This window comes from Struthio camelus, chromosome 4 (genome assembly GCF_040807025.1).
Source record: "Struthio camelus isolate bStrCam1 chromosome 4, bStrCam1.hap1, whole genome shotgun sequence".
Classification (NCBI taxonomy): Eukaryota; Metazoa; Chordata; class Aves; order Struthioniformes; family Struthionidae; genus Struthio; species Struthio camelus.
Window position 1 is genome coordinate 86971206 of NC_090945.1, and position 68059 is coordinate 87039264.

The 68059-nt window shown below is 60.8% G+C and overlaps 2 protein-coding genes across 9 annotated transcripts in view; both read right to left on the reverse strand.

Moving 5' to 3' along the window:
- Positions 1-525: 525 nt before the first annotated feature.
- VAX2 (ventral anterior homeobox 2) lies at positions 526-30355 on the reverse strand. Its single transcript, XM_068943914.1, has 3 exons — positions 30004-30355; positions 22836-23023; positions 526-5086 (listed from the first exon to the last, which is right to left on the reverse strand). Exons 1-3 carry the CDS (start codon positions 30290-30292, stop codon positions 4610-4612), a joined length of 954 nt encoding a protein of 317 aa, XP_068800015.1. The 5' UTR covers positions 30293-30355; the 3' UTR covers positions 526-4609.
- A 14304-nt stretch (positions 30356-44659) lies between these two features.
- The window catches only part of SIGLEC1 (sialic acid binding Ig like lectin 1), a 28338-nt gene continuing 4938 nt past the window's right edge, over positions 44660-68059 (reverse strand). The window contains exons 1-23 of one of the 8 annotated variants that reach the window (XM_068943918.1): positions 66930-68059; positions 65986-66162; positions 64784-64941; positions 64016-64375; positions 63640-63936; positions 63037-63300; positions 62330-62584; positions 61418-61717; positions 60069-60314; positions 58199-58501; positions 56767-57021; positions 55623-55922; positions 53930-54190; positions 52868-53170; positions 51911-52165; positions 50428-50700; positions 49353-49604; positions 48338-48637; positions 47647-47901; positions 47189-47488; positions 46336-46435; positions 46013-46081; positions 44660-45224 (exon numbers count right to left, since the gene is read on the reverse strand). The exon at positions 66930-68059 is cut by the window's right edge and continues 4534 nt beyond it. In XM_068943918.1, coding sequence (XP_068800019.1) covers positions 45176-45224; positions 46013-46081; positions 46336-46435; positions 47189-47488; positions 47647-47901; positions 48338-48637; positions 49353-49604; positions 50428-50700; positions 51911-52165; positions 52868-53170; positions 53930-54190; positions 55623-55922; positions 56767-57021; positions 58199-58501; positions 60069-60314; positions 61418-61717; positions 62330-62584; positions 63037-63300; positions 63640-63936; positions 64016-64375; positions 64784-64832 — 5046 coding nt within the window. In that variant the 5' untranslated portion in view covers positions 64833-64941; positions 65986-66162; positions 66930-68059 and the 3' untranslated portion in view covers positions 44660-45175. Of the gene's footprint in view, positions 45225-46008; positions 46082-46335; positions 46436-47188; positions 47489-47646; positions 47902-48337; positions 48638-49352; positions 49605-50427; positions 50701-51910; positions 52166-52867; positions 53171-53929; positions 54191-55622; positions 55923-56766; positions 57022-58198; positions 58502-60068; positions 60315-61417; positions 61718-62329; positions 62585-63036; positions 63301-63639; positions 63937-64015; positions 64376-64783; positions 65847-65985; positions 66835-66929 lie in introns of those variants that run through there. The other 7 variants (XM_068943921.1, XM_068943920.1, XM_068943919.1 and 4 more) reach the window with 7 other exon arrangements.

A 68059-nucleotide genomic window follows, 5' to 3' on the forward strand; every position in this document is an offset into this window, starting at 1 on the left:
TCAGGGATAGGGGTAGGGCTAAGGGTGGGTGTAGGGGTAGGGTGCAGGTGGGGGTAGGGTCAGGGGTAGGGGTGCGGGTGGCTGTGCCCCCCCCCCACCAGGGTGGGTGTAGGGCTAAGGATAGGGTAGAGTCAGGCTTAGGGGTAGCAGTGCAGGTGTCTATGCCCTCCCCTAGCTGCAGGCTGTTTTGGGCGGGCACAGGGCAGGGGGGACTCATGTCAGTCGTGGCAGCGGCTGTAGCGCTGGGTCTGCGAGCGTGTTGCTGGCAGGGGCAGGTGCCGCCGAGCCACCCCCCCTGCACTGCAGGGCAGCCGTTATTTTACCTACTTATCTTATTGCGGCTGATGATGCCCAGAGGCCAGAGCAGGGACCGATGGTGCTCCGCATGCTTCCCCGTAAAGCCAGCCCGAAGCCAGAGCGGCTGCTGACACCGCGACAGCTGCGGCAGGGAGAGCAGCTCGGCCGCGGCGTCCCCGGGGCCGCACGGCTCCCGAAAGCGATGCAAGAGGAGGCAGGCAGGAGGCAGGACATAACTTTTATTAACCATAAGAAACCGTAAGAGATCACATTATTCGTTAAAGTTTTACATACGGTATTTTTTTGGTTCTTTTCCCCCAATTTTACAAGTCAAGCCATACTTCTGGGAGGTGGTGCAGGAACCTTCTCCCGCCAGGAAGGTTCGAAGCAGCTCGCTGGGGATGTTTTCTGTGGAAGAAGAGACTTCAGAGAGCGGCAGCTTTGGGTCAGATTTGGGGGTCTCTGCAAAAGCAGTATTTGAGCTTCATTTGTGGAAAGCGTTTGCCATTTCGCGTCTCCACCTCTCCTCTCTTGCCACTTGGGGACAGGAGGGGACCCCTGCGGCATCTCCAGCTTTGGGGGCTCTTTGGGAAACAAAACCGGCCCTTTCTTTCTCAGAAATGACCTAAAATCTCTCCCAGCCTTGAAGGGTGTGGGGAGGTCATTTGCTCTTTGCCAAACTGGACCAAGTTTCCTCCCGCAGGAGACTAAGATGGGAGAAACGGGGCTCTGATATCCTCGGGAAGTCACCAGGGATCGGCGGGTCGCAGCCGGCTCCCGGGTCTCACGGCGGGTGGCTGCTTCAGGGAAAGAGGGAAAACCAGAGGAAAACAAGAGCTCGGGGGCAGACGTACAGCGAAGCCTACCTGCAGGCAGGTTTTTCCCCGTCTCCCAGTACAAGAAGAGAGTTTTCCCTGGAGCGGGACAGTGGGCTGTGGCTTCCCGCTGTTTTGGCCGAGTTACGGAGTCAGGAGATCAGAAACGCGTCTCGGGGGGAACGGCCACCCGGGAACTGCGCCAGCTCGTTGCTCGCTCTGCACGCCTCTGCTTAATAAGAAGTTTGCAGACCAGGGAGGGTGGAGCAGTATAAATATAAACATAAATTAAGTGAGGAGGGGAAGGGACCCAAAACCCAAAACCTCAGTCCAAAATGTCATCACAATGTCAAACTTGGCAGCTTTGTGCTGGTGGGGACGGGGCTGGGGGAAGAGCGAGGGCAGAGGGAGGAGCGGGAGCGGCCACGCTTCGCTAGCGGTTCCCTGCGTCCCGGCTCGGCCAGGGCATTCCAGCGAATATCACCTTTAGGGACACACAGAGCAGCAAGTCCATCACCGACCTCGGCAGCCTCGGGCAAACCCCACGTCCTGCCTCAGCTTCCCTGCCTGCGGCGTGGGGCCGGCGATGCCTCCTGAGCTCAGCAGAGCCGTGCGAGGCACGGCCGCTCGCTCCCATAAAGTGCTCCAGAAGTGATATGATCGATAAATACTATTTCATAGAAACACTTGATTTAAAAGGAAAAAAAAAAACAAACAAACAAAAAAAAAAGCTCCGAAACCTTTTTATAAAATCATTTATTTTAAATATTTCCCTGCAAAATAGTGGGAGGGGTTGAACGCTCTGGCTAAGGGCTGTGTCCTCCTTCGGAGAGTGGTGCACAGGGAGGAGAAGCAGTCTGCGGCAGGGAGCAACGCTCGGGCTCCCAGCGCGCGCAGCGATGCCCTGCCCGGCTCAGCCGCGGGGTTTGGAAACCCCACGACTGACCCCAGTATTGCCCAGTGGTAATTATTATTATCTGTATTATTGTCATGCCCCAGAGCAGCGAGGAGGCTGCAGGAGCCCAGGTCTGCACCACCGGCCCCTTTGCATAAACCCTGCAGAGATTTGCTTTATCCTGGGGCTGGGCCTTTCCAGGAGATTTCTTGTATTATTTTGAAATTCTTTCTCCCCATCTGCCCAAAAGAACATATTTGTACTGGAAAAAACCAGAATGTGAGGATCTTTTCAAGTTGGTTTTCGTTCCACACTTGCAAGCCTGGCTCTGGTTCCAGCTTCCATTTTTCCTCCTTTTTTCTTTCCCCCAGAAAAAGCTCCAGGGCGTTTCGCCCAAAGCAGACGCCGAGGGTGAGCATGCCACCGGCCCTCTGCAGTCCTGCAAACCGCCCCGGCAGCGGGCCAGCGGCACCATCGCACGCTCCTGCCATCGTGTCACATCGGCGCGCAGCTCCCTGCGCCGCCCGGCTGCCCCCAGGCCGGGCCATTGCCCAGCTCATCCCCGTGGGCTTGCTGAGAGATAACGTGCCCCATTGCCTGCGCTCTGCACCCTCTCCTTCCCCCTGCCACCTGCAGCTCGGGGACAGCTGGTCCCCACCGGGCCAGGAGGTCCCTGTGCCCTGGCTTGGCCCCTTCCTACCAGACCTACAGTTTGGGCACACGATGGAGAGGAAGAGCCTCTTGGCAGCACCTGGGAGCTCCCAGAGCTGGGAGGCAGCTCAGGACATCACGCCTGGTCCTGCCAAGGCGATGCCGCCGCAGGGTGGCCCACCAAGGTGACACCACCACACAGTATCCTACCAAGGCAATGCCACCACGGGGTGTTCCACCAAGGCAATGTCAATGCAGGGTGTCCCACCAAGGCGACACCACCACAGAGATGTCCCACCAAGGCAATGCCACCGCACAGTGTCCTACTAAGGTGACACCACTGCAGTGCATCCCAGGAAGGTGGCACCACAGGAGTGTCCTACCAAGGCAGTGCCACTGCAAGTTGTCACACCAAGGCAATGCCACTGCAGGGTGTCCTACCAAGGCAATGTCACCACAGAGTGTCCTACCAAGGTGACACCACTGCAGAGCATCCTGCCCAGGTGATGCCACCAGCGCATCCGGCCCAGGAGATGCTCACACTGCAGAGGGGCCAGGCACTGCCTGGTGCAGACCCCCCCCCAGCAGACCCCAGAGAGGCCCCGTGCTGCCCCCTCCCCAAGGACTGCCTCATGCAATACTTGCCTTGTGCTGCCCGTGGGGCTCCAAGCCCACCCTCAGCCCTGCAGGACTCGCTGCCCTAGAGACTCCCCGGCCATCCTCAAGCCATGCCCTGCGCGAGAGCCACCTGGCCTTGCCCACCGCTGGCTGTGCCCTCGATCACACTCTGGGATCGGGTCTCCTCTACAGTGGGAACAGCAGCAGAACAGCACCTGAGACTGCCTGAGGCTCTTTGGAGCCTGATCCTGCCATCGAAGTCAGTGGGGGCTTAGCACCTCACAGGGTTAAACCCTAGATCTGCAAGGGAAAGGAAGCAAGAGGAGCATTGCTGCTAGGCTAGCGCTCGGGACGGGATTCGCTTTGGTGCTAGGTCTGATGGCACCTGGCTGGTGCTGCGGGTGCCAGTGTGACCTGCCCCGACCCAGCAGGGCAGATCCCAGCACCACAGTGCTCACACGTCCGCACCCCCTCGATGGGGTTTCCCTGCTGGAGGGGCAGCAGGACAGCCTGGCCCTAGCTCTCCACGAGGAGGAGGTGCCCACAGAGGAGGCTGAAGGCTCCTCCAGCATCACCAAAGGCTTCGTCAGGGCTTGGACGCCTTGGGCCTCACTGGGGCAGTGCAGGCTAGAGGGGTTCGGTGAGGACGGGGGAGGTTCCCCATCGCTCCAAGCAGTCATCTGGGTTTTATCAACTCAGCCTGAAAAGGTGGTTTGGATCCTAGTGACCGAACATGGAGGAGGGCAAGAAGTGTCTCCTAAGTCAGGGCTGCTCCTCTCTCAGTCCACTGTGGGCAGAAGCTGCTGGTGACGGGGGACTGAAAAGATCATTAGCACCATCAGCTACCCACGGATTTTCTCACGCTGTCATCTCCCCTGCCCCAGGCTCGTGGTCCGGGAGGACCACACAACCCATGGGAGCGGGGGAGACCAAGCAGATGGGACCTGGACCTCAGGATGCTCCGAAACCACTTCAGCCGAAACACAAAGCCCTTTGCAGGAGGGGAAACCGAGGCTCAGCGTCATGCCTTGCCCCCGGCCACCGCAGCTGCCCCGCGCCCTCCTCCTGCCCCCGGCAGCAGCTTACAAACACGGAACGGGCGACACCCGGGAAGGGGAAAGCCGGCCCCTTGGAGATGCAGCGGGGTGGGAGCGGGGGGCGCCCAGGGACGCCCGGCGTGCACGCAGGCATGCACGCGCCCACCGGGACGTTCGGCAAAACAGTCTTTGCGGTTCGGCTTGCCAAATAATCCCCCCGCGAGGGGACGGGAGCGCGTGCGGGAGAGAGGTGGGGGGTGGGGGGTGGGGGGGACTCGTTTGACACTCGTGTTTATTTAAGGGCTCGGCTTCTTGCTGGGTATAGAATTGTCTTTCCTTTCCAGCCGCGTGTAAGGCTCAAAAGCGGAGCTGCCCAGTCCGTAACCGCTCGGTAATTCGTGCAGGCTCCCCAGCAGCGGCCCGCTGAAACACAGCGGGGCGGCGGGCAGCCGGGGCGAGGAGGACGAAGCCAGCGACGGGACCTGCAGGCTGAAGGCTCCCGTCCCGGGGGGGCTGCTACCGCTGCTCAGCCCCGGGGAGGTGGTGCCCACTGTGGCTAAGCCGGCTCCGTTCCCGGCAGGACTCCCGACGGGATTCGCACTCGGAGAGAGGAGGTTGGGAGGGGCCGGGACGGATAAAAGTCTGCCTTGCTCCAGGAGCCGGAGGATGTTACAGGTGGCGAAGGATTCGGAGGTGGAGGTGGAGCGTTTCTCAGAGTCCCTGCTCTGGTCCTTCTTCTGCTTGGTGCGCCGGTTCTGGAACCACACCTTGACCTGGGGCAGGGAAAGCGGGGGCGAGGAGGAGCAGCGGGACGGGGCAGGAGGGAAAGAAAGGCGTGGATGGAAAGAGAGCACAACAGGAGGTTAGCGAAAGAGAAACAAGAACCAGGAGAGAGTGAGAGATGTAAGAGAGAGAGAGAGAGAGAGAGATGTATTAAAATAAACGCCCAAGCGTGGAGCCATCCGCTGCCGCATGACTACGGAGATGCCAGCGCCGCTGCTGTGCCCAAGGAAATAGCCCATTTCTGGAAGGGCAGAAGCTGCCTCTGGGCTCTCAAGCAGCGGGGCTGTGGGAGGGCTGGGGCGAGGGAGATGCCGCTGGGCCGCTCTCCTAATCTGTGCTGGTCCTGGTGCCCCACCAGCCCGAGGAAGGGCTGGGCTCCCCTTAGCTGCTTGGCAGCCCTGGAAAAACGGGATGGGACCCAGGAGCCCAAGCTGTCCCATTGCTGCGCGGATCAGCTCCTGCACTGGTGAACACTCTCCTGGGTGGGCTGCACTATGGGACATGCTAGATTTCCCTCTGCGAGTGGTCTTTAAATGAAGATATTGTCTCCTCCTATGAGCCCTTCCCTTGCTGGCCCACAACACAGGGCAGCTGAGAGGTCCCTGAACTTGCTGTTGTGCAGCGGGACACTTTGGGGGACAGGACAGTCTCTGCTGACCCTGAAATCTCTGAAGACATAGAGCAGCTTCTCAGGCCTAGACCCACTGGGGCATCTGGGGAGACATTCCCAAGCTCCATCTGCCTCTAGCCAAACTAAGGAGCAAGGAGACCCCATGGGACCCCCGTGCTCCCAAACTGGACACTCAGGCTCTGAATCGCCCGGGCGGGACGTCTTCCCCGTCTCCAGCCGTGCATCCCCCTGAGGCACGCGGCAGCCCTGTGCATGGGGCTGACGTAGGACTCGGTGTCCCACCCAGGGCTGCCTCTAGCATCGCCTAACCTCCCCTCCTCGAGCCTAGGAAGCCAGGAAGACACTTCCGTCCCTCCCTGGAAGAACAGAGGGGTAGGAGAGAGAGAGAGAGAGAGAGATGTAAGGGACAGAGAGACAGAGAGATGGATGGTAAGGGAAGGACATGAATGGGAAGATACTCTGATTAGACTGGTGGCAGAAGGGGGTGGTGCATGCATGGATGAAGAGTCAAACGCTGGGCCTTTACGCGAGTAAATCCTGACACATCAACACAAGCTTTGCCCCCTCTTGCTCTGAGGCCAGCGGGGTCTCTAACTCATGCAAGTCATTGAAAAATCATTCCAGCAGGATAGTCAATCGCTGACACAGCCCTCGCATCCCCCAGCACAATAGACCCACAGTACAGAGCTAATGGACCGTGGGGGTGGAGGAGGTCTCAACCCCCCGGCCCCTTTCCAGGGTCATAAGAGTGGAGCTGACATCTCAGCAGCGCCAGATTCAGGCTTGGGGATGCTCGGGGAGGAGCAGCTGCCCCGGGGGAGCTGCGTGGGGCTCGCAGCGCCCTGCTCCCGGGACCCGGGTGATGAGGAGCCGGGATGAGGACGCGTGCCCCTGCAGCCCCTCCACAGCCCAGCCTGATGGGCCTGGAAGACTCCTAGAAACACAGGGCTGCAAGGAATTGCCCTGCTGCTGAGTTTTGGGTCCAGATGTTTCTGTGTCAAGTCTGCTCATCACAAAAAGGACCCTTTTACACCTTCAGACAAGCCCATGGCCTTTAGCATGCGAGACCAAGCAGCTCCCAAACTGGACCACACCCCAGGAGAGAGCAGAAGAATGCCAAGACACCTCTTAGGTCAGAGCGCAGCTGCCTGGAAGCACCCAAATGATCCGATTCACCGTGCATTTTTCTAGGGTTGGGGAGATGCTGGGACCACGGGACTGAGCTGACATCCTACGTCTTAAGTGGATGCAGAAAGTAAGAAGTGGAGGGCGGGGAAGAAGCTGTTCCCCAACCAGCACATTGTTTGCTGCTCCACTGAAGTCTACTTTGAGACAGAGCCAGTCTACACCCAGTGTTAACCGCAGAAGTCACTGTCACCCAAAAGGGCAAGCGCTGGTGTCTGGAAACCCCTACAGCTCTGGCCTGTGCCCCGAACAGGTCTTGTGACACAAACATTCTCCTAGCTCCAAGGATGCTTATCTAAAGTCCATGAAGCTGCCAGGAGCTTCCCCCAGTCAACGCTCAGCAGAGGGCCCAGCAGCCCCTTCATCCTGCAGCCTGTGTCTCCAAGCCATGCCAGGCCTTCTCCTTTCTGCGATAGCGTCTTTCTCTGGTCACAAATGGTCTGGACCGTGCAGAGCTTACCAGAGGCCCATTGCCCAAGCTCTGCTCCCAGGGAAGGCCCTGGTCCCTGCACTGTGCCCCTCACATCACCACGGCCCCCGGGGCTAGGGGCAGCAAGGCCCGGTGAGCTGCTTCAGGACTTCACCAGCTCCATCTCCCATCGACCCCTCTCACACCGACAGCAGGACTAACGGGGACTCACACAGAGCTTCACAACCCTGCGTAATTACCCATCTCTTAACGAAGACTCCATGCAGATATACACAGCTCTGGTGCTCTTTATCCAGAAAAATTAGCCCCCCAGGCTAGCCTCATCTACACAACCCTATAAGAATAAGAGCTCAAAAAACCCATCAGCATGCTAATAACTTTGAGGACTAGGAACTTTTCCCAGGGGAAGAAGAAAAGCATTTCCTTGGCCTTGCTTGTCTTTGCCCCATACGCTATGCAGTTGGAATGATTCGCCATCGCTATGTTACCCGTGAAGATGGCAAGACAGAGCAATGCAGCTACAGGCACCTACCGACCAACGCCATCTGCCCAGGATTTTTGAACAGCCTAAAGCCAAGGATTTCAACGGGGATGCTCGCGCATCCTCGGTGCCTCACCCAGGACAGCAGCACACTGTCGTTCCAAGGAAATCGTTCCCGCTGTAGCAAAAAAAGGAATGGTGAATTCACAAGTCAAAACCTGTGAGATTAAATTAATTGTTTTGGAAGCCAGCAGAGTCCACTGCTTGGCTAAAAACCGCTCTAAAAATGCACCGCTTACTTTGGTCAGACCTGGGCTCTTCCTCTGACCTGTGCTAGCTGGAAATCTGTTCTCATGGTCCTCTGCCTGGACATGTCCCCAGGTGCACCCGTGGTCAGGCCTCGTACCTACCTTTTCCTGAATCTTCTTTTCCGAAGCACTTGCCAACAGACGATACAGCCTGGGCCGTGGGAGAGCTGCTGGCTGCCAACAGCCAGAGCCCTACCGGTTTTTGCTGCTGCTGCTTGGGGTGGACACAGACTCAGTGGGATGCAGAACCATGACCCCATGCAACAGGACAGACAAGGGTCTTCAGATGCCCATGCAGTGTGTAGCAGCCAAGAAGGGGGAATAAAGGGTAGACAAGGGAGAAGAACATCCTAATCTGGTCTGGTTTCACACAGGGCTCTCACTTTACCCACCAAAGCTGGTCCCCAAATGGGCAGTGCAGCAGCTCACCAAGGGAAAACATTTGCTTCCCTCAGCAGGCAAAGTCTGAGCTGGATAGCATAAAAAAGGCCTGAGTTACTGCAAAAGGAGCGGTCTAGTGGTCATGTGTTGCTCACAACTACTGAGATGGGACATGAGGTGATGAGCTTAAATTACAGCAAAGAAGATGAGATGAAATGTTAGGATATACGTATATCACCGGCCAGGATAGGGTGTTAGTGCTGGAGCGGCGTTCCCATTCTCCCAGGTCTTTCAGACCAAGCTTGACAGACACCTGCCAGGAAGGCACAAGTGGTTTTGCTCTTGCCTTCATGTCCCACCCTAAGGCTTTCCACCGGTCCCAGAAAGGCAGGAGCCTCAGGCTGGGCATCGTTCCACATGGGGAGCCAAAAAAATCCAAGCAAGCAGGGATACACGTTACTCCACATAAAGATGTAAAAGTGACAATTACTGAGGCTCAGATGCTGCCTGGAGTCTGACCCCATTCTTAGAAAAGTCCTTACTCTGTTGGACCTCTGATGGGCCGTCCATGCAGCCACCAGTTTGGGAAGATGCTCAGGCGATGTTTCTTCTAAAGTCAGACGTCAGGAGGTTGCCATACTCACTTACTTTGCAGCCAGCTACCCAAGCAGAGGCACAACCCCATCCGAGAAGGGCGAGAAGAGCCATCAGAGGCCAGAGCTATCAGTGTGCTACACTCCTTGATGAGAGATTTGCCTGGGAGAAGCACGTGCACCTGCAAACCCTTTCAGAGTTCACTGGAAAAATGGCAGTATGGGATCAGGTGGGCTCCCCTGAGGCATCCACCATCACTGTGAGTGAAGACACTGCAGTGCCCCTTCCACAGATTTATCAGCCCTGCCTTAAGGAGCTCACTGGGTTCTTCACTCTCACTGCTCCTGCTGGGACACGGTCCCAGGATCGACCCCTTCCAGAGGGCAGATGCCTCCTCATCCCCAGCCTGAGTATATTCCTGTCTCACTCTGCTCTTGCCAGGGTTGTCTGATGCCATTGATAATGACTTCACCCCTATTTTTAGTTTATAGATCAGAAACTTTCCATGGACCTCTTTCTAGACCTTTCTTCTAGCATCCTAGCTGAGCTCTTGTATGAGGTTCTCCCTTCCCCAACCTATCTCTGCAGGTCTTCTGTGAGCCCATCACCCTTGAACACCATGGCCCAAGCCGACGATGATATGTTAGATAAGGTTTCCTCATGCTTCACAGACTGGCATGAGCTCTTCCCTATCTGCACTGGTGACAAATCAGATGAGCAGGATCACATTTGCCTTTATGGCTAAGGTTCATATTCAGGCTGCCATTAATTAGTAGATCCATGTCCTTTTCACCCTCTATTATGCTCAAGCACTCAGTTTCTATCATTGGAAATGTAAATAAGCTCAGCCAGATACGATCCTTGACAACTCCATGAGTAACTCCCCTCCAGCCCTGATTCTTCGTCTTTCAACAATATCCTTCACCATTTCCCCTCTATTACAATTCCTCCTACATATTGCAAGTTCTCTAGTCATCTTTTTGCTCCAATTTCATTCATAACGCCCCATCAGCCGCCATCACTAATGCTTCACCATAGCCTAGTTTGATGAGATTGGCTTCACTTCCTTCTCCAAAAAAAGTAACTTTCTTCCTCATCCAGCTCACTGGGTGAACAGGTGCATGTCTGTGATGTGGCTGTGACACCTTCCTCCAGTCTCGTCTGGAGAAAGGACGGCACAGACCATGCTGGCACCTCGCTAATGGGCACCATTGTATAATCCAGTATCTAGATCCACTTGGATGAGGTAATGCAGCCCCGCAATGTTTAATTTCTAGGTTACTGCCCTGATAAGATACCGTGATAAGCTGGCCAAGGGACCCAATCACCCCTAAGTTTCCTACCAGACTGGGGAGAAGAAAGTGAGACAAATGACGCTTTCCCTAGGAATGTAAAGAAAGGCTGATTTACAGACACGCTGATAGGAACAGGGATTGTTACTCTGGAGGAACAGCTGGAAGAGCTGGCTGGGAAGCACAAGGATGAGGAGGAGGCTCCTTCATCTCGGGAGGATCCCCTGAAAGAGCCCAAGGCTCCTGCAGGCTATAAGACCTCTGTCTGGGGCTGTCTGGGACCCAGGACCATACATGACATGCCAGTCATGTCTGCCTGACTGCAGCCCACAGTGATATCAAGTCTCTGTGCTGCTGGCTGGAGAGATTTTAGGAAGCCAAGTATGTGAGCTAAGGACTCCCGGTAGCATGCACAAGCCTTTTTTGTTTGTTTGTTTCCTATTGGTAACTTCTTTTGATAAACTTTGTAATCTCGTGCTTTGCTTGCATGAAGTATTTATCTTGCAACCTTGCCTTGCTGTAAGCATCATCTCCTGGCATATGGACTCTCCTAACATGGTCTGTCTCCTTTGGGGGTGCTGAACCACTGTACCGAGGAAGCTCACTTATTTTTAAAGATCCTGCGATCCCAACATGAGACAGGTAGCCCTCCAGAGCTAAAGCACACAGCTTGGTAAGCACGGTTGAGGATGAATCGTCATGCAATAGTAGACGAGTGACAGGCACCTATAGGGGTTCCATTCTACACCCTTATCAATAGTGCAGAAGAGAAGTATAACTCATGGTTTGTAAAATCTGAAGATAGCTGCTGGAACAGGAAAGTGGAAAAACCTGACGGCGATGGGTCAGTGAAACTGAGACTTGGATTACACAAATAACATGCATCTGAATGTGACTGAATACGAGGGCATGTGAGGTCATGCATCCACTAGAAAAGGAAGGTGACTCTCAGAGGATGGGGAAGAGGCAAGCTACATACAGGAGATGTCTCCGAAAGCCCTAGGAGACATGACATGCAAGAAACCTGGCAAGAGCTCGCAATATGATGCTAATCCTGTGAGGATAAGCATGCTCTACAGGTTTATAAATCTATATGGGTTTGAAAAACAAGGAGTTCTGGTGCTGGATATTCATGATATCAAATACTGTGACCACGTCTAGCGTCCACTTTCCTGTAAGGACAGTGACCAGCTGGAAAGAACTTGGGATAAAACCCCTTGTGTTTCTGGATCTGGAAATCCTGCTTTTCTCAGTCTCTGCCTTATGAGAGGAGATTGCTAATAGCAGGGGACCTCTGACCAGAGCAGGCAAAGGCAGGACACGATCCCTGGGCTGAAGCTAGGCAGACTCAAACGGGAAAGAAAGTGCCTATTAATCACATGGAGGAGAATTGCCCAGAGGATCACCATTCCTGAGGAAGAAGCGTGCTCGCCATCACATTAAGCCGTTCAGTTAGCATGGCAAGTTTTACGGAAAGAGATGCCCTGGCTAAAAGTCAGATGAGCTGAGCAGAATGACCTATCTGCCTTTCAAATCCATTACAGTCCTCAAATACAACAGGAAACACCAGCAATGTGTCACTGACCACCCATAGCTGCAGGCCCCAGGCACCCTATTTTGGCTCCCCATGCAAGATTTTCTTTCCACCCACTCTTTTCATCGCACCAACACCTGAAGATGCGGCTACTTTGGAGCAAGGTCCACCTCTTCCTTACTGGTGGAGATGTTCCTCCAGGAACACAGCCACAGAGAGACAGCTGATAAACCCACTAGCACTGATCCGATCTGCACCACGTTCCTCCACACTTCTGGGCTGAGTTTAGAGGTCCAGTCCAGGACCTCTTGAGGTTTTAATTGTGACTTTCCTGTAACTAGCTCATATCCCATTAATCAGACACCCCTGACTGGCTGAGAACCATGATCCCTTGCTTTAAGCAGCTTCTATGTGGAGGTCTCTGGGCACCACCACAAAAAATGCCAAACCATGACCAGAACATAACATTGGACTGTCCATCTGTTGTCAGGCAAGTGGCTAACCCCAAACCACTAATTGCTCTCTATATTTTAATCCCTCTTCAGCCTGCTCACTCCAAACTGCATTTCAGGATCACAGGCAGGGCAATCCAGCATTCAGAGCTAGAGTAGCATCTGACTTGCAATGACCAAGAGCAGGGGCTTGCTGCGAGCCCTGACCCTTCTCACTTATGTTTTCTGGCTTGTTTCTCTGCATGTCCAGTTAGCTTCCTCACTGTCTCTGTGAGCAGTCGGTGGGGACACTGCCCAGGTAAGGATATGAGGACAGCCATAGTGGTTCAGCCTGTGGATCCATCTGCCTCCTTGAGAGGGACATTTGAGCCTTAGAAGAAGGCGGTGAAACCAGGCTGCTGTGGGGTGATACCTCCCTTCCTAAACTCTTCCAGTCTCTAGCACTCAGTGCATTAGAAATATTAGAGCAGTCAGGGCTCTGCATGCAGTAACCCCGAGGCTTAGTCCTCGAGGAATTTGTCTGGTCCCATTTTGAGGTCCCATCTGGGAGCAGAGCCTGTCTCCAACGGAGAGGCAATGACAGTCTTTAAAAGCTGACGAAGAGGCACACAGGGTTCACCCGTGCTCTGGTCCCCCCTCTCGCTGCAGGGAAACCGCAGCATCGCGGGCAGGTCCTGGTGAGGCCACCCAGCCCCTCTGCAGCGCCGGGGCAGGACCCGCCTCGCCGAACCCTTCCCTCCCACGTGTCTGTCCAGCCCAGCTTTCTCAGCCTCCAGCGATGCTGTCTGCTTCCCCCTCAAATGCCAGGGCTGCAATGTCTTTCCTATCAAAAGATTTTTGCCCTCGTACTTCACCGGCGTCCTGTTGCTGTAGTTCACGTGCGCTGTGCCCTGGCCGTTCCCTCGGGGAGGTGGAGGACGGCTTGTTCCCTTCCCCTCCGCAGCAGAATCGCTGCTGCTCTGCAGACCGGTCTCCTGTCCTCCCTCAGCCTGCCCGTCTCGAGGCCGGGCTGCGCAGCCCCAGGCCTTCCAGTCGCTCCTCAAATGTCACGTTAGCTACATCTCCGATCGCTTCCCTGGCTCTCCACTTGATAAGAAGGCAGGGGAGCAGTGTGTTCAGTGTCACCGGCTCCCATTGCAAAGAGAAAACAATTCAGAACGTCACCGAGCGTCTGAAATTTTCCGACTCTGCTATGGGGATGTTCTGCAAAGTCACCGGCTGTCCATCTGTCTGTCGGCCGACAGCGGGACGGGCGCTGCCCAGCCAACCTCCACGAGCTCAGACCGCCCAGCAGGGATCGAACGTCCGCGATTGAGGCGAGAACCCGCCTGGCTTTGGGAATATCCACCGCGAGCGCTTGTCCCCTCGGCCAGCGCGGGCCGCCCTGCGCTGACCGTCTGAAAACACTTAACGAACTGCAAATTCCCCCGACCCGCTTCCCTGCCCAGCCAGCAGGGAAAGCAGCCCCACGGGCTTTCGGATCGCTGCGATTCGGGTTGCGGGCCAGCAAAACTGCTGCCGGGCTGCTGCTTCCAGCAACCTCCTTTTCCAAGCCCTCTCCAGGGAACCGGCGTTCTCCGTTAAGAGCGGTTGCTTTTTTGGGTGCTGCTCCTCCTCACATGCACACGCCTGCACACGCGTGCGCGTGCACACATGCAGTCCGGCCCATGCGCTCTGCTGCGGGCAAACACGTCCCCACGCGCTGTGTGTGCTCTCACGTGCACCACCACGTGTGCGCTCACAGGAGTGCAGACGCATGCACGCATCTCTCCCCCCTCGCCCCAACAGCAGCATCTCTTCCAGCCGCGCAGGAGTGCATATACATGCACACACCCCCCTCCCCTCTTCCGGGGCTATCGGCAGCCCCCAGGACTGAGCACACCAACCCGGCAGGCCTTGGGGCCCCCTGAGCTCCTCCAGCTTACGGAGAGGCCGAGCCGGGGCGTTGCGTTGAGTCCTCTGCCGGGTGAGTTGGACCTGCAGGTCGTGCGAGCTGGGGGCCAGGCACCCGGACACCGCTCCCATCCCGACTATCGGTCTAACCTCTCTCAGTTGCAAAACGAGTGCTTTCCACCCAGGTCCCCCCTCAGCACCCTCGGCCAGCGGGTCACGCGCTCCCCTTTGTAGGTCTACGTTTTCGATCCTCTGGCACCTGTTAAACGACTTCTGCTGCTCCTTGGCTGAGCAGCGGTGGGACGCTTCTCCTGAGCTGTCATGATTTGCACGCGGAGCAGAGCAGACCCCCGAATCCCCCCGGCCCGGTCCTAAAGGACGGGCACGTCACCCCCGCTCGTCAAACCGCGGTCGCTCTCACGCTCGCCCGCGCCGGCACCCTCCCGCCTGCCGCCGCACCATCTCCTCGCCCCGCGGCGCTCCCGTCTTCCTCCTCCTCCCTCCGGCGTCCCGCGCGCGTCCCGGCGGCTGCAGGGGACCCCCAGGCTGCTGCAGGCCCTTGGGTGCTGCACAAGCGGCCTCCCTCGCCCCGGCGGAGCGCCCCGCCAGGCCCCCTGCCCCAGGCACCGCGTCCCCTCAGCGCTTCCCGCGCCGGCCCGAGGCGCCGGGAAACGGGACAGCGTCAGAGCTGGTCCCGAAGCGTTAGTCAGAGCGGTTTTCCATCAGAAATGGTCGTTTTTCGGAAACAACTTCCCTTAAGTTACATTTGTGTTGATGATAGTGGGGGGGGGGGGGAGTCAATTATTCTGAAAATGCCCAACGCGCTCTTGAAACGTTTTAGAATCAAAATTTTCACCAGCGTGTTCTGAAATTACTCTTCGTTGTGCGGGCATTTGAGATTGAAAATGCTCGTGATAAAACCTTAATTAAATATCCCACATTTATTTAAATTAAACACTTTGCTTAATGTTAATTGACTTTGGGGAACGGTAGAAGTAGCAGGATATTTTCGTCTAGCTCCTAATTCATCACAAGAGCATCTGTCTTTTCAGATAGGCAAATATTTCTTAGACATAAGCTCCTGTATTCCTGAGGAAAAAAAATCATCACTTTTTGCTTTTTAAATGGGAGAAGTTATCCCCAAGCTAAACATTTTTTAGCCTTGATCGGGGTCCTTTCTTTTATGGGGCATTGCAGTTTTCAGCTACAAATGGAGAGTTTTGTAGAAACCAGAAGCTTTGCAAAGGAAAATGTTTTACCTTCCCCCCCCCCCAAAAAAAGAAGAAAATCTGTATTTCTAAACAAAACAACATTTGGGGGAATTATTCGCAGACAGCTGTAACTTTTGTCCCCCACAATGAATGCGCCCGTCCTCTCTTGTCCTTAAAGCCGCTGCGCCCTGAGTCTCACCGGCCACCGGCCGCGTCACCCCTGCTCAGGGAGGTCCCAGCTCCACCTCCGGGTGATCCTGCCTGGAAACCAGCCTCAGCTCCCGACGGGGCCCCTTATTTCACCCCGACCAAGAACGGAGCTGCCTGATCGTTTCCTCTCTTTAGCGAGGTGCATGCGAGCTGTCACCGAGAAGCCGGCGCTCATCGTCTCTACGCCTGACCACGCTCCGGTTCAACCAGCTCCCTGAAATGCTTTGGAAAATGAAATTCCAAAAAGACGAATTTTTGAGGCGCTAACAGGACAGCGCTCAGTCATCCAGCCGTCCTTCGCCCCCTCGAGCAGCCCGAGCCCCTCCGTGCTTGCCGAAGGTGCCCGCTCAGCTGTGCCCTGGCCACCGACGCAGCCACCGCAGGGAGCAGCCGACCTTGGAGCTGAGGAATAGCCGGGTTTAGTATGAGCATTTCTTGCTACCGCCAGCCCAGGCCCGGCGGCTGCAGGGTGCAGGGTGAACACCCCCGTGCCCCTGCCCCAGGAGGGGACGGGATTGCCTTGGACACATGAGCACGTTTAGCTCTTGGCACGTGGGAGGTGGACCCGGAGCAAAAGGGGTGGTGGGCACCAGGACAGCAGGTGACCTGTGAAGCAGTGAAGGTCTCAGGTCTCTCCAGTGGCCATCTCCTGCCGTGAGATGCAGCGACCTGCGTCCCTTCTACGGCGACAGGAGCTGGTCAGGCCGCAAGGGTGGAGTGGGGTCGTGCCGCGAGACACTGGCATCGCCGCATTAAAACGCTGTGCTCAGAACCCATCTGGCCCCTAGATTTTTACAGCAGAAATGCCGTTGCCTGAGGAAGCCTATTCCAACACCGACACTGGTTTTGGCGGTACTCACCTACCTACTGGACTAGCACATCTCAAGACCTGGTAGCACCTGAACCCCGCTCAGGAGGAGCTGAGACGTGCAGCTGGGCTGCAGGCTTCCCCAAGCAGAAGGGGAAAATTACCTGCTGGGCAGTTGCCTACAGGAGAACCGCGAGCATAAGCACAAACGACACAACGCAGGGACGGTTCAAAAGCAGCTGGGTGGAAGCAACAGGAGCCAAGGAGGATATCAGAGAGTATCTCACTATGCACAACAGAGCGTGATGGAGCGTTTCTGCCATCACAGAGCTAGTTAGAGCAGCAGCGCAAAGCGATGGAGGGATGGGTGGATGGGCTGGAGGATGGGTGCCCCCTCAGAAAAGAACGTATTTGGCTATGGTCTTGGTCTTGGTCTGTATTTTCTGCGTGGTCTGGAAAAGCAATTTCCAGCAAAGCCCTGGAAATTCAGCTTCCCCATAGCACAGGGACTGAGGATTCCCAAATCCCTCTGCCTTGCAGCAGGAAGACCAGCGTTATGGTCCTGTTTGCCCTTTATGCTTTGGGAGAGCCCCTGACCCACGGTCCCCAGACCCAAGGTCTGGATGACTTTCGCCTCTCCAAGACGGCAGCTTCCCGGTGGTTCTCCACCTAAGAGGACAGCTTGTGCTGGTGCAGACCATTGTTTCATTGTTTCTCTTGCTGCGGGGACTGTTAGCTGTTAATGACTCGAGGTGCGATTAATTTTTAACGGCAACATCTTAATTGCACTGCTACAACTAGACCTTCCTGCCCCTTCTCTGGGTCAGCTGCTTTCTCACATATATTTTGCTCCGAGTCTGGGGGATCACAGTACTGAAAGCCTGGCACTATGAGTACCCCACCCCATGCGGGCACTGGATGCCCCAGAGGATGCTCTCGGGGGGCACTGGGCCGCTGGCAGTGTGATGGTGCTGTAGGAGAACAGCCTCTGCCAGGGATCTCCCAGGACCTTTGTCCTGAGGAGGCCCTGCCAATTGGCTCCAGCCAGATCAGCCGTGACATAGCCAGGGCACCACACTGGGGGCAATAACGTGAACTTCCTAGCTGCCATGTGGGTCCATTGCATGGCAAATAGCATGGTCCAAGACCTCCCTCCTTTCGGTACTGTCCCACTACATGGGGTGTCCAGCTGCTACGCAGGACACAGGGAACCCAAAAGTTCACCAGTATCTTCCAGGAGGTGCATCCCAACAGGGCAGCACCAGGGACGGTCCCAAGACCTGTCAGCTGTGCTCCTGGGCATGGTCTCCTTGAGTGAGAACATCTCTTATCCCTAAGGCTCGTGGCTTTGGGAATGGGACGAGCTACTTCTCAGCAGAAGGACACAGCTTGGAGCTGGTCTTGTGTTGAGAGCATCTCATACAACAAGTCCTTTCGGCAGCCTCTCAGACTGCCTGGGTGCCCGACACCTAGAGCGGCTCCTGTGAGACGTGAGTGCCACGTCTCTGCTCTCACTCTAATGAGGACAGGAAGAGCTGGCAAATACACCAGGTCACCTGAACCTGAGCCTTGCACTGAACTCGTGACCTAGAAAGCAAAGCGTCCTGGCCACCGGTAAATCCTCTCAGCCAGCCCCATCTTCTCATCTCCTCCCTGCCTGGGGATTTGTGGGAATTATCGTCCCCCAAACATCCCCCGGCGGTTGTTCTGCCGTGCAGTCTCCTCTGCGCTTTGCATTTCCTAGCTCGTAACGGCGCTGAGAAGGGGCACTTTTCCCCTAAAGCCTTGGATGCGGGTGCCTGGAGAAAGGCCGGTGCACGGACACAGGCTCCTCTGCTCGTAGCGTGGGGCTGGCTTCTGCCCGGTTTCCATCAGGGTGAATTTGGAGAGCCTCCCTGCACCGCTCTGTGCGAGAGTGGGGGAGCGACAGCGCACCTCGGCTGCAGCCGCAGGTCGATACGCACCTCCAGGCCGCTGGATCTGCAGGCTGATAAAACTAACAACCCTAAACAGCCATTTCCACGCATTAATAACAGAAACCGCAGACAGCGTTGGGAGCTGGCCCAGAACAGCTATTTGGCTTCCTGGAGGGAATCGAGGAATTATTCCCTGAGCTGGAGGAAGCCAGGACAGACTTTCTGCCGCTCTCCGGGCCCTTGGAGGGTTGGTGTCTCCCACCCGCCCTGAATTTCCCTTCAGTAAGGCAGCTCTGACGGGACGGATGGCACAAGGTGCGCGCTGGCTCCGGGGGGACACGCGGCCGGGAGCATGGGGTGACGCAGGGGGACACGCGGCGGGCACGTCCGCAGGGAGCTGGCGGACACCCGCACTCTGCCGGGCGGCGAGAGCTCCCCGAGGGCTGGGTCGCCTCTCCCTGGTTTACTCCGGATTAATTCCCCTCCTCGGGGCTGGGGCTAGAGACAAGACAGCAAAAAGTTCCCTGCTGCCCAACACGGAGACGGAGCATTTTGGCTTCTCCGCGCTCCCCTGCGACGGGCAGCAATAACCGCCTTCCTCTAAGGCTGCCAAAAAGCTGGCTCAGATCCCAAGGGAGTAAAATAGGAGCCTCAAAGAGCCTGTTTTTTGGGTTTTTTTTTTTTCCCCTCAGGCAGGTTTTCTCAGGGGTGAAGCCCTGATCGCCGGACCCACTTTGCGGGGACGCTTGGCTGCAGTTCTCCAGCTGTGATGACATTGTGTCTCTTCCTATCTCGTCACGCTGTTTGCACCACTCTCTTTTTTTGCAGAGAAGTGGAGATGAATCCTTTTTTTCCCCCCCTTGAACGTTCACAGTCATAAAAAAAGTGCCTTGGCGGTGCCTTGCCCTGCGCCCACAGCTCTGCTCTTTCCTCGCACGCTGCCCAGCGAGGAGAGCGCAGCGGGAAGCAGCGGGTTCCCATCGCGCCGCGGATGTTCACAGAGAGGAAAGTTTGGAGCAGCAAATGAAGGGAGAGTTCCCAGTCTGGAAACCAAGCTACAACTGATGCAACGAGGGGTCAGCAAGGGTCTGTCTTGCTGTCACAGTGACCAACACAGCTCAAATTTAAAGCAGGAAACAGCCACGAGGTGCTGCTGGGTGGGAACCCACCAACAAAACATTAGATGGAGCAACTATACCACGCGCTGCTGTTAAGTACTGCGAGCTGCTCCTGGATAACCGCCCGGAAGGAAAATTCACCCAGAAGTACTAGCAGCGCTCTGCTCCTTGCAAATACTGGATTTGTCCCTCAACGCGCTGGCCGAAGGGCGATCGCCTTGGCAGGGGGAGGCGGGCGGCAGAGCCGGGAAGCCTGGCATTGCGCTGCCGCCGCGATCCCTGCGCACCCAGGTGCCCGGGGAAGGACAGGCGGCGGCAGGGCAGGCGAGAAGGTGCAACTGGGACTTAGCTGCAGGGGAGGAAACGCTGTGAAAAGCACAGAAAGGGATTAAAAAAGACAGAGAGGAAGGAGAGAGACGGGAAAAAGAGGATGCGGCACGGAGAAGAAAAGAGGAGAAGAGACAGCCGTGGCCTACAGGGTGTGAATTTTCTCACTGAGTGATGAGCGCAGCAATGAGGCACCAAGCAAGTAGCAAATAACGAGACGTTTAGACCCTCCAGGAAGGCTGCGCGCCCCCCTCCTCCCGGCCCCAGGCTGCGGCAGCCGGCACAGCCCTCTCCTCCGCGCAGCCTCTCCGCTCGTGCCCGGCTCCGCGGCGAGCGAAAGCCCTTCCTGCCGGCCCAACCTCGTCCACCTCCTCCCCGGGCCAACTCTCAGCGCCGGGGACATCCCTCGGGGACGTAACACGAGGCGCCTGCTCAGTGCCACGGGCTGGGGCTGGGGCATCGACCCCGGCGCCGTGCACAGGCTGGGGGCCGCCGCGCTCGGGCGCCGTCACCGCCACCCAGGGCAGCAAGACGCCGGGGACGTGGTGGGGAGATCGACACGGGAAAAAGCGGAGCTAGGAATGAACTAGGGTTTTTTTTAAATTTTCCTCGGAAAAAGGTTTCAATGAAACCACCCCCAGCATTTATCGGACAAAGCTGCAAGATTTTAGCCTGAGAAGTTGGGGTGCCTGTTGCCAAAAAGGGTAAAACGCTGACTTCGTTATGTATGCAAATATTTATTGAGAGTCTGAAAAGGAAGTCGTCTTCCATCTTCATTTTGCCTTGGGGATTTTGTTATGGGTGGGAGAGGAAGGAACCACCGCCCCCAAAAGAGCCGCTTTCCTTTTTCACGGGAACATAAAGAATTTGGACGCTTCATCCCTTCCCTGCCCCGCAAAGCACCAAAGGCCTCCTGAAACGCACGCAGGACCCAGGCCACCGAGGGGCTCCGCTCTTAACTACACCCCAGTCGTGCCGGCCACCGATATTCCCCACAGATAAAAACCTGCTCCTTAACTCTCCGTCACCGAAAGAGCCAAAAGCAACCGTTTTCGCTGGTGCGCCGAGGCGCTGCTCCTACCCTGCTCCTCCCCGCGGGGCGCAGGGGCCGTCCGAGCCCGGCGGTGCAGGAACAACCCCGCAGCATCCCAGAGCGAGCCGGCGGGTCCCCCGCAGGCAGGCCTCCTCGGCACGGCGCGCCGGAAAAGCCGGCGGCAGGGGTTATTTCCCAGGTGAAGCAGGGAAAACAGTAGCTGCCTCCAGATCTGCTTCACGGAGCAGAACAGAGGCAGGCTGAGCCGGCGGGGTTATTTCTGCAATTCACAGCCGTTCGCGTTTGCTCTTCGATAATTTCATTGTTATCACCATTTTTGTATAAATTACCTTTTGAACCAAAATCAGTGCAACTGCAGCAGAGGCCCTTTCTCCTTAGCCCACATCGACAGAAACTTCTGATGAGTACGCAACCCAGTTCACTTTCTCTCGCCCAGACTGTGCGATTCAGCCCAGCTTTCTCCGCGCTAGGCGAACGGCAGCAGAAGAGAATTGGGAAATTCCCTCCCAGCCGGCCGGGGCAGCAGAGCTTCGCACGTGGTCCGACACGGTGCATCCAAGCAGGCTAAAAGCCACTCGGCGGGCGAAGGCCCTTTCGCTCTGGAAGCCACCAAGAAGAGCTCCCCAAGCCGCGCCGTAGCTTAGGGGTTCCCCCAGGTCCGTAGGGAAAGTCCTCGGCCTCGGACGCGGCAGCTCCAACCCCACTGCTACGAGACCAAAGCAAGGAAGGCTGGAAGGGGGGGTCGGGGGGGGACGGGGCACAGGATCCCTGGAGATCCCTGCTCGTACGCAGCGAAACGCCCGATCCCGACAGCGCCTGCTCCACCGCCTGATCCCTGCTCCACCGCCTCGTGCTCCGGGCGCTGCCGTGCACATCGCTGCCGATTTCCCCGCTTGGGACGCTGAGAACGAGGGTCCCCTCGGAGGACGAGGAGGGCATCAGGTGGGGACAGTCCTCCAGGGCCCTCCGCCCCGGGCTGCTCTCCCCCCGGACCATGAACCCACCGCTGCTCTAGCCCCAGGAGCAGGAAAAGCCGCTTGCTTCCCTGCAGGCTCCGGTGGGAGCCACGACCAGAGTGCGAACGGGGCTGTGACGGGGTTAAAGGAAACGGGTCGAGCGCAACACGTCCGCGCCACCGCGCACGCTGCTCCCGGGAGCGCACAGCCCCGGCTCCGGGCTGAGACGCGGCCACCTCCCCTCGTCCCGGCGGAGCGCCTCGTCCAGGTTCGGGAGCGCTCCCGATGCCCCCGGAGCCCCTCGCTCCCGTCCTCCCCGCCCGCCGGGGACGTGCTGCAGGGACGTGCAGGGGATGCACCACTGAGACATGGTGGGGACACCACGGGGACGTGCTGGGGATACCAGAGGGACATGCGGGGCATGCACCACAGGGAGGTGCTGGGGATACCACGGGGACATGCGGGGGATGCACTGCAGGGACGTGCCAGGGAAGCACCACCAGGATGTGCTGGGGACACCATGGGGACGTGCTGGGGACACCAGAGGGACGTGTGGGGGATGCACTGCAGGGATGTGCCCGGGATGCACCACGGGGATGTGCTGGGGACACCACGCAGATGTGTGGGGGATGCACCACTGGGATGAGCAGGGGATGCACCACAGGGATGTGCTGGGGATGCACCACGGGGACGTGCTGGGGATACACCACCGGGATATGCCAGGGATGCACCGCAGGGATGTGCTGGGGATGCACCACTGGGATGAGCAGGGGATGCACCATGGGGATGTGCGGGGGATGCACCACCGGGACGTGCCGGGGATGCACCGCAGGGATGTGCTGGGGACACCACGGGGACATGTGGGGGATGCACCACGGGGACGTGCCAGGGATGCACCGCAGGGATGTGCTGGGGACACCCCGGGGACACGTGGGGGATGCACCACCCCGGCTCTTACCTGCGTTTCGGAGAGGTTGAGCTGCCGCGCTAGCTCGGTCCTCTCCCTGCCGACGACGTACTGACACCGCTGAAACTCCAGCTCGAGCCGGTAGAGCTGCTCAGCCGTGAAGGAGGTTCGCGTGCGCTTGGGCCGGTCCAGGTCCAGGCCCTTGGGGAGGACAATCTCCCGAATCGTCCCTTTGGCATCTAGGAGGGAAGCCAGGGAAAAGAGTCGTCAGGAGAAAAGGTCTGGGAGGGGGAACAGGTCCGAGATATCACTTCCTTGGTGGAGAAAAATCTTAACTAAACAACAAGCCGTACGCCGAGCATCGGTGTCTGCCTGGCAAGTTAGTTCCTGGGCTCAGTTCGGGAGTAACTGTGAGAAATTCCCCAAGCTGTGACTAAAAGAGGTCACATTGCAGGGCTTAACGGTCCCCTCCGGTCTCAAACGCTACCAATGTATGAAACTCCAGGGAACAGTAATAATTCTTCAAAAAAACAGTTTGTTTGTTTTTTCAAGAGAGGAGCAGAAGCTAGGAAAGCCTTTAAAGAAAACAACGCATTTAAACACAGAAATAATAGTTCCTGAAAGCCAGAAACAGAAAAGTATTTTACACACACACACAAAAAAAAAAAAAAAATCCAAGCAGATTTCAATTAAAAAATGTATTTTTGCTTTCCCTCCTCCCTTAGGAGCACTAGATGTGTTTCATCTGTCAAAACTTCCCTCTTCCCAATGCTATTTTCACTGCGGGAGGCTTTTCGGGAAAAAGGAGCCTTTGGGGCACTTCTCCGTGGTGCTCGCGAAAGGACGGGTTTCGGATGCGCCGCACACCCGGAAAGGCTGCGGAGGCGCGAGGCGACGGCGGCGCGGACGCTGCCCCGGCACAGCTGCCCCATCGCCGTCTCCCCCCCCGAGACGTAAGGCAATCGCGGGCCGCCCGGACTGCTGGTGTTGGTTAGAAAAACCCGCAGGAAAAGGGGCTAGGAGAGGTCTCCACCGGCCAGCACGAGGGACGGAGGCCGGGGGAAGGCTGGAAACCCTGCCCAGGGCGCAGAAACGTCCCGGGGCTGCATGCAAACACAGTCTCACCGAAATAACGGCGGTTTAAAGAGCCGATGACCGCAGAGGTCTCCACTGAGGTCTGCGGGTAGTACGAGCTGAGTGAACGAAAACAGACTTGCAAGCGTCACGCGTCGCTCGCAGGAGCCAGCGTGAGAAGAGAGGGATTCGGGCAGGACCAGGACAGACCCGTGACCAAAAGGTCAAGCAACAGACGGGAACCGGACCGTCACCAAACGGCATCAGCGCGATGCGGCCAGCCCGACCGTGCGTCGCCCCTGCGGGCTCCGTGTCCCTGCGAGAGGGGATGGGCTGAGCGGCCCCAGTGCGCTGCTAATGCTTTACTAACTGGGAACCGCAGAGAAAAACCAGTGCAACCGGGTTTGCACCCGGTGAATGATCAGCCAGGGAGTCTCAGAGCAGACTGTGTTCGAACGCGTGAGGATAAAGGAGGCTTTTGTCGAGAGCAAAACTCTTGCACGTGGAGTAGGATAAGGGCTGGAAAATGGCTTTGCAGCCAGGGAAGACCTCAGCCTCCCTCTTGCAGACCCAGCAGATTTTGCAAGGCCAGGTCTAACCTTGCCCACGGCTTTACTTGGGGAAACAAAAGCAGGAAGGTTTTAACTCCTGCTTCAGCACCGGCCAGCCCCACACAGACCCTTGCGCGTTACGTGACGCTGCTTGGGGTGCTTACGCTCCCGTTAACTAACAGGCTCTGTGTGCCGCAATGGCACGAGGTATTTAAACGGATCTTGGAAATTCTCCACCAAGTTTCTTCCCAATATTCCCAGATCACAACTCCCTTGTGCTTTTTGCCCCTTCTTCTGCCTCCCCTGAAATGCCCAAATGACAAAGCCAAGTTTAAGCGAACCCTGGGACATAACACTTGAGACTAGCGGTGCGCATCCCTGGTGCCTGGCTCTGCGAGCAGCCTTGGTTATTTGGGAAAGCTGGGGCAACGCACCGTGAGCCAGGGGCTCACCAGGGGGTGTCCAGACCCCTCGGAGGCTCTCAGTGCACGGGGGTCTTTGCCCTGCAGCCCACCTCCAGGCTTGTTCAGCACAGCACAGGGCATGGGGACCCCTTGCAGTGATGCAGAGCAGACAGACAGACTACAGACACCCAAACCCCTCAAGCTCCTCGTTTCTGCTGAGTTACTCCCCTGCAATGTTTGGGTTAAAAGTCAACCACAGAAATCACGGCACGATCACTCTAACCAGCCCAGTTTCCAGGCCAATTTTGTGCAGGTCAGGTCCTGGTTCAGGACTTCTCTGCTCTCATGCCCTTGGGGGCTCAAGGTCTCCTCCAGCCCTGGCATTCGCAATAAGTTGCTTTCTCTTTCTGGCTGACTCATGCATGAAGGGATTATAAAACTGCTGGGGTGGGAAGGGGGGAAACAGTGAGGAGAGGCAGGCAGGCGGCAATGAAGCTGGCATGGGGAAGAGGGGCCTGGGGAACAAGCACGGATTTGGGAGAAATATCCAGTTCCTGAAGGTGCTTTGCCATCGCTACATCGTGATAGGTGTCAGAGGCACCTTGCCATCAGGGGCAGCTGGGTCTCGACTGGGGCCTGGGACTGCAGAAAACACCGGGGCTTGGGAAGAAGCCTGGCTGAGACAAGGAGCTCGCGCTGGCCTCTGATCCGCTGCTCTGCACCCCACAGGTGGGCATGGGGCTGTCACGGAAAGGGAGTCGAACGGTGGCTTGGAGCAGATCTTCTGCTCCAGGGAATGTGCTCCGGTACCCCAGGGGTATCTCTGGCGGAGATTAGGATGCCAGCCTGGGAACCATTTTGTGGCGGGGAGCGCGTTTGCACAGATGACGCCCAGACCACGTCCTCACTCCAGTGTCCATGCTGAGGTCCCCCTACACAACAACAGCCGGAGCCGCTAACAAGGAGCAGCTAATAGAGACATTCACGCTTCCCAGCCGCAGCTGCAAATATCTGCCCCTCCGCCCTCGCTGCTCTGTATGGCACTGCCATCATTATGAGTGGTATTATTTATTGTTATTTTCCCCTCTGCCAGCTGTGCCGGGGGGTGGGGGAAGCAGGCTGGACGCAGCCCTGAATGAAAGGGTGTGATTTGTGCACAGCCACAACACACAGCGCGAGCTTGGCCGGGAAGAGGCCTGAAGGCCCCTTGGCCCAGGCCCGTAGATGTGCCTGGAAGAGCCCGCGAGGCACAGGGAGTTCACAGCCTTATTGCTCGCTGCAGACTTTCCCAAGCGCCCATCAGGGCAGCTTTTGGGGGACTCGTGGTCCTCCCCCAGCTGGGAGCCCCCTCCTAAAAGCCTTGCCCGTATCAGCCGCTGGACTACAGATCCCGAAAAACCCGCCAAGTCCTGCCCTGGCTGAGCAGGGTTTTACAGTAGCCCTTTGCCTCTCCAGTGGAGTTGTTGTGACAGGTTTCGTATTCTCGGCAAGGGCTATATGTTTGATGGCAACACATCCAAGACAAGGTCTGGGACTGAAATCCCTGGGGAGAGCTCTCGTTCAAAAAACAAGGGGACAGTATCTGCCCTCTGCCTTAGCAGCTAAATAGGACAAGGCACTACACAGCCGGGGGAGCAGAAGGGAGCAGGGACAGGGCAGGTGCGTGAGCAGGCAGCAGCTCTGGGGCACCAACCATGGTGCTGCTTAACAGAGATTTTGCAGCCTGCACGTACCATACAGCCCACATCACACATGCACACGCTCACCAGTGTGCAGGATGCGCCCGTCACGCACACCAATACGCTCAGGGGACTCAGACACGCACACAGATACCCCAATATGTGCAGAGACAAATCCCGCACACCAACACACCCTGCTCCACGTAAGGGACGTGTCCCCCCCGTATGCACAGGGACGCACCGCACGCCGCGACACATGTGGTCGCGCTCCCCGTACATGCACCCCAGCAGGAGGGAGGCATGCAGCACACACAAAAACATACATGGGCTTTCCGCACCGAAAGAGCTGCCAGCACGTTTCTGCGGCTCACCCTCGCCTCGCCTGCCCGTGCACGCTGCGTGTTTGCACACCCGTCCCTCTCCGTGCCGGGGCCGCGGCGCGCACGGCGGCACACGCACCTCGGGGCGCGCCTGGGGGGCACCTCCCTGGGGCAAGGGCCGGTGCCCTGCTCCGGGGTCGGGGAAGGGGGAGGACGGGGGGATCCGCCCCGCGGCGGATGTGTCACCCGCTTCCAGCACCCTCCCCGGGCTGCAGCCCCCGCGCTGCCAGCGGGGCCGGGCCCGGCCCCGCCGGCTCTTTTGGCCACCAGCAAAGCGCCGTTGTCGCGTAAATGTCCCCTCGCTCCCGCCTGGGACAGACCTGCTCTCCCCGCAGCTCCTCGGCCAGCCGCGCTGCCGGCCCGGCACCGCCGCGCACTGTCAGCCGGCGCCTGCAAACCCTACCCGCCACGACGGCACGGTGACGGACACGGGGAAGCACGGCCGCTTCCTTGGGCCAAGTCGCCCCGTCGCGGCGGCAGGAGGCTCCGATCCGCCCCGGGGCAGCGCCCGGGAGAGGCACCGAGCGCCGGGGGAGGCGGTGCAGAGGGGCCCGGCGCCGTTGCACGGCTTTCAAGGCTGTCCGTTCCCGGTCGGCGCCCGGACCCCGTGCGCGGACACAGCCCCGCCGAGCCCCTGGGCATCCCCGCGGTCCACCGTGGGCCCCGGGGGTGCCCGGGGGGTTCGGCGGGGCAGCCCGGACGCCGGGGCCTCCGGGAAGCCCCGGGAGCCCTGTCCCCGCCGTATCCCCGGGGAACGTCTCGCCTCCGTCGCTTCCCAGCCGCCTCCCGTGTTTTGCATGAAGAGCTCGGCCCCGGCCCGGTTCGTCCCGAGCAGCCCCGTGGTCGCCCCGCCAGAGCCGCCCCGGCCGAGCGCACCGCGGCCGCCGCCGGGTCCGGCCCTACGCGGCTCCGCTCCGCGCCGGGAAAGGCTGCGGCGGGGCCGTGCGCTGCAAACGAAACAGGGGGCGAGATGCGGCCCGATGCCTGCGGATGGGCCCCGCCGGGCGCAGGACAGCCGCCTCCTCGCCCGACCCCGGGAAACGCCTAAAAATAACCGAAGGCGCCTCGAAATACCCGCACGGGCCCCGCGGCACAACCGGGGCGTCTGGAGAGAGCCAGCGAGGTGGGACAAAGCGGTGCCTCGGCCAACCTATCTGCTGCCAATCCATCCCTGCCCGGGGCGGGGGAGGGGGGGGGAAAGTGGAAAATCCAACTGGAAGCGCTTCCCTGGCGCTCTCCGATGCTTCCCACCCTGCCCCGTCTCCGAGCGAGGGAGACCGGGCCAGGGAAGGGGTCCGACCCGGCTCTGCGGCCGCGTTTGTCCGCGGAATCGTGGCAGCGCGGGCAGAGGCTCCCCGGGATTTTCCCCGCTTTCCCCCCCCCCCCAATTAAATTTCGTTTTATTCGCTGCTTATCTCCCCGCCACCATTTTGTCCGCGCCCTGGCGGCTGCAGCAAGATGGTGAGACCGGCCGCTCCCTGGCCAAAGCCCCCCGGGACGGGGCGAAGGGAGACCCCAGCGCCGCTCCGCCGCTTCCCCCCCCTCCACCCCCGCCGCCCCGTCGGGGCCGCCGCGGCCGGGCTCGGCGGGCCCCGTCGGACCGGGCGGCCGCCGGCGAGGCCGGGGCAGGGGACAGAGGCCTGAGTGCGGGCTGACCCGGCTGCACCGGCCGGGGTTGCGGCGCTCCTCGTCGGCCCGACGGACGCCTGCGGCCCGGCACGCATCCAGCCCGGCCGGCGAGGCCCCCGCCAAGATGCTGCGCTGGCCCCGCGCTGGCCTTGCCGGGGCTCCGGGGAGGCGGCGGGCCCGGGCTGAGCCCTGCTTCCTTCTCGGCCCTGCCTTTCCCTGCCAAGGTGCCCAGGAGAAGGCGGCGGGGATGCGACGGCCGGCCTGTCGCCGACAGGTGCCTATCGCGACAGCTGTGCGTGCTCGCCGTCACGCAGCCGGGAAAGGGCCTCGGTGCGCGGCCCAGGCTCGGAGGGGACCCTACGGACACCGGGGCTCCGCGCATCCCCCCGCGGCCGCCGTGCGCAGGCTGCGCGGCCGCCGGTCGCACAAACGCAGGCCGGAGCCTCCCGCCGGGCCCGGTTCGGGCTGGACCCCGCGGCCGCGCCAGGCCCCGGGCACAGGCCGCGCAGCCCCGCGGCCGCCGGGTGCGGGCTCCGGACGGCACCGACATGCGGCGGAGGGAGGGCACGGCCGCGCCGGCGGAGCGGCGGCCCCGGCGCTGCCGGCCGCAGCGGGGTTTGCCCGGCCGCACGGCCCGGCCTTGCAGCGAGCACCGGGCCGGGCCGAGCCGGCGGCGGGGAAGGGGCAGCGGGCAAAGCCGGGGGTCTCGGCCCTTCTCGCCGAGCGGCCTCGGAGTCTCGCCGGGCTCCTGCCTGGGGGAGGCAAAAAAGGGGAAAACGCCGAGCGCGTCCCCAGCGCTGCCCCGGGGAGCGGCGCGGGGAGGGCGGGGGGGGGGGGTGCCGACCGCGAAACAGCGCTGCTGGCCGCGGAGAACCGAGCCGCAAAAAGATGGGGACCAGCCCGCTCGGCCCCGCTCCCCGCTCGGTGCCCCAAACTTTCGGGGTTCGCCTCAAACGAGGCAGCTCCCGGGGAGCCCCGGCCCCGGCGGCGGGGGAGCGCGGCGCTGCCTGCCCGGCCCTGCGCGCTGCCCGCCGCCGCTGCCCGCCGCCGCTCCTCCATCCCCAGCCAAGCAAGTGATATTATTAAAAAAAAAAAAAAATAGCCCTTAACTCGCTGCTGCTCCGTGACGCTTTTCTCCTGCGACAACGCTTTAAAAAGCGAAGCTGCTTCTCTCTCCCTTCTCCCGCCGCCTGTGTGCCCGGAGCAGGGCGCGCAGCCGGCCGCAGGGGCCCGGCGGCCCCGGGCTGCGCCTCCGCCGGGGCTGGCGGCCCGCAACCCCGCTGCGCCCGGCCTCGGCTCGGCCGCAAAGCCGAGCCCGGACACGCAGGCAGAGCGCGGCTCATCTCCCGGCCCTGCCGCCGGCAGCCGCACGGCGATGCGGGCTCGGGGGAGCCGCGGCGGAGCGGGCAGCCCGGCCGGCTGCGGGGGGGGCGAGCCGGAGCGCTGCGGTCGGGGGCGGAAGGAGGGGGGGGTGGTGGTCCCGGCCGCCCCCTGCGCCTTACCTCGCACCAAAATGCGGCGGCAATAATCTGCTTCGCCGGTTCCCGACGGGCTCTCGCTCTCCGGGCCGCACTCCTTGGAGGAGCCGGGGCTGACAGCCGAGGTTCCCGCGATGTCCTTGAAGGCTCCGCGGCCGCCGGCGCCGCGCAGCGCGCTCTCCAGCTGCGCCCGGGTCGGCGCCTTGTCGCGGGCCCGCTCGGCGGCTCCGGGCTCCCCCAGCAGCACGGGGCTCCTGCCAGGCTCGGCCCCTCCATCGCTCATCCCTGTGGGCGCCGCGGCCGGATCAAACATCGGGAGGGAGCGAGGGAGACAGAGAGAGAGAGGGAGAGAGGAGGCAAGACTAGGCTGGGGGGGGAGGGGAGCTCCCCCCACCTTCCCCAGACCCCTTCCCCTCCCCGCCCCTCCCTGCCCTCCTCCACACCCCCCCCTCCCGCCGCCGCCCCCCCACCCCCCCCCCGGGGCTCAGCGCCCTGGCACGGCCGGGGGCTCCGCGCCCCAGCTCACCCCATGGCCGGGATCGCCCCGGCAGCCCTCGCCCTCCCGCGCCCGGCTGCGGAGGAGCCCCCCCCCTCCCCGCCCACCGCCCCTCTCCGCCGGCCGGGGGGTGGTGCCGGGGCCGGTGGCGGCCGCCAGCCCCCCCATTACCCCTTTCCCCCCCCCCACCCCACCTCGGCGGGGCGCGCTGCCAGGAGGGGCTGGGGTGCGGCGGGGCTAAAAAGGAGTTAAAAACTTTGACAGCGGCAGCGCCGGGCGGCTCAGCGCCCCCCCCGCCGCCCTCCCCAGCTCCACCTCCCTCCGCAGCACCTCGCTCCGGGCAAACTTCAGGCGCTCCGGCTGCCTCCGGCGCCGCGCTCCCCTTCCATGGGGCGCCCTGCCTCGTCTCCCTCTGATGAGCGAAAAACCCGAGGACCAGGCAACGGGAAGCGAGAGAGAGAGAGACGGAGGCAGAGCCGGAGAGATGGAGGGAGAGAGAGCCACGGAGGGAGAGGGCGAGGGAGAAGCCAGCGCAAGTCTCGCTGCCCTGCGCGCTGGGCTGGACATCGGCCGCTGATTCGCGTGCGGGGAAATCAATACCGGGAGATGGGGGGGGCGGGTGGATTTGGCGCGGGGGGGGGGTGGCGGAGGTGGAAGGGGAGGCCGAGGGGAGGGAGCTGCAGAGGAAGCGGAGCGGGGGTGGGACCAGGGAAGACGGGCCCCGCTCCTCCGGCCCCTTCCCTCCCCCGCTCCGCCGCTCTCCCGCCGCGCACCGCCGGGCTCCGCCGGGCCGGCAGCGCGGGGGCGGCCGGGCGGCAGCGCCGGGGAGCGGCGCACGGGAGGCAACGGGAGGAAAAAAGAGCAATTTTAAATTAACTGCCTGGCACACACGTAATTTCCTGCTCTCTCAGCCCGTGCTAGTGATTGGTAAACAAAGAGCCCCTCGGCGGCCGCGGCCCGGCGTACGCCCCGGCCGCCGTGCGGACAGCCGGGCCGGGAGCGCTGAGCCGGGGGGGGGGGGGGGGGGCTCAGCCCGTCGGGGCCCCGCACCTGCCCCGCGCCTCGGCACTCGTGGAAATGGGAACGAATTAAAAAAATATTCGGCGGCCCGGGCACACCCGGCCCGGCTGCGCCTCTGCCCGCGCCCCGGCCGGGACGGAGGGCTCGGGTCCGCTCCGGCCCCAGCCCTCACGGCCGCGGTCCCCGGGCTGGCTCCCGGCACCCCGGCAGTGCAAAGCTTCCCGTTTGGGCATTACCGGCCCCCTCCCCGAGATCTTGCAGGATCCGCCGCAAACCGTGGGAGAGCCCTGAAATGCCTGGCCGGTGGCCGGCGGAGGGGATGGAGCCGGAGCAGCGGCCCGGGGCCGTGCGGGGCTCCGTCCCCCGCTGCGCTCCCTCCCTCCCGCCCGCCGCCCCGCCACCGCCCGGCCACCAGCCCCCGACACCCACCCCCCCAAACCGCTTCCCAACCGGGCCGGGCAGCGCGCCGCGCCGGGAGCATCCCGGGGTTGCTACCGAGGCCTCCGAGCAGCCTGCCGGGCTCGGGGGTCCCGGGCACCCCCCAACACACAGACACACATACACCTCTCCGGTGGCTCCGTTTTCGTGGCCCTTTACAGCAGGGCAAAACTCGGCGGAAAACCGGGAGCAACCGCGTTGTTTCACCTCCTGCCGCTCCCCGAAAGAGCAGGCGAGGGACGGGCTGCAAGCAGGACCCCCTTCTCGCCGGGCACTGAATCGCCTCAAATCGAAGCGGTTATAATGACAGTGGATTTAAAATAACTAAATTAGCTGTTAATCCAATTGCCAAGAGCCCTGCAGCCCCGCGAGCTCAATCCCCAGCGACCGGGACTTTTCGGAAGGACACGGCGAGGTCTCTAACCCCCCAATATTCGCCCAGGGCGGCGGAGGATAGGCTGGCTCAGCAGGCGGGTTTGCCCGGGGCTCCGGGCACTCGCTCCAGCCTGGAGCCCGCTGCTGGGCATTTCCCGGTGCTCCAGCAGGGCTGCCCGGTGGCAGAGGTGCCTGGGCACGGCCCGGCCCGGCCCGGTCCTCGGGCCCGGGTCTCCGGAGGGCCGCAGCGGAGGCAGGAGGCGCCCGGCTTAGCCTTTTCCCGACGATGCTGGCTCGGGGCCGGGGAGATTCAAGGCCTCCAAATTTGCTTGTGGGCTGCGGTGGGCCCGGAGCCGTGGCTCCTTCTCTCCGGCAGCCTGTGCCCCCTTCCTTCAAATAAATACCAAAATAGTATAGCGAAAATAAAAATAAATTAAGGCGAAAATAAAAAAAAATAGAGAGAGAGAGACAGAGAGAGAGAGAGAAAGAGACAGAGGAAAGACAGACGCGGCGAAGCTGCCTGCGCAGGGAAGGGCCGAGCCCGGCGGTGCGGAGGGTGGCGCAGCCGCAGCGGCTCGGTCCCGCGGCCCCCGGCGGCAGGGCCGGGGCCGGGACCGGGGCCGGGACCAGGACCGGGGCCGGGGCCGGGCAGCTCCGGGCTCCGCCGCCGGCCGGGCAGTGGCTAGTTTCGTGCCAAGGGCGAACGGTTCAAAACGAAAAAGAGGAAAAACAAGGAAAATCAAAATCCACCTCCCCCCCCGCCCAACCCGCGCTCTGCGGAGGCGATTCCCGGCAGTTACATGCGGGAAAGGTTCCCGGGCTGGTTTCTAACCGGGGGGAAACGAAGGGGAGCCACCGCCCAGGAGCTGCTACAACGAAATGTCTCTTCCCCTCCAAGCCCCACGGTCGCCGAGCGGTTCAGCTCGAAGCGCGGCCGGGCGCGGAGCAGCCCTGCACCGCGCAGCGCCCGGATCCCGCAGCCCTCCCCGCGCACTCACCCCGCTGCTCCCGCTCTCGCTGTTGCTGTTATTGTTACCGTTATCGTTGCTATTAATAACAGTAATACGACATTTGCTCGGGATGGGGTACAATTTGCTGAATAACAGTGGAAGGGCAATATCCGTGTGCGAGCCGGCTCCGGCGCTCCGCCGATTTCCAAGAGGAGGCGAGCAGATCCGCTCTCGCTCCGCACGCCGCGCAGGACGGAGAAGAGCCACGGCGAGTGTGTGGCTCATCCGGTTTATAATAATAATAATAATAATAATAATGACAATAATAATGACAATAATAATAATAATAACAACAACAATAATAATAATAGCATATGTATATAATTGTTGATGTTATTGTTGTTGTTTCGGTTTCTTATTGTTATTACTCTTTCTATTGTTTTTACTAATAGCGTGGCTATTTTTTTATTTCTCACTCGGGCCGTGTGAACCAGAAACACTCCCAGGAAAGCCCGGCCGAGGCGGGTCGCGCTCGCCCTGAGCAGACACATTTTTCCAGCTGCCTCTCGCTGGTATCGGAGACCGAAAAACCTCCGCGGCGGTGCCCAGCGAGACGCCCCGGCCGGGCTGCGCGCCCCGGACGCCGGGGCCCTCCAGTGCGGCCGGCTCCGCTGCCAGGCCGCTCTGGGTCGGGGGGAGGCGAGGGGCAAAAAAAAAAAAAAAATCCCTTCTTTTTTCCGCCTTACATCGTGGAGGAAGGTCGGGCAGGACGGTGCTGTGAGCGGGGGCTCGGGGAGCCGCCACCCCCGGCTTGTTGGAAACGAAGCCGGTGCAGAGCCGGGGGGAGCCCTGGGGCGGGCGCGCTGCGGCGCGGCTCGGCTCGGCTCGGCTCGGCGGGGCCGCCTCTCCCCGGGGCCGCGGGGCGGATCGTGCACCGCGGCGGCCTGCGCGGCCCAGACCCCGGCCGGGGCTCCGGGTGGGCATAATCGTTGGGAGCAAAACCGGGGCTTTTTTACGGGAAACAAAAGCCGCCGGTCCCGGGAAGCGCCAGGGCCGCCGCCTCCCCGGTGCTGCCGGGCTCACGGCAAGCTCGGCTGCCCGGGCCCGGGGAATCACCGCGGTGGCCAGGGAAAAAAGGCGACCCTCCTCCTCTTCCTCCCTTCCTCTTCCTTCCCCCGTAAACAAACGGTCCTTCTCGGAAATGAAAAAGCCGGGCCCGATCCCCGCCGTCGGCTCAGGGGCGCGGCCCCCGTGTGCTCCCGCAGCCCCGCGCCGAAGCCGCCGCTCGCGAGAAACGAAATCTCGAGTGGGGGCAGCTCGGCAGCTCGGCCCTGGGTCGGTCCGTCCTGCCCCGGGGGAGATCCCGGCCCCGGCCGAGCCCCGGCGGGACAGAGCCCGACGGCGGCCCCGAACAGCAGCCCCCAGCCAGGCACCGTCACCCCACGCAGCACCCACTCATCCCATGCAACACCCACTCATCCCATGCAACACCCCCTCTCCCACTCGAGCACTCCCTCACCCGACCCCCGCCCGAGCCCTGCGCCCCCTCCGCGCTCCGGGGGCCGCCAGGGCTCCGTGGGGCCGGCCGGAGGCACCTGCCCCGCCAGCGGCCCGGGGTCCCCGCACGGCCCCACGGCCAGCGGGCTGCCCACTCCGCGGCCACGGCCACACGGTAACTGCACCGGGAGCAGCACACAGGAAAACGGCACGCGGGTACGGGTACGTGTGACTGCCCGGACACGGGGCGACTGTGCGTGGACACAACTGAAATGTGCGCGGGGACAGGGCGATTGTGCACAGGTATAGGGCGATTGTGCACGGACCCATGGTGACTGTGCACGCGGTACAGCGCAAGTGTGCCCAGTCGCAGTGCAATTGTGCACAGATACAGGGTGACGGTGCGCGCATACAACATTAAGTGTGCATGGGGACCGTGCTATTGTGCACGGCTGCGCGCGAACACGGTGTAACCGCACGGGATGCAGTGTAAGTGTGCACAGGTCCAGGGTAAATGCGTAGGCGTGCAGCGTGACTGAGCGTCACCGCTGGCACAAGGACACGGTGTAACCGCACGGGATGCAGTGTAAGTGTGCATGGCTACAATGCAACTGTGCACTGGCGCAGGGTAATTGTGCACAGCTACAGTGTGAACGGAAACAGTGTCGTGCGCTGCTGCATGTGCAATTGTGCACGAATACAGGGTGATGGTGTGCGCATACAACATTAAGTGTGCACGGGGACAGTGCGGTTGTGCACGGCTGTGCGCGAACACGGTGTAATGGGATGATGCAGTGTAAGTGTGCATGGTTACAATGCCACTGTGCACGGGCGCTGGGTAGTTGTGTGTAGCTACAGTGTGAACGGAAACAGTGTCGTGCACTGCTGTACACGGACACGGTGTAACTGCGGTGTAACAGGGCTGCAACGCAACTGTGCTCGGGGTACAATGCAAGTGGGCATAGACACAGTGTAACTACGCACGGACACCGGGTAACAGCACGGGTACAACGTTAAGCGTGCCCGGGCACGGTGCGGTTGTGCACGGCTGTACTGGGACACGGGGTAACTGCACGGGATGCAGTGTAAGTGCACACGAGTACAAGGCAACTGCGCACGGACACGGGGTAACTGTACACGGAAACGGTGTCATTGCGCACTGCTGTACACGGGCTACAGTGTACGTTTGCGTGCACACGACGTGACCGTGCAAAGCTGCCGTGCAATTTTGCGTGAGCAAAACGTAACTGCATGCGGACAGAGGGTAACTGCACCGGGCACGGGGGGCCCGAGGGGGTGCGGGGGTGATCGGACGGGTGCGGTGCGCCCGGGCGCGGCAGCACACGGACACCCTGCGCCTCCCGGCTGCAGGTGGCCGCTGCCCACGGGCGCGGGGCGCGCAGACACGGGGCCGGTCTCGTCCGTGGGCGCCGCCGGTGGGGGGAGCCCTAGGGACTCCCTGGGGGCTCCGGTACCGCCGCCGCCGCCCCGGGGCCCCCTCGGCGGGCACAGCCGCGACGTGAGCCCCCCTCCCCGGCCGCCGCCAGCCCTCATTTCGTTTGCTGGTTTTCGTTTTTCCCGTGGAAACGAGGGCGGCTCCGCGGAGCCACGCGGGGCGGGGGGACATCGCTTGCAGCCCCGGCGAGGCCCGCTCCCCCCACCCGGGGCATCGCCGCTGCCCCCGAGTCCGGCCCCGTCCGGCACGACCCCGCCGCAGCCCGCACAAATGCAACGAAATCTCCGCACCCCGGCGGAGCTGCTGCCCCGGGGGGTCCGGTCCCCGCGGGCCGAGGGCAGCCGGGCCCCGGGACCCGGCATTGCTCCCCTCTCCCGGCTCCTTCCCACCCGACAGGCTTTCCCTCGGGGTTTCTGCTCGCCCCTCGCCGTCCGCCCATCGCCGAGCGGCCGGCCCCGTGGGTCTCCTTCCCGCACCGCCGCCTGTTCCGCCCGGCCCTGCCCAGCTCCCGGTGCCCCTCTCCTGCCCAAGGTCCCCGCGACGGGTTTTGGGGTTTTTTTTGTTTGTTTGGGGTTTTTTTTTTGGAGGAAAAAGCCAAGTCGCAGCTGGCTCCGGAGCAGACCCCGCTGCCTTCCCAGGGGCCCTCGGTCGTTGCGCTCCGCTCTCCAGGCCAGGGCCCGGTTTGCAAAGGTGCCGCCTTCCCTGGGGTAGTGGCACCCGGCGACAGCAGCGGGACCGGCCCGACGGGAGCCTCGTCCTGCCCGGGCCGGGCGGCTCGGGGCCGGCGGCGGCTGCGGGGCGAGGGACGCGCCGCTGGAAACCCGCCCGGCCCCTCGCTAGCTCCAAAACGTCCCCTTAATCCGGTCCTTTTGGGGATGCAACGAATCCTTCTCCCCCCGCTTCCTTCAGGGTTTCGCGGGCCCCGAGGCAGAGCCGCCACCCCCCGACGGCCCCGGAGCGCCGGCGCCGGGGCTGCTCTGCAACGGCCCGGCCCAGGCAGCGCCCCGCTCCCCGGGCTCCTCCCGCACCCGGCACCGGCTCCCCTCCCCTGGCATCCCTGCTCCTGCCGTCCCTGCTCCTGCCGTCCCTGCTCCTGTCGTCTCTGCTCCTGCCGTCCCTGTTCCTGCCATCCCTAATCCTGCATCCCTGCTCCTGCCGTCCCTGTTCCTGCCGTCCCTGCTCCTGCCGTCCCTGCTCCTGCCGTCCCTGCTCCTGTCGTCTCTGCTCCTGCCGTCCCTGTTCCTGCCATCCCTAATCCTGCATCCCAATCCTGCAGTCCCTGCTCCTGCACCCCTGCTCCTGCCGTCCCTGCTCCTGCCGTCCCTGCTCCTGCCATCCCTGCTCCTGGCATCCTCTTCCCTGGGATCCCTTCCCCCGGGACCCCCTCCCCTGGATCCGTGCTCCTCGGATCACAGTTCCCACCCCGCTCTGGAGACCCTGCTGCTCAGGTCGCGGCTCCTGGGAGTGCCTCCCCTGGGATCCTTCCCCTAGGAAGCTCCCTGTTCCAGCCATCCCCATTCCCACCGGCTTGGCACAGCAGCGCAGCAGCCCCCAGCAGAGACCTGTCCCCAGAGAGTCCCGCAGACTGGAGCTGGCCGGGCCCCGGCCCCGGAGCATGCCGCCATGTGGAGTAGTGCCAGCTCCAGACCTGGATAATTGAAAAAATAAACACCCGGAGGGGGAACAGGAGAGCTCAGAGGGAATGGGGACAGAGCGCTGAGCTGAAAGAAGTAGTGTTAATGCACACACACACACGCGCACACACACACACACACACACCCCTCCCCAAACACAGACACCTAAACGTACCGGTGCACAGACCTCAGCACACATCCTTCCCTAAACATGTGCACACCTTTGGCTAGATAGCCTTCTCCAGAGCCCATTCACCTGAGCCCACATCCCCGCCAGGCATACCAGTGCACAAGCAGCCCTGAACACCCACACGTGTGCACCCTCACCACTCCCTCAGACAAGCACGCACACCCGTGCACACACATATGCATTCACACACACACGCGCGTGCATAGGCACAGATGCAGTTGCACACACACAAATGCATGCACGCACACATGCACACCCATGCCTACAAATACACACCTATGTCCAGTCCTGCCTGGCACATCCCCACAGCAGGACAGGCCAAGGGAAGGGGGGGGGTATTATGGCTCAGGTGTATCCTCACCCCCCCGCCCCAGCCCCGACCGCTCTGGCACACGCCGGAGGCAGGTTAGCAGCACCTCAGTTTACCCCCTCCAGATGTGCCCAGGACCCCTGGAGACAGTGCAGCTGCTGCAGACACCTACTGCTGCCAGGACGTGGCTCTGTGTCCTGCTGCTGGGGAGTTTGCTAAAGCCAGTGCAGTCCCCAGACTGGAAGCCGGAGACAAGCCCCAGCATAAACACATCCACAGACAAGCGTCTAACTGGAAATGTCCGTTGCAGAGACCAGGCCAGCAGAGAAACACAACTTGTGAAGAGCAACCTGGACATCAGGATCGCATCCCTGCAACAACACATTTCCAAAAAGAGGACGGCAGTAGGAAGAGGATGACAGAAATTCAGGTTCACTTTTACCAAAGTGGATCTGCAGGATATTTTGCAATGGAACAAACTGCTCAGAATTTTACAGTCTTAAATTTTGGGTTGCTCCTGTGCCCCCTGTACATCACAGCCTGCCTTTCAGCTGCTCCCTTGTTCCCTGGGGCCCGGAGATGGCCATGCACACCCGGCTGGTGACAGGCACATGTGGTCCTCAGCCGGGTGTGGGGAGGGGGTGCGCTGGGTTACGTGGAGGCAGGAGGATGGGGGCGCCAGCACACGCACACACGTGACAAGGTGTCGGTGCTGTTCGCAGGCTGGGCACTGCCAGGTGCACGGAGGAGAGGTGTGATCACAGCCCACCGGAGCTGCTACCACATTTCTATAATCTCAACCTTTCCAGTCTCCCTGCCTCCCGCTCTGCTCTGCACTTCTCTGTCCTCCTCCCAGACCTCCAGAATTGCTTCGGGACACTTGCTTGCCATGGTCCCCAAGCCCAGGCAGTCTCCAGCACCCTCCCCTGGGGACAGGATCTCTGCAGCCCTCTGTCCCTAACATGCCACACAGGGCTGTTACGAGCTAAAATAACCACCAAGTCCCTCTGGGCTGGCTTCTCCCTTGCTGGGGGGAAGTGGCTCCAAAGCACGTGCTGGTGTCACCCATCGCTGCTGCACACAGGCAATTCCGGTTACTGAGCCGTAAATCAATACAGTCGAGGGTCTTGTCGAGCATCATCAATGGAGCCCTGGGGTGTGCCTGGGAACACGGGTGTCAGCCCTGGCCCTGCCTTGGCAGGTGATCCCTGTGGACAAGGAGGGCCCCGATAAACCCCCTCCCCTGCCGTCGGTGGGAGCGGTGGGGTCCTGGCGGCGTGAAGTCAGCCCTGCGGCTCTGCTCCTGCTGCGTCTCGGACAGACGCTCAGGGACCCCCCCCCCCATGTATTTGCTGGGGTCGCCGAGATGCAGGGCACATCGCTGCTGCCGCTCGAGGAGGGCGACACTCAGCACCGGCACCGGGGGACAGAGGGGAAGGTCCAGCACGGCTCCGCTGGCCGGGAGGGCATGGTCTGCTTGAGGGCTCAGCCCCTGCACCTTCCCTCCTTCCACAGACAGGGCCATCCCGCAGGGCGGTCCAGGGGGGCAGAGAAGAAGGGGAGCAACTCAGTAGGGGCTGAGCGAGAGACCCGTCCTTCCTCCCAATTTACACGGGAGGCATGTGGGAGCAGGAGGCGAAGGGGCAGCGACGGGCGCTCCAGCAGGAGCGTCAGGCAACGGCGAGCCTCGCTGCCGCCCAGCTTGCGGCTATCAGTGAGCTACAGATAATTGTCGATGATGGTGAGGAAGAAGCGGGATGGACTTAGCAGACGCCTCTGAAAGTGCTAAGTCTTAAGGAGAGAGGACGTGATAAGAGCCAGCGCAGGCATGGAGGACGGGTGGCTCCCACCAGGGCAGGGGACGGGGCAGGGCACCCACCGCTCAGGCAGGGCAGATCGCCCGCTCTCAGCGCAATGCATTTAGTTGCTAACAGTTTCCCTCGGGTTTATTGGGCAAATCTTAGGAAATGCACCGCGAGGAGGGGCGGCCCGGCGTTGCCGTGCACCTCTCGTCTTCAGCAACGCAGAGCGCAGGACAAGCGACACCCCAGGATCCTGCCACACCGGGGCTGACCCGCTGGTTTTGCATTGTTCAAAGCTGTTACCGCCGCAGAGCCTGCGGCTTTCTTCCGTCAGGGAGCAGGTCACAGGGCAGGGGTGAGGGACACGTCTGCACATGGGTGTCACTCATCTGTTCACACGTGGAGCGGGCTGGCTCGTTTCCTGGCCGAATGGGGCCTCCTCCCCCCATCTTTGAGCCCGGCAGGCCAGCGATAATAATTGCAAGAGTCATCAGCATCACTGATGTACTGAGGCAAGCTGGGATCGCGCCGGCGGACAGCTCTCGGAGAGCAAAGCGACGTGAGCGAACCGAGCCCCGTGCGCGCCTTGCAGTCGCCCTCCCATACGAAAGTCGTGTGCATTTCAGCCGGCTCGGGAATTACTGTAAGCAGCAAATCAAACCGCACGCTAATTTATCCAAGGAGAAATGCCTAGCACATTTCTGCAAGGTCCTCTGCCTCATGGCAAATCCGTGGCCTCCAGTTCACCCTCTGACCTGCCGTTATTCCCTCGCTCTGCCTTTAAACCATGTGACAAGAGGATTTGGCTTAACATGTATCGCTCCAGAAGGAAAGGAGGAGAAGGAGCTCAGAGAGACCGGAGGTAATCGCTGGCTACCCGCCGGCTGCTCAGGGGCGGTCCAGCAGCGGTGGCTCTGGATTAAGGAGGGAACGCACCCTGGTCCTCTTCCAAGCCCTGCTGCTTGCTGGCTCCTCGAGCAGGTCTCTGTGTCCCCCTTTGTGCAGGTCAGTGCAGGGTGTTTGCAGAGGTTTAGCGTTAACTGGAGCAATCCCTTGGCTCTCCCTCGGTGCTGCTCAGTGCCTGCCCCTTTCAGCCTGCGTCTGGGCTGCCCGTGCTCCCCAGGCTGGATGTTGACCCTTTGCCGGGGGGACCGTCCCTGCGCCTCTCCTCCACGGTCCCTGGGAGCAGGATCCACCCGCGGCCCTGGTGGCAAGCGGCCACCTCTGGCCTGGGCAGCAGCTGGGCGCTCGCGGGGCCCTGCGTGCGCGGGCGAGAGGCCTCGCGTCCGCCCCGGCCCCCCGCCGGGCAGCTGGGCACAGCTGGCAGGGGCAGCCTGAGCGGCGCGGGGGGGCCGTCGGCGGGAATTAATGAGCTTCAGGCCTGTGAGATGCGTGAGGCCGAGACGGGATGAAGCCGGGGTCCCTCCTCAGAGCCCGAGGCTCGCCTGGGACGCGCCAGCAGCACGGCGAGCAGGCGGCGTAGGAGCGCGTGGGTGGCTTGCAGAGGGGTTGGCGAGCGCGGGCAGGCCGTTTCGGGAAAAGGTAATTTCCAGCCCCAGGGGGTAGAATTGCCCAGGTTACCCCTGCTCCAGCTGAACTCGTCTGTCTGCACTTGCGGCTTAGCAGACGATCAAGGTTTAACCTCGCTTCTGCCAGATACGCCGCGAGACCTCGGCAGGGAGGCAGTCGCCGCGGGTTCGGGAGGCGACAACGCCTCCAGCCAGGCGACCCGCCGCACCGGGGTTTCAGCTCTGCTCGCATCAGCTTCACTTCTCCCAGAGCACTTCCAGATGCAGGCTGAGACGGCGGGAGCAAAGCCAGCCCCTGGCTTGGAAAGCGCAGGTCCTTGCCAGGGCACTAAGGGGAATCCAACCGGGGGTCACCAAATAGGGCTACCACCCCCATCACGGTGAGCCAGTGGGCAACAGGGACATTTTTTCAGTGCAGAAAATGAGCTGCATAAATATCTGGCCTGTGTAAATTGGGGTTACACACCTGCGGTGGAGCAGATATTTGCTGGCAGGAATTGCTCTCGAAGCCTTGTGCCAAAAGCTTGCAGGAACAAATCAGAGCTGCTGCTCTGAAGTTCGGGGGCCTGATCATCAGCTGGTGCAAGTCAGCACGGCCCCGGGAGGCCTCAGCTCTCCTCCCCACCGCTGCTTGTGTTGCCCAACATAGGTTGGGAGGGACCTTCTGAGGTCTCTACTCCGGCCCTCTGCTCCAGGCAGGGCTAATCTCAAAGCTAGATCAGGTTGCTCAGGGCCTTGCCGAGCCAAGTTTTGAGTATCTGCAAGGATGGAGGTCCCACTGCCTCTCTGGACCCCTGTTTCCATGCTTAAGCAGTCTTGCAGTGAAGGATTTTTCTCCTTAAATCAAATGGGAATTTCTATTTCTGCAATTTATGTCCTTTGTCTTTGTCCTAGAGGAGGGTGGCTCCGTCTCCTCCATCACCCGCCTTTACGCGGCTGCAGGTGGCCACAAGACCCCCCCCCCGTCCCTTCCCGTCCTTCGCAGCTGCAAGCCCAGCCCTGACCATTCTCCGCTGGCCTCGCTCTGTTTTGTTGCCATCTCTCTTGCCCTGGGAGCCCAAAACTGGGCACCCTACTCCAGAAACAGCCTCCCGAGGGCTGGGCGGAGGGGAACAACCGCTTCCCTTTGGCCTGCCGACTGCACTCACGCGAGTCCACCCGTCCGGCCGTCCCGGCAGTGAGCCCCGTCGGCTCACCTGAGCGCGCGGTGCCGCAGCTCTAGGCTCGTGCTTCCTCCCTAAGTGACACCACTGAGCACCCGAAGCAGGGTGGGCTGCTGGAAGGGGCTTCCTAACCCCACTCGGGAGCGGCTGGAGCAGCGCCTGGGCACGGAGGTGCTGTCTGCCTTTCCACGTGCCCCCCCGCCCCACAGGCACAAATCGCAGCACGTTGTTCCAGTAAGGGAACAAGAAAAGCAAAACACCAGGATAACGTGGGATTAGGAGCCCACGTGAGCAAAGCAGCGCTGCAGAGACCCCGAGCCGCGGCCCGAAGCGGTGTCACGGCCGCAGAGTGACATCTAACGGCGGCGGGCAGGCGGGCGGAGGGCGTGGGGCCCGAGCCCGCTGCCGGGGCAGAGGGACGGCGGCCTTTCCTGCCCTCCCCAAACGCAGCCTTCGCGCTCGCAGCGGCGGGCCACGACTGAGGCCAGCTCTCCCGCCGTGGTGTCTCTCCGCGAGGTCCGAGCGCAGGTCGTGGCAGAGGCTCATTCCCACGGCCTGTCCCGACCAGGACAAACATCCTTCCCGTCGCTCTCCAGTAGCCCGTGCCTGGTGGGACCCCAAGGGCTCGACCTCCAGGTCCCCGCAAGCGGCACGTGATAAGAAATGCCCAGGCCGGGGAAGAGCCGGCCGTGACCCAACCTGGGCTGTGCTGGCAGGTGAGCACCCACGCGGGAGTCTGCCCACCCGGGAAGCAGGGGCGGCGGTGAGTCCTAAGGAGACATTCACCCGCCACCGGCAGGCAGAGGGAGCTGGGACATACATCCAAGGAGGGAGCCTGGTGTGGTCCCTGCGGTCCCCTGCAGAAGGGCTGAGGAAGAAGAGGACGGGGGGGAGGAAGAAGAGGAGAGAGGGCCCGGGGAAGAGCTGGCTCAGGGCATTTAGATGTGCTCAGGAGGAGCCTGGAGCTTCTGCTGCAGGGCCTGCAGCCTGCCCAGCTCCAGCCCATCCAGGTCAGGGAACCCATCCACACCTGGGAGCTCAGAGCTGAGGCAGCCTCCGGCCACAGGCTCCAGGGACCGGGCTGTGGCAGGGGGCACGTTTGGCCTGTTGAACATCTCTTGCCTCACGTTCAACAGGCTGCAAAGACAGATGCCAAGAAAACAGGTTGCTGTAGCAGTGGGACTGTCTCCGAGCATCATGTCCCGGATCTGCCACAGAGCAAGTGGCGTACGTGTGTCTTGAGCCACATCTGTAGACCAAGCGACTGCCAGCTGCTCCAGGGCAGCCACAGCCTGGCTTTCGAGGACGCCACTGAGAACAGAGCAGGGGAAGCGAGCAAAGAGCAGCACAAGAGAGTCCCTGTAGGAACCGGCCTTGCTCAGCCCTGAAGCTGCCAGCTTCCCACCAGGCTCTCCACCATCTCCCATAGCAGCCTGGGGAGCCCTTCTGGATGTTGCACATCATTGCATGCAAGAGCTTTAGGGCCATGGGTCTTTGGTAACGTTGGAACTGGCCCACAGCCCACAAGTCTTGTTTTTTCCAGGATGAGACAAACTACATACGTGCCAGCTCAGGGTATGGGGTGTCTGAGGGTTCAAAGCCAGTTAGGATAGTGCTGGAGCAGTGTGTGATGGGGAGGAGGGGTTCCTTTTTTGGGAGCCAGGCTCATCCCTTGCTGAGCTCCCACCAGCAGGCTGAAGCAGAAGTTTGGACAGGATCCCAGGGGAGCTCAGGGAATATTTTGGCCCCTTTTGAGGCTGGCCATCGCTGGATGCTAAATCCCTTTCCAAGATCCTCTGAACAGACACAGACTGCTCATTGCTCTGTGTTTTATTTCCAGAGAGACTTGTAGCACACGGGGAGGCCCTGCCACACGGCAGCTATGCGGCAGCACCCTGCTGCGGCAGGTCTGGGCTGAAGGATGGTGGAGGGGAAGAGGCTGACGCCACGCTCTTGCCACCACCCCAGAAATATTCTTCTGGGGTTTTGCAGCCAGAGAGGGGCTCTGAGTAGTCATAGCTTTCCTGTGCCTGGCACACATGGTGCACCACACACTGTCACGAGCACAGGAGACCGTGCCCAGAGTGAGAACAACATCCATGGTGAGGAAGAGGACAGGAGAGAGGCAGGAAGGGGAGAAGAGGATGAACTGAGAAGGTAAGGGCTTGGAGGGAAGGTGGAGCTGGAGCTGAGTTATCCCAAGAGCGGTGAGTGCCAGCTCAAGCCGTGGGTAAGTATTCTCCACGGCAGCTCTCAGTCCATGGGGCTGGGAATTTGCATCGTTGGACTGGCTCCAGCCAGGCAAGGTGGGCTCTGGGCAGGTCCAGCACAAACTGCTACAGCTGCTCCTGGGCCAGAGTCACTGGTCTAGCAGGCTCCGTCCACCTGAAAAAGAACCCTGTGGGTTCAGCACCAGCTGGAGAACCCTTCCCCCAGCAGAGCCCCGAGGGCCAGGGAATCACAACCAGCACCGAGAACATCTCCTAGAGATGGGCCGACATCCGCGTGCTCTTTGAACGCCTCTGCGAGTAAGCTGCAGGGGGTAACTTTAACTCTCATGAGGCTCTGCCTCCCTCTCCTGCCCTTTCCCAGCTCTAGGAATGAGAGCCACGGCCAGGGTGGCAGCACCTACCATAGGCTAAAACTGAGCTGGGGCTGGAGCAGACCCCAGTTGGTCTATGAGCTCTGGATCAGCTGGCAGGTGCTATTTGGCTTCCTTAACCCCTGCCCAGACTTGACCATCCAGACACCTTTGTGGGCTGGACCTACATTTCTCCCACCAAACTGTGGTGCAGCACTTGAAAGCTCTTAGGGCTGCTCCAGGGCCTTTGGTAACTGCTGTTCCCAGCAGCACCAGGAGTCCTTCTCCAGCCACTGCCCAACATGGTGCGGTCAGCCTGGGGTACTGGGGAAGTTCACGAGACCTCAAAATAGGTGATACGGGGAGAAAACTGTGAAGGAGGACTGGGTCAGAGATGAGGGCAGGATGCAGAAAGCTTCTGGGAGCAGAGAGCCATGGGGAGAGTCTGGGAGCCTGCAGGACCAGGCCCTTCCCAGAAGTGGTCTCATGCCTCCCACCTGCTCTCCAGCACGCCAGAGCCCATGGCCTCCCTGCGGAGATCCCCTGGGAGTGGAGGGCAGGGGTCCCAGCACCCCACCCAACTCCTACCAGCACCTGCTCCTGTTTGCTGTTCAGTTCCAAGGTGTCCTCCGTGCTTGGCAGGTCCCAAAGCTTCCTCATCCTAGGCGGGAGGAAGGGGAGCGAAAGAAGAGCGGGGTGGTTAATCATTAAAAAAGGGCATTTGAGGAGCAGAGGAAAGCCCAGCTGGAGCTGGCACCTGCTACAGGGCAACCTCCGGCCACGGGGCAGCAGCGAACCCGACGCCGCGGGGCAGACCAAGGAGGCGAGCCCCTGCGCGAGGGCTGCCTCTCTCCCTGTGCGCACCGGCTCAGCCCGGTCCTGCCCCCTGGCAGGATGAGGCCAAAGCAACGTTACCTGGGCCACAGCCGTACGGCGGCGAAGGCCAGCGCGGCGGCGCAGAGCACGGCAGCCAGCAGCCCCGCCAGCACGGTGAACGTGAGGAGGTAGGAGAGCGCTGCGGGAGAGCAAGGAGGGGTGGGTTAGTTCGGAGAGGGGGTCCTGACCCATCTCCTCAGCCCGTTCCCACCCCACGGGTGGGAAACGGGGTCGGTCCGTGGGGGCCGGGGCTGGAGGCAGCTGGGGCGCAGAGGTTGCGACATGTCCTCCCTCCTCCCTCCGCCTCCGCATGCGGCGTCCTGGGGGCTGGGGACAGCTGGCCGGCGGATGGCGGAGCAGCCACGTGGGGTGGCGGGGCAGCGAGCCGCAGCTGGGACCAAGCGGTGACATCGGCTGCTCCCGGCGTGCCCGGCCGGCACCCGGCTCCGGCCGCGCTGGGCAAAGCAGGGCAGCGTTAACCGGTGCAGCAACGAACAGCAGCGCCGCATTTCGCCTTTTGCTGCACCAGTTTTTCCTCATTTTTTTGTGCAAGCGGTAGCATTCAATTCGATTTTTGGTTCCTCCTCCTTTTTATGGCCCTTGCTTAAAAAGCAGCCTGCAGACGCTTCTGGAGGAAAACTCCTTGCAAAGGAACCACCTCCAACAGCAAAACGTGCCGCTTTGGCAGGAAGGGTCCCACCACCTCCCTCTCCTCCCAAGGAGCCCCGGCCGACCCGACACACACTTGCCCCTCGTCCCCCTCGCTCCAAAATCCCCTTTACTGCTGAACTCGCCCCTTGCACGAGTGCCCCCACCCTGCACTCCGGCAGTGATGCTCTGCAGCACCAAGGCAGGATCTGTCCCCACCCGAGGACACCGCAGGGCTACTCACTGCGGACGTCGAAGTAGGAGGTGGCCGTGGCATTGCCGGCCGCGTTGCCGGCCACGCACGTGTAGTCGGCGGCATCCTCGGGCCCGACGGCCCCGATCTCCAGCCTCAGGGTGTTGTAGGAGGCGAAGGCGCGGAGCCGCGGCTCGGCAGCGCCCGGGGCCCCGCTGGTGGCCAGGAGGTGGCCGCGGCGGTACAGGGCGAGGGCGGCGGGCGGCTGGCTGTCGGCTGTGCACACCACGATGCCCACTCGCCCGCTGCGGTTCTCCAGGAAGGTGCGGACGGACAAGCTGCGGGGGGGGTCTGCACGCAGGGGAGGTGAGTTTTGGTGGGGGCGGGGGGGAGAGTCGGCAGCCCCAGGAGGGTCTTGCAGCCGCCCAGCACCTCCGCTCCCCCCACGGCAGCTGCCCTGGCTCCCAAGGGAGGATGGAGGATGACGAGGTCAAGGGAGGAGCACTCACAGGTCACGCTCAGGCTGAGTGGGGCCGAGGCCGCGGTGCCACGCGCCCCGGCTGCCTGGCAGTGGTAGGAGCCAGCGTGGGCGCTCGACACACGGGTGAAGGTGAGGGAGCCGGCCCCTCCCTCCTGCAGCCACTGGCCATTCTTGAACCAGGTGAAGTTGGCCTCCTGCCCGGCCCACGGGGCCACCGAGCAGGTCAGCGTGGCAGCGGCGCCTTCGGGGACCTCGGCCGAGGGCTCCACGGTGATTTGGACGGCTGAGGAGCAGGAGGAACGGTGGGGATGGCGGGATGCCCTCAGCCCACCAAGGCTGGGTTTGGGGGAGCCGCAAAACCACGGGGGGCTTTCGGCGCATGGCCGGGGGGGGAAAGCACGCCAAGCTGAGACAGAGGAGATGGTCGCCCTCCATAGAACGTCCCCACCAAACACAACACCACTTTTTAATCAGTCGCTGCCACCCCTCGCCTGAAGGTCCAGCTCCAAACCCCACTTTGGTCCTATCTCATCATGACCATCCAGGGATCCCCCTCTGCCATAGGATTTGGCTGGGCAACCCCACCACTGCCAACCCCACCATTGCCAACCCAACGCTCCTGCCCGCCAGGCGTCTTTCCCCCAAGGATGGCGGTGCCACAGCAGCCACCCCGGGGCCGGGTCCCACGGCCGGGGGTGGCTTCAGCCGTGGAAACTCACCATGCGTGGCCAAGGGCGCGGAGGCCGAGGCGACGCCGCGGCCGTTGCTCGCCGAGCAGATGTACAGCCCTTCGTCCTCGGGCTCCACGGCTTTCAGCTCGACCCGCAGGGAGTTGGGCGACGCGTGGACCCGCAGGCGCGGGTCGGGGGCGCCCTGCGTGGAGGCCAGGGGCGCGTGGCTGGAGCCCTTGCGCAGCGTGATGGCCGAGGGCGGGTAGCTGTCGACGGTGCAGTGCAGGACGGCCTGCCGCCCACCCTGGCTCTCCAGGAAGGACGTGAAGGACACATCCCGGGGACCGTCTGCAAAGACAAAGACGGCGGTTCCCTGCTCGAAAACACCCTTCCGACTCTGGCAACGGGGGGCCTGGCATCAGGGGACCAGTGCTGTCTTCGGAGTTGGGGTTTTTCCTTTTAATGCTTCCACTCCCAGCTGGAGGTGGAGGGCGAGGGGCACCACGCAAGCCCTGGAAGCGCCCGTGCCCAGACGCCCAAGGCAGAGTCCTCCCGCGCCAGCACAGCTGAGCTGCAACAGCCTTGCTGCACCTGGCTGCCACCTGCCTTTGGCTGGAAGGGGCAAGGGTCCGGGCAGGGGCACGACACCGTGAGTCTTCCACCGCTGCCACCAGCAGAAGGACGCCAGGACATCGCTCCCCTCCTTGCATTTCTGCCCCAGTGATGGGAGACCCATGGCCAGTGGTAGGGGGCTGGGGGTCCCCCAGACACTGCACCATGCCCTGACCATCCATGGGAAGGGGGCAGCAGTCGCCAGATGGCGACACAGACCGTCCCTTGCAGCTCCCTGGCCTCCCGCACTGGGCAGACCTGCGGCAATCTGACCCTTTTTGGAAAGGTCCTGTCTCTGCCCAATCCAGGATGGACCCCCTTTGCTTGGGGACCCCCTTCCCCCCGTCCAGCTCTCCCTGCCCCAGCTCCGTAGCTGCATCCCCGGGCTTGCACCCTGCACCACGCAGCTGGTGGGACACGTGGGCCAGGCTCCGGCTCGCCCCTCACTTACAGAGCACCCGCAGGGCGGTGGGGAGAGCCCACCGGCTGCTCTGCCCACTCCGAGCCTGGCAGGAGTAGGTGCCAGCATCTTCGCGCGAGGCACCTGCCAGCACCAGCGAGGCGGCGGGGCCCTCGGCCAGCCACCGCGCGTTCTTGTACCAGGTGTAGACGGTGTCCGGCTGGGCGCCGCTGTCCTCACAGGTCAGCGTCACGCCGGTCCCCTCGGGCACCTCGGCAGCGGGTCGCACCACCACCCTGACGGCTGCGGGGAGAGATGGCCAGGCTGCGCGAGCTGCGAGGACCCAGTCCTCTGAGCCCTGGCAGCTTCCTGAGCTCCTCGAGTCTCACAAGCCCCCCAAGGCCCCCTGAGCTTCCTGTGTCCCCTGAGCTTCTTGAGTACCACAAGCCCCCCCAAGCCCCATGAGCCCCCCAAGCCAGCTGGGCCCTGTAAGCTTCCTGAGCCACCTGAGCACCCCAAGCCCCCATGAGCTTCCCAAGACTCCTGAGCTTCCCAAGTCCCAATATCCCCCCAAGCCACCTGGGCCCTGTGAGCACCCCAAGCCCCACGGGCCCTGAGAGCTTCCTGAGATCCCCAAGCTTCGAGTCCCACAAGCCATCCAAGCCCCATGAGCCCCCGAACCTTCCAAGTCCCATGAGCCCTTCAAGTTCCCCTGAGCCTCACGAGCCACCTGGGCCCTGTGAGCTTCCCAAGACCCCCAACCTTCTCGAGTCCCACCAGCTCCCCAAGCCCCAGGAGCCATCTGGGCCCCCCAAGCCCCTTGAGTTCCCCAAGCCCCATGAGCCCCTGAGCCCCCTGACCAGTGGGCGCCCCATGGGATTTCCCCACTCCGGGGAGACCTCGCACCACCCATTCGGCCGCGAGGTGCCAGCAGCAGGCAGAGGCTGTGGCTGCCCATCCTCGCCTGAGGGCAGGAAAGGTCTTCTCCAGCGCTCCAAAGCCATCAGGCTCCTTCAAGCACGGAGGGCCGGGGAGGTTGGGATGAATCCCTCTCGCCAAGGGCTCAGCAGAACCCAAAGCATCCCGCCCGGGTGGCCTCGGCGGCACGCAGGGCGCCCCGACTCACTCTGCAGGCGGAGGGGCTGGGAGGCGCGAGCGCTGCCCAGGGGGCTGCGGGCTGAGCACTCGTAGTCGCCCTCGTCGGCGGCCGCCGCGGCCCCCAGCTCCAGGCGCAGGGTGTTGGGCGCCGGGTGGTGGGCCGGGCTGGAGGCCACCAGCTCTCCGGCCTTGCGCAGGGTTATTTCGGCCGGCGGGTTGCTCTCCACGGTGCAGGTGAGGATAGCTGCCCTCCCCTCGCCCGCCTCCAGGAAAGCCTTCACCCGCAGGTTCCTGGGGGGGTCTGCAAAGGGAACGAGAGGGGAAAGAAGAGAGAAGCAGCTGAATTGAGGAAAACCGCTTGTTTTGGTAACTGGGAAACAGCCGGGCTCAGCGGAGCGGTGCTGGGTGACATTCCCGAGGCTGCAACATGCAGCCGGTGGGACCGGCTGGTCTCGCTCCCTGCAGGGCTCCGAGCTCCGGTGACCAAGCTTTTCTGCCAGGATTTGCTAAGCGGTCGGTAGCAGATCCCTCCTTCGGGGAGCTCAGCCTCCTTCGGCAGCCCTGGGCCGCTGCCTCCAATCCGGCTGTTATCTGAAATAACCCGCCGGGGACTTCTCCGAGCTCCTTTTTGTCCCGCGAAAAGCCCTGCGGCGCTCCCGGCTTGAGGCGCATGGGTCGGCCCTGGCTCGGGCTGCACCCCGCTCTCCGGAGAAAACCCTTGGCACAGCAATGCGTGGAAACCTCGAGAGCAAGCCTTGCTGAAAAGCCACGCAGATGAATGTGCGTTGCAATTTAGGCCCATCGTGCCTAGAATTTTTTTTTTTTTTTTTTTTAAAAGCAACATCCATCTCCCTTTCCCTATCCAAAATCAGGAGGGAGGAGAGAAGCAATAGATTTGTTGCCTAAGTCCGAGTCTTTTCCAGGAGAGCTACTCAGCAGCCACTCCCCACAACAGATTTGGAAGTTAAAGCCATTTTTTTTCCTGCTAAAAAGGAAAGTCTTCTGTTCTGACTTGCAACTACATTTTTTGTGCATGTCTTTTTTTTTTAAACAACGTCTGTTTCTAATTTTCCAAATCGGGGCAGGGGGAACTGGGAAATCACGCAACGTCTCTTGAAAGCCAAACATTTTTCTTTTTCGCTCTCAACACAGAACGTAAAGTTGGGGAATTTGGAGAACCAACACTTGACTGAATTTTTCTGCGGCCCCTACGTGGGGCAGCTCAGCCGCTCCGGATTTCCAGGCTTAGTTATGACCCGAGATGAAAGCTAACACAGACTATTTGCTACTGAGTGCCCCCAAAACAGCGTGAGGCCCCGCAGGACCCCCCGCTTGCCCCACAGCCACGTCGTGCCACCACCCGCCCCGGGGCAGCGTTCCCACCCCACGCCGGCCCATTCCCACCCTTGGCAGACCCCGCCAAGCGGCCCCGAGGAGGGTTTCGGCAGCAGGGACCGGCAAGGGGACCTTGCTCGGAGGCTTACGAAGCAGGCAGCCTGCAGAAAGCTTACAGAGGACGTTCAGGGTGCTGGGGGAAGAGCTCCGGCTCCCTTCGGGGGTTTGCACGACGCAGTGGTAGGAGGCAGCGTCGGCGACAGCCACCTTGGGGAAGGTGAGCGACGGGGCAGGGCCACCGCTGAACCAGACGTTGTCCTTGTACCAGGTGTAGCTCAGGGCTCCCCGGCCACTGCTGGCCACCGCGCAGGTCAGGTTCACGGCATCCCCTTCGCGCACGTCCGGGGAGGGAGAGATCCAAACCCTGGCAGCTGAGGCAGAAGGAGAGAGAGAGAGAGAAACAAGACTTAGGCAAAGAGAGCTCTGGAGAGCGACTTCTGCAGGGGCAAAGGTGTTGGAGAGCCCGGCGGGCAGGAAAGCGGTGGGTAATTTGGGGGAGAGCTGACGCGAGTTGGTACTTCTGTTTTGGGCTGTTGTCCCGCCAGACAAGAGGCGATGAAAATGCCTTAGCCCATCTCGGCAAATACTGTCCCCACCTAGGACAGCCCAGGGGTGACGATGAATGTGCTGGCATGGCCAAGGCTGACAATGACTTGGATGGGAGCTTTCTAGAGCAAAGCAGGATCTTTGCATTGCCTCTAGGAGGGAGCCAGAGCTCCTCCTCCGCGCGGATCCTTGCCCGGCGGCACGTGGGAAAGGCGCACACAGCTGTTAGGGAATACGATGCACCTCTGATGCAACCATCAACCCTTCCATCCCTCCCCATAAACATATATCTTCCTCTATTTCTTCCCTCTGTCTATACTACCTCTCCTATTCTCTCTTTCTCTCCACCTCCCTTCTCCATAAGCATCTTCCAACTCATGCTCGCCTGCACATCTTCACACCAACCTCACTGCATCCATCGCTCCCTCCACACCTCTTGCACCCGCTATCTGCGGCCTCAGTCTCAGCCCCGTCCCAGCTCCCTGACCCATCCCCGGCCCTCGCGGCAGGACCGGCCCCACACTCACTCCCCGCAGTGAAGTTCCTCGAGGTGCTCGCGTTGCCGTAGGTGTTGCTGGCCAAGCACACGTACTCCCCTTCGTCCTCCATCACCACGGCGCGAATCTGCACCCGCAGGCTGTTGAGCGAGGAGGACACGCTGAGCCGTGGCAGGGCCATGGGCTGCAGCCACGTGGTGGAAGCCACAAGCACGTCTCCCTTGAAGAGGGCCAGCTCAGCCGGGGGGTTGCTGTCCACAGTGCACTGCAGGATGCCCAGCTGCCCATTGGACGTCTCCAGGAAGGATGTCAACACAGGCTCGTGGGGTGGATCTGCCCGGGCGAGACAGTGTGTATATATTGAACAAACCCTTCACGTGCCCTCATCCTGCCCGGTCTCCAGCTCTGGTCCAGGGGGGCTTTACCTCCCCTCCAGGTCCTGTGTTACGTTGCTGTCCCAATGTGGATTTTGGATACTCGTGGTTATCAGGAGTGGCTCTTGACACCCCTCTTCTAGCACCCAGCTCCAGCCCCCAGGTCAGCAGCATCCCGCATTTGCGACAGAGCATAAGCCAGACTTTCTCTTTCCCCGTTTTTCCTCTCCAGCCCAGAAAGACAATATTTTCCCCCCCCAAAAAAAGTGAAGTCTTGAAAAATTAAAGTAATTTCAGGTCAGTCTTCAATTGAAGATGAACTGAAACATTCATTACTGCCATTTTCCCCCCTCGTTTTATGTGACACAGTATGCAGATGAGACATGGGATGGTGACACCATTTCTGATCAGAAGGTTCTGTTTGAAACAGGATATGTTTGACCGAGGGGGCGTTTTATTCCAGACCAAAAAAATCCTCTCTTATGAAGGAGATGTGTTTCCATAGAACGTTCTGCTTTCAACTCTGTGGCATTTCTAAGGGTAAAGGATGTTTCATCACAAAATTCGCAGAGCTCTAGACAAAACCCAGCCTCTTTCTCTGCCCAGGACGTGATAATGCTGTTTCCTGGCTGCTGCCTGCCTCAACCCACCAAGCTCTGGGATGCCCCCTGCTTCCACTCTCTTTTCTGTCAGTATTTCCCAAGACGATCCCACTTACAGAAGACACGCAGGCTGATGGACGGAGAGATGCTGGTGCTGGCTGCCGTGGGGCTGTGGGCTTTGCAGTGGTAGGAGCCCATGGCTTCACTAGAGACATAGGGCAGGGCAAGGAAGTTGTCTGAGCCTTCTTGGACTTGCTTGCTGTTCTTGTACCACGAGTAGATGGTGTCGTTCAGCGGCTCTCCCAGCAAGTCGCATGTCAGGGAGACGTGATCTCCTTCCTTCACCTCCGTGGATGGCACAACAAGGACTCTGGCCGCTAGAGCATGGAGACAAGTCACAAGCAGTTCAGACAGCAACACAGCAGGGCTTGGCAGGTGCCAGCTCCTTTCTCTGAGCAGCCCCAAAGACAGGCCTGTAACGACAAGCTGGAGCTCGCAATAGGCTAGAAGGTGTCACAGATCCCCACGAACCAGGCTTGGAAGAGCCTTCCTGAGGCCACCCAGGCCATCTCCACAACCCAAGACTGAACTGACCCTGCCCAGCAGAATTAACTAGCGCGTAACAAAACCAGAAGCAGGCAGCTTATGTAATGGGAATCATAACGCTGAACCTATTGACGTTCCTGTTACAATCAACAGAGGCCATGGACACTGAGTAGCATTGAGGTTGGCAATGGACACCTCCGTGCACGCACGTACATTTAGATCTATCAATTAGAGAGCTGAATCCCAGCCCAGAAGTCCAGAAAATGAATTCAGTTCTGGACTTCTGCTAAATTCCTTGTGTATCTAAGGCGTTGGCCAAGCGCAGAGTTTCAGGGTCTGGGTGCAGAGCCAAGTTTTCCCCAGCGTCTGGGTCTTGAGTGCCAATTCTGCACCAACATCGACCCTCAGCAGCCACAAAGGCCTCTTTCCCCCTTCCCACAAAGCCATCCATGCAGGTGATGGGCCACCAGCTCATACCAGAGCCCCTGGCCACAGAGTGCGCTTCCTCACCGTGGAGACGCGATGCTCCGCCCTGAACAGCAGCAGGAATGAAACATCCCACCTGACCCATTTCTGAGGGGTTCAAGAAGTCACCTTAAAAGGTGACAACTTGTCAGCTGAGCTGCAAAACAAAGCATGCCAGATGCTGGCTTACACTGGCTTCTAGGTAAAATGCTTTAACATAAACCACTTCCCTGCTGTGACTTGGGGTGAGCAGGAACACACCCGGCTGCGGTAGCTTAGCTGCTTTGGGTTGCCTGGCCATAGCCTGAGACGCTCAGTGACATTTCTCTCAACCGCTCTCATCATGGGACAATTCCCAGAGTACTATCTCTTCCCATCAGACAACAGCATAGAGGCAGAAACAGGGAGAAAAGGTCACCTTTCATGTTAGTTCTCGCCTGCTGCAGAGCAGGTCCTGCTGCAGCCCACCTTTCTCACAACGTTTCCCACCACGTCAGAGCGGTCTGAGCACGCGAGGATGCACTTTGAGGAGGTATGTTGTGCCTTGGGTGGTAGGGCTGTCCCTAACGGGATCTTTCCAAAGGGGTTTCTCCTGCCCTTCCCAGCCCGAGTCCTGCTGCGGTGGGGTGATCCTGCGCTCCCCACGCAGAGGAGCTGTGAGCAAGGTGCAAGGTCCTGCTGCTGCTGAGATGGAGACGGCTGGTCCCCAGGACAGTGCCGCCTCCCCGCGCCAAGGTGCTGGGCCGGAGGGGAGCCCAGCAGGGCGCCAGTGAGCCCACCACAACGCCCCGTACTCACTCTGCACACGGAAATACAGGCGATGGGACACGGTGCCGTGCGCGTTGGTAGCGACGAAGCGGTAGCTGCCCTCATCCATCAGCGTGACACCCCGGATCTCCACTCGCAGGGCGTTCGGGGAGGCCGTGACGCCAATCCGCTGGCTGGGGCTGCTCCCTGGGTTGCTGGAGGCCACGAGCTCCTCTCCCTTGTAGAGGTCCAACTGGGCAGAAGGGTTGCTCTCCACTGAGCACTGGAAGATGGCCAGCCTTCCCCTCTGCATCTCCAGAAACAGAGCGACCTGGGGGCCCCTCGGGGGGTCTGCACAGGATGGAGAACAACTGTCTCAGTGCCAGGACCGTTGTGAAGAGCTCTCGCAGTGCTCTGGGGCTCACGCACTGCCACCAGGCCCCAGCACATGGGCTGTCCCGGAAAGCAATAGCCATCAGAGGCCTTGCGTAGAGACAGCAACAAACTGAACCTCCTTTAAAAGGAAAAGGAGGGTTTCTGCTGGCCAGGGCACTGCCAGACCAGGAATTGCAGAGAGACAGCTCCGTCTCTGCCTGTAGCAGATACCTACACGGGTAGGTGACACCACACAGCCACTCAAATACGCACATGCTCTGCCATGCAGCTTTACACCTGCCTGGTCACGTATGCATGCCTGGCCACACACTAAACGCATACTCGTTCAGCGGGAAAGTAGAGACGATGGCAGATATCCTCGCTCAGGGCACAGGAGCTTTCCTGGAGAAGGTGCATGATCAGCAAGGAGCAGAGGGGCCCCTCGCTTTCACAGGGGGGCAGCGGGGAGCAGAGACTTGGAGCTGCGACAGAAGCACTCGTGGATTTTGGAGAGGCCAGGAGAGCGGTTTGGAGGCAGAAAGGAGCAGAGTGGGGGTGGCTGCAGGCAGGAGGAGAGGGGCAGGCTCGCTTTCATATCCATCCATCCATGCACGCATGCACAAATATGCCACAGCCCCCCCCTCCCCATTTGCCTCATGCAAGCGTACATATGTGCTCACATCCCTCCAGGGTGTCTGCACCAGCTCAGCGAGAGCCAGGGCTCTTCCCGCTCTCGTTCTGCCCAGAGCCACGTGCTCTCCCTGCCCCAGGGACCAGCCCTGCTCCGGCAGGAGCCGGCATGTCGCAGCGCCGCACTCACACAGCACGTCCAGGGAGACCGCGGCGGAGCTCCGGCTGGTCCTCTCTGTCGTCACTTTGCAGGAGTAGAGCCCGGCGTCCGCGCTTGCCACTTGCCGAAACACCAGGGAGGCCGCCGAGGCCTCGGCGAGCCACCGGCCGTTTCGGTACCAGCTGAAGTTAAAGGGAGCCGGGGAGTCGCTGCTCACCCCGCAGGTCAGGTTGACGGCCTGGCCTTCCAGCACGCGGGAGGAGGGGGCCGCCTGGATCTGGGCAGCTAGGGCAAGGGCAGAGACAAGAGAAATTCGGAGGAGGCTCCAGAAAGCCAATTGCATGCACGCAGGGCCTTTGCAAAGCCTGGGGCACGCTGGCACCCGGGCAGGCAGGGCACGGGCTCCTGCACGAGCTGCACAGCAGGTTAGCTTGGCCAGGGACAGCCAGCATCACCCCTTCTATAGGCTGCCGGCTAACGAAGCGTCTCTGTAGCTATTGCAGGAGAAGGCAAACACCAGATTGCCAAGGCATGCCAAGACGGGCACAGATCCTAAAAACAGACCTCGGGGCGTAAGGAGAGGCAAGTGGGAGCTCCAGTGCGTTGCGGGAGTGCACAGGGCGGTTGGATGCGGATGCGAAGGTGCGTGGAGGCGTGGGAACGGGTCTGTGCCTGGTGGCACATGTGCATGCGCTGCCAGACAGCGCTCAGCATCACGAGCTGCGCGGGGCTTGCAACGCTTGCAGGGTTTGGCAGATGTCTCCGAAGGCGGCAGCTGAGTGGGTCACGCCGAGCTGGCTGCCACCTCTCCTGATTTCCCAGCCGACAGCCACCCGCCCCTTTCCCCCCCCCCCGCCATCGTGTGTGACACAGTCATGGCCCGCAAAGAGCTTGCGATAGCTAGTATTGCATCCACACGCGGGGAAGCTGGTTTTGATTTACTGAATTCAGTCACAATTCAAGCCTAAACTGGACGCTTACGGCTTTGCAGAAAGCAGCCTCTTCCAGGAAGCGCAACGTACAGCGGTGAACAGGAGGCCAGAGCATCTCCCCTCCCCTTGCTCCCCAGGGCAAAGCCCAACCCTCTGCTTTTGGGGCTAGAGCAGCATCAGAGGGGCCAGATGCTGGACACGATCCTCTAGGTCAGACCCAGGGACTAACGCACTAGGAGGCGGCAGCACTCGTGCAATCCCACGTTATCCCTAATCTTCCCAGGCTTTTCTCCTTCTCTAGGAATTCCCTCCCCTTCCTCCCATCTCCCAAGGATTTTCCTAGAGAGCGTTCAGACCTTCTTCTCAGCTCTCCGGCTGGGAAGCTCTTCTACATTCCTGTTACGAGACCCGCTCTCCATCCTCCTCCCCAGTGCAGGGATGGGCAGTGCCTGGGTCTGTCCTGTCTTCTCAGGGTCCAACCCACAGGCCTTCCCCTTGCCCCTTCCATGACACCCCTGCGCACCACTCACTCTCAGCCGTGAAGTCCATAGAGGCGCTCGCGTTGCCCTGCGGGTTCCTTGCCAAGCACACGTAGGTCCCCTCATCTTCCAGCACCACCTCGTGGATCTCCACCTTCAGGCTGTTGTATGATGAGGTCGCCTGGACCCGCGGGTTGGTGGCTACATGGCAGCCCCACGTGCAGGCTATTACTTCTTCTCCTCTGCGTAGGGTCAGTTGGGCCTCTGGGTCACTCTCAACAGTGCACTGAATGATGCCCAGGTGCCCACCCTGGGTCTCTAGGAAGGAGCTCATCACAGGTAGCCTTGGTGGGACTGCCGAGGTAAAACAGCATTGCTGAGAATAGCATCAGTCCCTGAGATTAGGAGAACCCCAAGAAACGTACTCTCGGCCACTGAGGAGCACCACACAACACTGGATGTAGTCACTAGTTTCTCACGCCACTTGAGATGCTCTTGAGCATCCCACCCACCCTCCAGCTGCCAGGTCCCAGGACACAGCCACCCACTCCATGCAAGGAACTTGCAGCCCCCAGACATTTTGAACAGCATTTTTTTTGCCCACTGGGTTGAGCTCAAGGTCCAAGTTCAGGCATCTCGTGCTACCAGTTATGGAGCTGGGGAAGCAATTGATGCAGCTCACCAACCAGGGTGCACACTGCAGGCTGAGCCTGGAGGCTCCCTGGCCACCACCAATGGCCTAGGCTGGATCTCTGTCGGCTCAGCAGAGCTCAGGCTCCCAGGGCACCCCAAGGTGGGTGTCTGCAGCCTGGAGCCACGTCCGATCTCTGCTCCCTCCTCCCTGGTCTTCAGCACAGGAGCGGGGCGGCCGCGGGGGGATCTCACTCCAGAGCCCAGGGAAGCAAGGAGCCCCTCTGTTAACCACGGGACATGGTTAACCATGGGATACCCTAGTTCCCACGGCTGGGCTGCAGGCATGGGAGATCCAGCCCGCGCGGCCGAGGGGGAAATCGGCCTCTCAGGGTTGGTGCGTTACAGCAAGCCGGGGTGCAGCTACCGTCACGCAACCCCTTCCTTTGGGAGAAGCTTACTCCAGCCGATGGCACAAGGAGCCCAGGTTTCTGCAGGACTCTGACCCCTGGGAGGCTCCAGGGTCTCGTCCTCCCGGGCTCCAGAGCAGGAGCTGAAGGAGCAGATGCTAAAATGCTCAACCCCACTCCAAGGTGGGAAGTCACACGAGCTTTTCTAATTGAGGCTACGGGAGGAAACAACAGGGAAAAAAAACCCAGGAGTCGTCCAAGACTCGGGGTTACCACGACTCCGAGGTCTGCTTTAACAGCCTCCGTGAGCCGAGACATCCGACAGCCTCTCATCAGGGAGCGGCTGCGGCACTCCTGCCGCTCGAAAACGCGGCGTAGGTCTGCGGAGAGCCCAGGGGCGCGAGCATCCGGGGCCCAGCTCCGATGGACGTTTCCCACCCTTTGCAAAAAAGCCGCAGCTCTGTCAGGCCTGAAACCTCCCTGCTGTATCGCTGCTGGTTTGCTCTCAGGGAAGACTTGTATTTTACGGCACCGAAAATACTTGGAAGGTGAAACCAAGCTGGAACAGCATCATTTTTATCATAGCAAAACGTAGGATCGGGATGACCTTTCCCAGTTGCAGAAACTCAATGTAATTCCATGGGCTGCGTTAAAATTGTTCGGTTGTTGGGAATTCTGAAAGTCTTGGGATTTTTATCCCCCACTTTAAAAAAAGTCACAAATTTATCTCTAACAGGGAAACTTCTGGACTCTGCCTATTTCCACTTGAGGCTTTTGCCCCGCGGTGGCCGACGGGAAGGCTGGCGCTGGCAGCGTCAGCCGCCGCATCCCACATGCGGGTACCCAGGGGACTGGCCCGCCGGCGGGCGGAGGACACTTACAGAGGACGTGCAGGGACACGGCCGCCGAGGTGTCATCGCCGCCGGCGCTCCGGACTCGGCAGTGGAAAGCGCCCGCGTCCCGGCTGCCCACGGACGGGAAGAGCAGCGCGGCCTCCGAGCTCTCCGCCAGCCACTTGCCGTTCTTGTACCAGGCGTAGGTGGCGGCGGGCCGGGTGGTCTGGCACGTCAGGGTGACGGCGTCCCCTTCGCGCACCTCCGCCGACGGCCGGATCAGCACCCTGGCAGCTGCGGGAGGAGGAGCGGGAGCGACGGACCGTCAGGGAGCCGGCGGGGGGAAACCTCCGCCGCGAGACCCCCGCCCGAGGTCCTGCACCCCAGCGGCCTCCGGCGCGCTGGTCTGACCCTGCCGGACGCCGGCGCCGCTGGCGGCCGCTTTGGCCCACGAAGCGGCGCGGACCCTGGGAAGCGAGCGGGGCTGCCCGGAAAGGCTCGTTCCTCCGCCAGCTGACGCGCTCGGATGGAGGCATCTCAGGCTACGCTAAACAAACCCAGAGTGGCCGGCTGCAACACCCAAACGGATGTTTGCTTTCTTTGGAATTGGAAATCTGGGTCCATTTTGTTTTGACACCTGAGAGAGGTTCCCTTTGGGACGGGCTCGCCCGGGGCTTCCCCCTCTGCGGCCGGATGCAGCCGAAGGGGCCGCGTCGCCCCGCGGGCTCCGGAGCTGGGGAAGCGGCTGAGCGCCGGGGTCAAAGCAGGAGGAAGCGCTCCTGCCGGGCATCGTTCATGGCTCAGGGCTTGCGGGGAAAGGGAAGAAACGGTTCTGACAAGCTGCGTTATAGATTTTGCGGCGTTTTCAAAAAAAAAATTAAAAAAAAACAACTGCAACTTTGCAAATGGCTTTGAAACATCTGAAAACATGGAGAAGTGCTGGAGGAGGGAGGGCACCTGCCCTGAGAGCACCGTGACCTGTCCCTGCTTTGGATACAGTTTAGGTGACAGCAGATGCCTTTCCAGGGCCAAGCTGGGGAGGTGACCAGTGTCAACACCAGGGGCCTGGGTCCCTTCTGAGCTCCTGCACCCACTCGCTGCCTTCATCCTGGAGCGTCCCTACCACATCCTGGCTCACTGAGGCCGACTGCGCCCGGGCACACATGCCCTGGAGGAGGTTGGGGAGCTCCAGCAGGTCCCAGCCAGGCTTTAGGACCGTGTGGCCCATCCTGCCATGCAGAAACAGCCTGGATAGACCCCTGGTTTCATCTGTGCCTGGAAGACCTTGGGAGAAGGGACAATGCTCGAAGATCTAGGGACAGCAGCAAGCCCTTGGGGAAATCTAAACTTCTGGCACTGCTTTTCCACCAAGATGCAACCAGGATGACGGGACTTACTCTGGACGGTGAAGGGCCTGGCAGCAGTGGCGTTGCCGTAGGCGTTGCTGGCCGTGCAGCGGTATTCCCCACTGTCTGCAGGCACCACGGCACGGATCTCCAGCCGCAGGGAGTTGCGGGAGGTGGTGATGCTGAGCCGCTGGTTGGGTGCGGCGTGGGACTGGGTGGTGGCCACCAGGCTCCCGTCGTGGTAGAGGGCCATGGTGGCCTCCGGGTGGCTGTCCACGGTGCAGTGCACGATAGCCAGCTTGCCGTCCTGCGCCTCCTGGAACAGCGCAATAGTCGGGGTCCGGGGAGGATCTGTGCCACAGGGAAAGAAACCACTGGCTTTGGTGGCCCTCGGTGCAGCAGCTGGACACAGCAGCTCCGGACACCCAGCGCGGTGTCCCCTACCTGAGTACCCAACCACGTGCCATGTTTAAGCCCACCCCTGCCAGCAAACACAGCTTCTCTTTGGAGCTGCTTTCTCACTTACGTAAGCGGGTTATATTTACTCACAGAAATGTCAAAGCCAAACCCAACACCGTTTTATTTTTCCCCTGACTTGCAAAAGCTCTCGAGCTGCTGTTATCATAGCTGGATCGTCGCTTTGCAAGCTCTAAGCGGAGTTTATGGCCTGTAACGGCGCAGTGGATGCATGATAGATGTTGTAATGAATGAACAGGTCCACGTTACAGAGAATATAACTTTACAGTGTCTTCAAACGTTGCTCATGCCTGGAACGAGCATCTCCTACTGTGTTCTTACAGCCACCCAGATGGACCGAACACCCCACACAGCCAGACGGCAGGTGTTTGGGGCAGGCATTTTGTTTTTTCGGGGGATTCGTACAGCACCTGACACAAAGGCACCCTCTTCTGTGGGGGACGCCCGGTCCCCAGCAGAGCGGCGGCAGCGGCCGTAGGCACTCACATGTCACGCTCAGGCTGACAGCCTGGGACGACACGCTGCCCAGGTCGTTCTGCACCTTGCAGGAGTAGTAGCCCGCATCGCCGACGGCCACATCATGAAACACCAGCGAGTGAGCAGGACCCTCCTTGAGCCACATGCTGTTCTTGTACCAGGTATAGCTGAGGTCCCAGCTCTCCCTGCCAGGGACGTTGCAGGACAACACAGCCGTGGTCCCCTCCCGCACCTCGGCCTCCGGGCTGATGGAGATCTCTGCAGCTGGAGGAGACGGAGCATGGTCAGAGCTGCCCCAGAGGCAGGGGAGGAGATCCTGCTGGGCAGACCCTGATCCCAACCCCTGAGGGGTAACCAGGCTGGAGTCTGGGGAGAGGAGACCCCTCCAGCCCCCAGGGTGGCAGACCGGCAATGGAGGTGGCCCCCATCCTGCACCTGACAGCGGGGATCCAATCTCCGACTTTAATGCAAGGCTCCCCGAGCAAGTAATTCACTCTGTGCCTCAGTTTCCTTCATCATTAATTGCCAGGCACAATCTCCAGCAGCACCTAGCCGAGATGTTCTCATTCCAGGGGGAGATGCTTTCCCACAAGCATCAACCTTCAGCCGATTCAGGACCCAGCGATTAAATTGCCCCCTTCTCCCACTGCGCTGGTCCCCCTCCAAAGCCATGGGGAGGGCAGTCCTCATCCTGTGAGAGCTCCCCCGGTACTCACAGAAGACGTAGAGAGTCACGGCCGGGGCCACTCCAGACCCAACCGAGTTCTTGGCTTCACAGTGATACCGGCCATAGTCCTCGCGACGGACCTGCTGGATGGTCAGGATCTGCTCGTCGGCCACGGCCATGCCATCCTTGTACCACCGGTATGTGGCGATCGGTGGGTAGCTGCTGTTCACGGTGCAGGTGAAGGACACCGTGTCGCCCACGCGGACGTTCCGTGTGGAAGGGTTCATCGACACCTTGATGTCCTTAGGGGCATCTGCAGGACAGGCGGACAGAAGACAGGTAAAGTTGAACAGGCAGCAGGATCCGCAGGACGCTGCCACAGACTTTCCTGACGTCTGTATCTGCAGGTCGCCCGGGAAGGGAGGTCTGAGCCGCTCTCCTCCGAGCGGACGGGTCCTCCCTGGAGCAGAGAGCAGCTCTGCTCAGAGAACTGAAAAATGGGGCAAGGACTGATGGCAGCAACGGGGGACAGAAGCGGCTCCAGCACCTTGGCTGCGGAGGGATGTGCTTGGACAGTTGCACAGCAGCTGCAGGAGAGATGGCAGATCTCTCCCTCTGCCCTGCCCCATGTGTGCAAAGCTGCCCCACGTACGTCTCACCCGCAGGACGACCTCTCCCGTGGCCTTCTTGGACCCCAAAGAAACTTCGCAGAGCAATTTTTTAGACTGGTCCTTCCAGGAGAAGGAGGTAGTGAGGGTCTCGCGGAGATTCACCCCGCCGGTGTCCAGCTGGACGCTGGTGGACAGAGAGGAGACCTGCGCGTTGTAGCCCCTCCAGCTCAGGGTGACGCTGCCGAAGGGGCAGGCGTAGGGAGTGGAGCAGACGAAGGTGGATACGGCTCCCTCGGAGACCTCCTCGTTGGCCGTGGTGGTTGGGCGCTCGGGGACATCTGGGGTTGGAGAACAGAAGATGGGAGGTCCGCACAGCACTCACAGCTGGGGCAGACAGACGGACGCAGCAGCACTCACCCGACACCATCAGCACCACGTCCTGCTCAGCTGACCACCGGTCACCATCCACGATCTCAAACCTGAACCTGTAGGTCCCGCTGTCCTCTGGTGTCACCTCCCAGAGGAGCAACGTGCAGTTGTGCTCGGCGGGGTCCCCCAGGAGCCTGGTGCGGTTCCTGAACCCGTCGTCCACCTCGTCTTGGGCTGCCGAGTGGTAGACCACGGTCTTCTGGCCATTGTAATCCTTGTACCAGATGGCCACGATGCCGGCGCTGGCCGAGACGCTGCTGGGGTAGCTGAAGGTGCAGGGGATGACCACGCACGAGCCCATCAGGCCCTGCAGGGCTTCAGGGTAGGTGACACCCCATGAGCCAAGGACTGGAAGAGAACGGAAAAGGGGGGGGGGTGAAGGCACAAGCAAAATTTTCAGGACAGCCACCATTTGGTGCCTTGACGACACATCCATCAGCGGCACAATCTGCAGTTCTCAGCTCTCCTCTCCTGCTAGCAATAAACGTCCATGGACAGACCAGCCCTGCGGTAATCTCTGGATGGGAACAGGCGCACAGTGAGCGAGGGCAACACGTACAAGACAACTTTGCAGGACAAAGTCTCAAGGAGGAAGAGGGGCATTCGACCGGGAAGAGCGGTGGGCGATGCGCCCAGGTTTGCTTTCCGCCAGCGAAACGCACCAGCCGGCTTTATAACACCAGGCGCCAAACGACGAGAAGGAAAACTTGTCCTCCCGGCCCGGCCCGCTCCCCAGCAGGTCGCGCAGCGCCGTACCGTGCGGGACGAGGCTGGCCAGGAGGACAAGCAGCGGGACGGGGAGCATGGTGGCCCGACGGGCGCACCCGCGAGGTCCTGGCGAGGTTCACACCACGAGGTCCACACCGCGAGGTCCCGGGAGTCGTCACAGTGAGCGGCGGTTAGCAAAGACTTTCCTGGCAGCGAAGAGATGGGGCAAAGGCTCTTGCAGCATGTTCCCACCCAGCAAGCAGGTGGGAAGTGATGGGCAGTTAAGGAATTTCCCCTGGGGTTTTTGCAGTGAGAGGTGAAGATTAGTTTGCCACCCGTACTCGTGCAATGGAGGGAGCAAAGGAAGAATAGCATAATACCCATGAATAATATAATACCGTCATGGCGAGCGTACATACCACAAGGGTGTGGAATAGAGCAAATGCTGGTTGCGTAAATAGGGAACAAAAATAAGAAAAAAAAGGGAAAGAAAGGGAGTCACTTAAAAACATTGCCAACATTAACATTTCATGGTGCAGCTGGCAGAGTCAGGCTTAAATCCCAGGTGACCAGCGACCCTGCCAGAGTGCTGCCACCTGGGCCCGAGAACCCTTTCTGACCCTCCGCTCTTTAGCTCGAAATATCTTGCGTGTTTTATAAAGTAACACAGGCACTGGAGATATTTTACACTGCTTTACGCTGTTTTGCACAGCCGAGCAGCTCGTGGACACATTTTAGCTGATGACAGATCAACTTTGTGGCAGAAACTGCAAGTCTGGCAACACAAAGATCACTAAACGGCTTTAGCACTTACGGATGATTTCTAGCCTCCTCTCTATTGAAGGTCAAATAAAATAGCAATTTATTTGGATTCTCAGCAGGTCTTTTCCACACTGCTCCACTCTTTTTGTGCTCTTCTCATTGACTTTTAGTTTTCTATAAGATGGGATTTATTAATGCAATTCTTGTCACTGAGTTTGGCCTGGAGCTAGGAGCAATGAAAGCAGGGATAATATTTTCAGTTGATGTCGATCACTAGGAAAGTTGGGGTTTACATTGCGTTTTCATAGCAGCTGAGTCTGCGGAGCTCTTGGATTAATAATCTTAAATTCTGGTGGATAGGAAAAAAAAAGGGGGGGGGGGGAACTTGACGACTTGTTCCCTGAAGACCTCAGCTGCCTCTCGGCAAGAGGAGACCCCAGGGACGCGCACAGCCCTCGTTAAAAGCTTTCCCGGTATCACAGCCTTACCGGGCGCGCGGCTTAACGTCTACCTGTCCGCAGCGGAGGGAAACGTTGAAAAGCGCCGACGTCCTTTGGGAGCAACCGGTGGTTTTGGGCTCTTTTCCTGGCGCGCCGGGGAGCGGATGCTGCCGTCGAGGCGGGCCGGCCGCCACCTTCGCCCGCGCACCAGCCCGGGAACGAACGCTGGGAGCGAGATTATGGACGAAACAAGCCGCTAACGCGCTGCAGCTTTGATTTAAAGGCCAGGGGCTGCGGTTAGGCTGAGACCACAGGCAGCACGGCTCCGGGGCCGACGCGGCGCATCCCCCCAACCCCGCTTTGCTTTTTGATGTCGCATGTCCAGGCGGGATGGTTTTTATCTGTGAATGTATTGAGTTTAAATGGGCTCAGCGGTGCATCTACAGATGTAGATCTGCAAAAGTATGCTGGGGAGGGCTCCCCGCGGCAGGGGGTCCCGGCCGGCTCGGGGGTCCCTGCCCCAGCCGGCCGGCAAGCAGCAACGGCTGCTGGTTTGCAGGCTGAGGAGGAAGGAAGTGCTCCATACGTGCACCCCGGCTGTTTTTCGGGGTCAGCTTTTCAGCCCGCACACTCCCGCCGCGGCGGAGTTTCATTTCTGCTGCCCGGTTCGCCCCAGTTTCCTTTTCTCCGGCCGACGTGGTGCCACCAGGACCCTCGGCCGCAGGGGCCGGGTCTTGTGCAAGGATGCGGAGACCGCGGCACCCCGCCGGCTGCTGGGCATCTCGACAAGAGCTAACCCATGCGCGTACAGCACGAGGGAGGTTTAGGAGAGCGATACCATACGGAACAAGCTACCAAAATATTCCAGACTAGATGAGAGCGTTTAGGCGTCATGCACTAGAAAAGAGGGGGGAAAAAAGGCCACTGCCCAGCGAAGGGCCCTGGAACAGGCTCCTATGCGCCTATTTGCACGCGCTTGTTTTTGCACTCACCTTGAGCGGCCGCCGGCGGGCAGAGGCGGGGGACAGCCGGCAAAATCCCCGCGAGGGCTCCCGCGCCGGCACGCGGGTGCAGGAAACACGATGTTTCTTCAAGCCTCAATCACTGCAGACAGGCGGCAGCTGGGGCAGAGCCCGAGCAGGGGCCAAGGGGAAAGGGGTGCCGTCGGGACCCGGCTCTCCGGCGGGCTGGCACCGGCTGCCGCTTGCTCTCGCCCGGCCCGCCGGCCTCCCGGGACGGTCCCTGCCGAGTGGAGCTGTTGATCTGGTGCCTGGGGGCGAGGACCCAAAAAGTGCATCACTTCCCCGTTGCAGGGGGGCGGGTTTGGTCACTGCCTCCGATTTTGGGAAGTAGCCGACCATCAGCTGTTTCTTGCCTCTCGCGGCGCTGCTTTGGGGCAAGCACCCAGGCTCCCCGCCGGCCGTGGGGGGAGGCAGCCGGGCACCTTTGGGGGCTCCCGGAGCAGCACTCCTGCAGCTCTCCCCCGGACGTGCCCTTCTCTGGCCAGCGGCTGCTCTGCCCGCACAGACAGGCTGCCCGTCCCGGTGCTTGCAAGATGTTCTTAGACTGGGATGCTTGCATGTCTCCAAGGGGAGCATCTGGGAGGCTGGATTTGGGGGGAGAGGGTGGATATCCCACACTCTGGAGGCATCAATCTGCCAGGTGCCGTCGGAGGGGTCCTGGCCACCACCGGCGGCTCCAAACCGAGCAGCTCCGTGGCAGCGGCTCAGTGCAATCACCTGGGACCTTCTCCGGTCTCCATCAGCTGGCCAAACGCCCTCACCCCTCGGTCTGCACCCGCTCGGCCCCCCGCATCTGCAACGCCGCAGAGCAGGGTGGTAACGCCGACACGGGCCGCACGCAGCCCCCGGGGGGAGCGAGCCCGTCCCTACGGGCGCTCAGTGCCTCCTTTCAGGTGCTCATGCCCACCGCTCGGGGGGGGAGGGATCCGAACCCTGCGCGCTTGGCCCGAGCACTCCCCGCGGCCGGGAGACATTATCCTCCTTATCGTTTTGCAAGTCTTCAACTCAGCATGGCCAAAATAAGGAGGGGACTCCGCCAGCCCCCTGGAAGGGGGCTCAGCGCCTGCCACCGAGGCCGTGCCGGGACGCAGGGAGGCGCG

Coding starts and splice junctions, on each gene's coding strand:
- VAX2 (XM_068943914.1), bottom strand. CDS start 30,292: ATGTTTGATCCGGCCGCGGCGCCCACAGGGATGAGCGATGGAGGGGCC. Junction 23,024..30,003: donor CCGCCGCATTTTGGTGCGAG/GTAAGGCGCAGG, acceptor CTTCCCTCCTAG/ATGCCAAAGGGACGATTCGG. Junction 5,087..22,835: donor TCAACCTCTCCGAAACGCAG/GTAAGAGCCGGG, acceptor TCCCTGCCCCAG/GTCAAGGTGTGGTTCCAGAA.